Source organism: Muscardinus avellanarius, assembly GCF_963383645.1.
Source record: "Muscardinus avellanarius genome assembly, chromosome: 18".
In the NCBI taxonomy this organism is placed as follows: Eukaryota; Metazoa; Chordata; class Mammalia; order Rodentia; family Gliridae; genus Muscardinus; species Muscardinus avellanarius.
Genome location: NC_137804.1, coordinates 8,726,087 through 8,797,376, shown reverse-complemented (window position 1 = coordinate 8,797,376; position 71,290 = coordinate 8,726,087). Strand labels below are relative to the sequence as shown.

At 45.3% G+C, this 71,290-nt stretch overlaps 2 protein-coding genes across 3 annotated transcripts; one reads left to right on the top strand and one right to left on the bottom strand.

Annotated features, from left to right (window-relative positions):
• Positions 1-21,422: 21,422 nt before the first annotated feature.
• CAMP (cathelicidin antimicrobial peptide) lies at positions 21,423-24,059 on the bottom strand (the record flags this gene model as incomplete). Its single annotated transcript, XM_080715165.1, has 4 exons — positions 21,423-21,560; positions 23,178-23,249; positions 23,390-23,500; positions 23,865-24,059. 4 exons carry the CDS (start codon positions 24,057-24,059, stop codon positions 21,423-21,425), a joined length of 516 nt encoding a protein of 171 aa, XP_080571291.1.
• An 11,946-nt stretch (positions 24,060-36,005) lies between these two features.
• Positions 36,006-64,796, top strand: CDC25A (cell division cycle 25A; the record flags this gene model as incomplete). 2 transcript variants are annotated; one of them, XM_080715928.1, is made up of 15 exons in its annotated part: positions 36,006-36,145; positions 37,263-37,339; positions 38,825-38,867; positions 40,344-40,380; positions 41,934-42,035; positions 43,271-43,390; positions 46,976-47,110; positions 48,497-48,571; positions 52,127-52,300; positions 55,871-55,969; positions 56,841-56,903; positions 56,998-57,096; positions 60,326-60,456; positions 64,313-64,424; positions 64,656-64,796. In XM_080715928.1, 15 exons carry the CDS (start codon positions 36,006-36,008, stop codon positions 64,794-64,796), a joined length of 1,548 nt encoding a protein of 515 aa, XP_080572054.1. The 2 variants fall into 2 exon arrangements, with proteins under 2 accessions (XP_080572054.1, XP_080572055.1); XM_080715929.1 differs by lacking the exon at positions 43,271-43,390.
• Positions 64,797-71,290: the final 6,494 nt, after the last annotated feature.

The window sequence follows — 71,290 nt, the reverse complement described above, 5'->3', positions numbered from 1 at the left end:
CTTGGCTCCTCAACCCGCCGATTCGCCGCTCCACAGGTCTGCTGCTAGGCCCCTTGGCCACTCTGCTGCTCCGCCGCTCCAATGCTCCAATGCTTGGCCCATGGACCCTCGGCCAACTCACCCCTCAGCCCCTTGACGGCTCTGCTGCCCAGCTGCTCTGCCGCTACTACTTGGAGGGCAAAAGACTGGCTTATATAGCCTGGCAACTCTCCTATTTGGGCCTTAGTTCTGGACTCTGATTGGTCCATAGAACTGGGCCCTGATTGGTCCATTTTCAATCTCTTTTTGGAATCCCTCGTCTTCTCCTAGTTGTCAGGGGAGCCCCAGCCCAGCCTGACTCCTGCTGCAGCCACCATTCATCCTTTATCAGCTGCCCCCAAATTGTAATGGTATTGCTAATTGCCCGTAGGGTCCAGGAACAACAGCTGCTCCACATGCTTCCTTCCAAGAAGGGTTGACAGGGAAGGCAGCTAGGGTTCAGTATTTGTGAAAGACATTCTGTGTGAACCGTCCTTCTCGCCAGTGTATCAGTAAGATTCATAGCATTAATTAACCAACTAAAATTCACTTTAGCTGCCTCTTTACATCCAGAATGAAGTCCAGTGTGGAATGAAAGACCTGAGAGCTGTCGCCTGAATGGCCTCCCTTATTTTGCTCTGCTTTGTGTATGATGCTTGGGGTGAAACCCAGGTGCTTTTCTACCTCCAGGCCACACTCCAAGACCTATTTCATATTTTATTTGGAAATGGATTCTATGTCCCCTCGGCTCCACAGCTCGCTGCTCTGCCGCTCTGCCCCTCGGCCGCTCCGCACTCAGCTGCTCTGCCCCTCGGCCGCTCCATGCTCCACCATTCCACTGCTTGGCCCCTCCGCCGCTCTGCCACTTCGATGCTCAGACCCACGAACCCTTGGCCGACAGAACCCTCAGCACCTTGACTGCTCTGTTGCTCAGTTGCTCTGCTGCTACTACTTGGAGGGCAGAAGGCTGGCTTATATACCCTGACAACTCTCCTGTTTGGGCCTTAGTTCTGGATTCTGATTGGTCCTTAGAGCTGGGCTCTGATTGGTCCATTTTCAATCTCTTTTTGGAATCCCTAGTCTTTTCCTAATAGACAGGGGAGCCCCGGCCCAGCCTGACTCCTGCTGCAGCCACCCTTCATCCTTTATCAGCTGCCACCAAATTGTATTGGTATTGCTATTTGCCCGTAGGGTCCAGGAGCAATGGCTGCTCCAGGTGCTTCCTTCTGAGAAGGTTTGATGGGGGAAGGATAGGTAGGTTCAGTATTCGTGAAACACATTACATGTGACCCGTCCTTCTCACCAGTGTATCAGTAATACTCATAGCATTAGCTAGTTAACCAATTAAAATTCACTTTAGCTGCCTCTTTACATCCAGAATGAAGTCCATTGTGGAGTGAAAGCCTGAGAGCTGTAGCCTGAATGGCCTCCCGTATTTTGCCCCGCTCTTTGTGTGGTGCTTGGGGTGGAACCCAGGTGCTTTTCTACCCACAGGCCATACTCTAAGACCTATTTTATATTTTATTTGGAAACAGAGCCTAATTTGCTCTGCAGCTCCTCTGCGTGGCTACTTTTACTTGGAGGGCAGAAGGCTGGCTTATATAGCCTGACAACTCTCCTGTTTGGTCCTTGGATCTGGACTCTGATTGGTCCTTAGTTCTGGGCTCTGATTGGTCTTTAGAACTGGGCCCTGATTGGTCCATTTTCAATCTTTTTGGAATCCCTAGTCTTATCCTAGTAGTCAGGGGAGCCCCAGCCCAGCCTGACTCCTGTAGCAGCCACCATTCATCCTTTATCAGCTGCCCCCAAATTGTACTGGTATTGCTATTTGCCCATAGGGTCCAAGAGCAACGGCTGCTCCACGTGCTTCCTTCTGAGAAGGGTTGACGGGGAAGGCAGCTAGGGTTCAGTATTTGTGAAAGATATTCTGTGTGAACCGTCCTTCTCGCCAGTGTATCAGTAAGACTCATAGCATTAATTAACCAACTAAAATTCACTTTAGCTGCCTCTTTACATCCAGAATGAAGTCCAGTGTGGAATGAAAGACCTGAGAGCTGTCGCCTGAATGGCCTCCTTTATTTTGCTCTGCTTTGTGTGTGATGCTTGGGGTAGAACCCAGGTGCTTTTCAACCTCCAGGACACACTCCAAGACCTATTTCATATTTTATTTGGAAACAGATTCTATATCCCCTCGGCTCCTCAGCTTGCCGCTCTGCCCCTCAGCCGCTCTGTCGCTCCGCCATTCTGCCGCTCGAACCCTCGGCCCCTCTGCCGCTTCGATCCTTGGACCCAGGAACCCTTGGCCGACTGACCCCGCAACCCCTTGACTGCTCTGTTGCTGAGCTGCTCTGCCACTACTACTTGGAGGGCTGAAGGCTGGCTTATATACCCTGACAACTCTCCTGTTTGGGCCTTAGTTCTGGATTCTGATTGGTCCTTAGAGCTGGGCTCTGATTGGTCCATAGAACTGGGCACTGATTGGTCCATTTTCAATCTCTTTTTGGAATCCCTCGTCTTCTCCTAGTAGTCAGGGGAGCCCCGGCCCAGCCTGACTCCTGCTGCAGCCACCATTCATCCTTTATCAGCTGCCCCCAAATTGTACTGGTATTGCTAATTGCCCGTAGGGTCCAGGAACAACAGCTGCTCCACATGCTTCCTTCCAAGAAGGGTTGACAGGGAAGGCAGCTAGGGTTCAGTATTTGTGAAAGACATTCTGTGTGAACCGTCCTTCTCGCCAGTGTATCAGTAAGACTCATAGCATTAATTAACCAACTAAAATTCACTTTAGCTGCCTCTTTACATCCAGAATGAAGTCCAGTGTGGAATGAAAGCCTGAGAGCTGTTGCCTGAATGGCATCCTGTATTTTGCCCTTCTTTTGTGTGTGGTACTTGGGGTGGAACCCAGGTGCTTTTCTACCTCCAGGCCATACTCTAAGACCTACTTCATATTTTATTTGAAAACAGAGTCTAAGTCCTCAGCCGCCCCACCGCTCCCTGGCTCCGCCATTCTGCTGAAATAAATAAATAAAAATATCAACACAACCCCTAACAAACTCCCCCACCTTTCAGTCCATACCTCAAAAACCCTATATAGCCGGGCGTGGTGGCGCACGCTTGTAATCCCCGCGCTTGGGAGGCAGAGACAGGAGGATCGCGCAGGTTCGAAGCTAGCCGCGCGCGCTGGCTTAGGAGACCCTGTTTCCAATTTTTAAAAAAAAAGTAAAAATAGGTCTGGGAGTGTAGCCCGGAGGTAGAAGGGCTTCCAGGAACCCCAGTACCACCAAAAAAAAAAAACAAAAAAAAAACCCTATATAACCAGACTGACAAAGGGTCCCAGCTGCTGCTTTCTCACCTTATGCCAGTATTGGAAAATTGCTTTGATACTAATTTCAAAATTGTAAAATTAGTCAGGTTCTGAAGACTGTGCAGGCACTCAGGCAGAGAGGGGGCAGCAGCTATTATAATGCAGAGCCCCCCTCTCTTTTTAACCCTTCCTTCTAATGCTTTACCTAAACTCTTAGAGACTATTAAATCCTTTAGCCCCCAAAAGTGTATAGAGGCCATCAGTGCCTCTTTGCCTCCTCTCCTCTGTGACCTGGCCTGGGTATAGCAAAGGTAAAGTCTGTGGGCTGCTTCAAAGCACCCATAGTTGATGACCAACCAATGCTGCCCAATATAATAGAGGCAAAGGCCAGGGAGATTCTTGACCCCTGCACTTAGTAAGTGCACTGTCCAGAGACAGAGGCACCACCTGCCTAAGGAATAAGACACTAGCCCATTGCCTTGGTAACACTGATAAGACACCAATACAAAATCTATATAAAAGCTGAGGTCCCAAAAAGGGGGCCAGAGTTCCACTTTCCGGCTCTCTCCAGCATGAGTGTCAGCATGCTGCTTTTTCCTTTTCTTGTCTATTTCCTACTAATTTTGTAATAGATTTGTTAAAGGTGCACTAAGCTGCGTATTGGTTTTAATTTTTGTATTCAACAAACTTTAGTTGAATAAGAAAAAGAGTCCTCTGCATCATTTAAACCATAACAACCTGAAACAGCATTTTAGGGTCCTGACAATAAACTCTCTTTTTAGCTGAGTATGGTGGTGCACGCTCGTAATCCCAGTACTTAGGAAGCTGAGACAGGAGGATTCAGGTTTGCAGCCAGCCTCAGCTACTTAGTGAGGCCCTTTGCAACTCAGTGAGACCCTGTTTCAAAATAAAGAATAAAAAATAGGGCTGGAGGTGTTGCTCAAAGGTAGAATGTCCCTGGATTAAAAAAAAAAAAAGAAGAAGAAGAAACATTGTTGGGGGTATAGCTCAGAAGTCAAATGCCACTGAGTTCAAACCCTAGTACTGCAAAAAAAAAAAAAAAATTGTTTTAAAGCCGCGTGTGGTGGTGCACTCTTGTAAAGCCAGCATTTGGGAGGCTGAGACTATAGAATCAAGATTTGTGCAGACAGCCTCAGCCACATAGCAAGGCCCTCCACAACTTAGTGAAACCCTGTTTCAAAATAAAGAATAAAAAATAGGCAGGGGATGTAGCTCAGAGTTCAAATGCACTGGGTTCCATCCCCAGACATGAAAAAAAAAATTGTTTTGAAGTAAATGTAAAGAAGGGAAGGGTGCTAGGGGTAAAGCCCAGGGGTTAAAGGGGTTGACTGCTAAATTTAAAAAAATAAAAATAAAAATATTTAAAAATTTATTAGCCAGGCGTGGTAGTGCACACTTGTAATCCCAGCATTCAGGAGGGTGACACCAGAGGATCATGGTTAACAGACAGTCTCAGATACTTAATGATGCCCTCTGTAACTTAGTGAGACCCTGTTTCAAAATAAAGAATAAAAAATATGGCAGATGTGTGCTCAGATGTCGAATGCCCCTGGGTTCCTTTCTCAGGCCTACAAAAATAAATACAGAACGAAATAAATAAATAAAATATAAACGTATGGAAGCACGGTAGAAGATTTGGGAACAGGAAATAAAAGACCATTTGTATCTCCTCTCTGTGAGGTTGGGGAAGGTAAGCAGAAAAGTGGAAGACTGTTGAGTCCCAAAAAATCAAGGCCCTGACAAGCCTTCAAGATAGCAATTCCAATTAATAATCATAATGGTACATAAGTCATTGGGTCCCCAAAACCCAATTCTGACCAATCATAAAAGAACAGATAGAAAACCTCAGGAGCCGGGCGTGGTGGCGCACGCTTGTAATCCCCACGCTTGGGAGGCCGAGACAGGAGGATCTCGCAGGTTCAAAGCCAGCCTCAGCTACTTAGTGAGGCTCTCAGCAACTTAGTGAGACCCTGTTTCCAAATAAAGTATAAAATAGGTCTGGGAGTATAGCCCAGAGGTAGAAAGCCTCTGTGTTACACCCCCCCCCAAAAAAGAAAAGAAAACCTCAGGAAGGTTTAAAAGCCCACTTCCCAAGAGGTCACTTTCTAGGATGAACCCCCTTGTAGGGGGAGATGCCCTTGTCTTCTATCTTTTCCCAACTTAAAATTAACTTCCAGCCAGGTGTGGTGGCTCAGGCTTGTAATCCCAGCATTCAGGAAGCTGAGACAGGAAGATTGCAGATTTGCAGCCAGCCTCAGTTACTTAGTGAGGCCTTCTACAACTTAGTGAGAGGTTGTGTCAAAATAAAATAAAAAATAGGACCGTGGGTGTAGCTCAGAGGTAGAATGCTCTTGGATTCAATCCTCAGTACTACAATAAGCAAATGAGCTTCCACCCTAATGTACCCTTTGCTAGTCCTTGGACTTCATTCATCGAGATCCACTGGACAAAACCCTAGAAAAAGAGACACCCTCGTTTCAGTGTCTTGAAGTAAAAATAGTTTTTAGTAAATGCATGATATTTACAAAAAAGGTACTGATTTGTGTTTTCACATGTTCTAATAATTTAACTCCTGAAGAAATTATATTTTAAATGGTTTTAGGCATCATACAGTATCAGTAGTCAGCATTTGTGTGTGTGTGTGTGTGTGTGTGTGTGTGTGTGTGTGTGTGTGTGGTACTGAGGGTGGAACCCAGGGGATTTTCTACCTCCAGGTTCTACTCCCAGACCTATTTTATATTTTATTTGGAAACAGGGTCTCACTAAGTTGCTGAGAGCTAAGTAGCTGAGACTGGCTTTGAACCTGTGTGATCCTCTGTCTCAGCCTCTGAATCACTAAGATTACAGACCTGTGCCACCAAACCTGGCTCCCTGTACTTAGCATTTAAAATGTCAGTCCAGCAGGGCGTGGTGGCACATGCTTCTAATCCCAATACTTGGGAGGCTGAGACAGGAGGATTGCAGTCTCAGCTACTTGTGAGGCCCTCTGCAACTTAGTGAGACCCTGTTTCAAAATAAAGGTTAAGAAATAGGGATGACCGCACCTTGGGCTTGGTGGCCTTGGTACTTTTTTTTTTTTTTTTTTTTTTTGCAGTACTGTCATTGGAACCAAGGGGCATTCTACATCCAAGCTACACCTAAAGCCCTATTTTTTGTTCTTTATTTTGAAATAGGGCCTCACTAAGTTGCAGAGCAGCCTCACTTAGTAGTACCTGAGGCTGGCCACACAGTTAATACGATCCTCCTGTCTCAGACTCCCAAGTACTGGCATTACAAGCGTGTGCCACCACGTCTGGCTTCCCCAGACATTTTTATTTTTTTAGTTTGAGACTAAGTTTCCCAGGCTTGTCTTGAGCCTGCTATCTTCCTGTTTCAAACTCTCTACTAGATGGAATTGCAGGCATGTGTCACCACTACTTCTGAGGAGGACCTTGCTCACTTGAGGCTGGCTTTGAACCTACAATCATCCCTTTTTAGTCTCCAAATTGCTGGCACTTGGGAGACTGAAACAGGAGAATCACGTTTCATGGCCAGCCTATGCTGGTTACTGAGGCCCTTTGCAATTCAGTGAGACCCTGTTTCAAAATAAAAAATAGGGCTGGGCGTGTAGCGCGGAGGTAGAATGCCCCTAGGTTTCATCGCCAGTAGTGCAGCAATAAATAAAGGAGTACATAAATAAATAATAAATTAGGATTGGGGGTTTATTTTTAATTTTGTGGTACTTGTAGTGGAACCCAGGGGCTTTTCTACTTCTGGGTTATACTCCCAAACCTGTTTTATATTTTAACTTGGAAACAGGATCTCACTAACTTGCTGAGAGCCTAAGTAGCTGAGGCTGGCTTTGAACTTGTGCAACCCTCCGGTCTCAGCCTCCAAACACTGGGATTACAAGCGTGCACCACCAACCCCGGCTTCAAGGATTGAGAGTTTAGCTCATATTTAGCATGCCACTGGGATCCATCCCCAGTACCACCAATAAAACTAATTAATCAATTTAAATGCACCTTAGCTACCTCTCCAAGTCCAGAATGAAGTCCAGTCCAGTATTAAAGAGAGACCCGGAAGTCCTTTGCCAGGATGGCATCCCGTATTTGACCTTTAAGCAGGTCCTCCCCTCTCTTCACCCACTGGCACTCCATTCTGCACCTTTTTGCTGCCCCTGCCATTGCTGCCCCTGTAGTGGCCCCTCCCTTAGCGAGCTCTGCCAGTGAGCATGGGTCATGGCCTCTGTGTCTGCAGAGCAGCCTCCTTTTGCCAAATTAGGGTTCCCTGCACCAAAGCCTCCTGCGCTGCCCCCCTGAGAGTCACAGTAGGCAGAGGTGGGGGCCTCCAGAGCTCTTGGGAAGGGAGTCCCCTCTCTGAGTTTCAGGGTGGGAAGAGGTGCTCTTTGACATAGCTATGTTTTTCATATAACTGCTGACTCTGGAGAGCCTCTCAGAAGCTAGGTGCCCTGTTGAGTCCAGGTTTCTCTGGCCTCATTGAACTGGGGACGGGGGGGGGGGCTGTGCAGAGGGGGGAGTAAGCAAGCCTTGAGTGGAGAAAGATGGACAATTCAAAACAACATGCAGAAGCCGGGCGTGGTGGCGCACGCTTTTAATCTCCACGCTTGGGAGTTGGAGACAGGAGGATCACGCAGGTTCGAAGCCAGCCGCACTGGCTTAAGAGACCCTGCTTCCAAATAAAAATATAAAAATGGGTCTGGGAGTGTAGCCCAGAGGTAGAAGGGTTTCCAGGACCCCCAGTACCACCAAAAACAAAACAAAACAAAACCATTCAGAAGCTGAGCCTGGTGGTGCATCATCATGATCCCTGGTGGCTCAGGGTTCTCGTGCACATGAAAGAGCCTGAGAAGGTCTGAGAGGGTCGCTGCGCTGTGGTGCTCACGGAAGGCCTGGGCCACTACTGCAGAGGAGGCCCTGTAGAATCTGTTGCTAGCTCTGATTTTGGGTGTAATGGTAGTAAGGCCCTTTGCAATTCAGTAAGACCCTGTTTCCAAATAAAATTTAAAAATAGGGCTGGGGTATAGCGCGGAGGTAGTATTCCACTGGATTCCATCCCCAGTAGCTCAGAAATAAATTAATTAATTAATAAATAAGGATCAGGGGTGTAGCTCAGAGGTAGCATGCCACTGGGATCCCTTCCCAGTACCAACAAAATTAACTAATACATTAAAATGTATCTTAGCTGCCTCTCTTGATCCAGAGTGAAGTCCAGTCCAGCATTAAAGAGAGGCCCTGAGAGCCGTTGCCTGGATGGCATATCGTATTTTGCCCTCTGGGAAGGTTCTCTTCCTTCTCCACCCACTGGCACTCCATTCTGAACCTTGTTGCTGCCCGTGGTTTCACAGCCCCTGTAGCCCGGAACGGCGCCTCCCTCAGCAAGCTCTGCCAGTGGCCACGCACCATGGCCTCTGTGCCTGCAGAGTAGCCTCCAGTTTGCCAATGCAAGGTATCCCGGGACAGGGCCTCCTGTTCTGCCCCCTGAAAGCCACAGCGGCACAGGTGAGGGAACTCCAGACCTTTCTGGAAAGGGAGTCTCCTGACTTTCAGAACGGGAGCAGCAGTGCTCTTTGACCTATGTATTCTTTTCACACAAATGCTGACTCAGGAGAGCCTCCCAGACTAGGCGCCCTGTTGAGTCCAGGTTTCTCTGGCCTCATGGGCTGGGGGGGTGGGGGTAAGAAAGCAAGCATTGAGTGGAGAAAGACGGATAATTCAGAAGGAAATTGCAGAAGCCGAGCCCAGTGGCCCACCACGATCCTCAGTGGTGCAGGCATCCCGTGCACAGGGAAGAGCTGGAGAGGGTCGTGGAGCTCAAGGAGGGCCTGGGCTGTCACTTCTGCAGAGGAGGCACTGTTGAATGTGTTACTAGCTCGGCTTTCAGGTGCCATGGCTCTGCACATGTAGGTATCTTCACCCACCACTGCCTTTCCTCTCCCACCAGTAGGTAGTCAGTCAAGGCTCTGCTTCAGTCCTCCTGTGTGTTGCTGCTCTACTCTCCTGTCTACTTGGTGGGCAGGAGGCTGTCTTAAATAGCCTGGCAATTCTGCTGCTTGGTCCTTAGATCTGGGCTCTAATTGGTCCTTACATCTGAACTCTAACTGGTCCTTAGTGCTGGGATCTGATTGGTCCTTAAATCTGGGCCCCAATTGGTCCATTTTCCATCTCTTTTTGGAATTCCTGCTTAGTCTTGACCTAGAAGTCAGGGGGAGCTGCTGCCCCAGCCTTACTCCTGCTCCCAGCCACCCTTCATTCTTTGTCACCACCCCCTAAATTGTACTGGTATACCTAACTGTCCTTAGAGAACAGGAGCAAAGGCTGCTCCACCTACTTCATTTTGAGGACCGATGAGAGGGAAGGACAGCCAGGGTCCAATAGACAGGTTCTCAGGGTTCACAAGATCAAGGGGGCTGGGGTAGAACTTTCCGGAGCTGTCATCTGTGGCTCCATCTGGCACATCATTTATAATTTAATTGCCTCTAAGCTGGAAGACACAAGCCTGACAATCATGTTAAGGCAAGATGAATCACAGCTGGGCGTGTGGCACATGCTTGTAATCCCAGCATTTGGGAGGCTGAGACAGGAGGATCAGGGCCCACAGACAGCCTCAGCTACTTAGTGAGGCCCTTTACAACTCAGTGAGACCCTGTTTCACAATAAAGAATAAAAAATAGGGTTGGGAGTGTAGCTCAGAGGTAGAATGCCCCTGGGTTGCATGCTCAGTACTAACCAAAAAACACAAACAAATAAAAAACACAGAAGCCGGGCGTGGTGACGCACGCTTGTAATCCCCGCACTTGGGAGGCTGAGACAGGAGGATCGCACAGGTTCAAAGCCAGCCTCAGCTACTTAGTGAGGCTCTCAGCAACTTAGTGAGACCCTGTTTCCAAATAAAATATAAAATAGGTCTGGGAGTATAGCCTGAAGGTAGAAAGCCTCTGGGTTCTACCCCCAGTACCAAAAAAAAAAACAAAAAAAAACCCACAGGCCCAAGCCTGGCATGGTGGCACACACTTGTAATCCCAGGCCTTGGGAGGCTAAGAGAGGAAGATCACAGGTTCAAGGCCAGCCTCAGCTACTTAATGAGGCCCTCTACAACTTAGTGAGACTCTGTTTCACAATAAAAAATAAAAAATAGGCTGGAGGTGTAGCTCAGAGGTAGAATGCCCCTGGGTTTCATCCCTAGCAACACAAAAATGTCAATAAATAAATAAATAAATAAATAGTAAATAAACAAAATTTTTTTTAAAAAAGGACTTGAAGAGCCCGGCATACTGGCCCACATCTGTGATTCTAGTACTTGAGGGATTTAGACACTTAGACTGCAGCTGGGCATGGTGATGCATGCTTATAATCCCAGTATCTTGGAGGCTGAGAAAGGAGGTTCTGGGTTTGCAGACAGACTCAACTATTTAGTGAGGCCCTTTTCCACTCAGAGAAACCCTGTTTCTTTTTTTTCTTCTTCTTCTTCTTCTTCTTCTTCTTCTTCTTCTTCTTCTTCTTCTTTTTTTTTTTTTTGGTGGTGGTACTGGGTGGAACCCAGAGGCTTTCTACCTCCAGGCTATACTCCCAGACCCATTTTATATTTTATTTGGAAACAGGGTCTCACTAAGTTGCTGAGAGCCTCACTAAGTAGCTGAGGCTGGCTTCGAACCTATGCGATCCTTCTGTCTCAGCCTCCCAAGCGCTGGGATTACAAGCGTGCACCACCATGCCCGACTCTTATTCTTTATTTTGAAGCCGGGTCTCACTGAGTTGCAGAGGGCCTCACTAAAGTAGCTGAGGCTGGCTTCAAACCTGCGCGATCCTCCTGTCTCAGCCTCCCAAGCGCAGGGATTACAAGCGTGCACCACCACGCCCAGCTGAGACCCTGTTTCAAAATAAACAATAAAAAATAAGGCTGAGGCATAGCTCGGAGGAAGAATGCCCCTGGGTTCCAACTCCAGTACTGCCAAAAATAAAAAAAAAAGGCAAGGAAAAAGGAAAGAAAAGAAAGAGAGAGATGAAGGTAGATAGGAAGAAAAAAAGAGCAGAGTAAGGAACTTTCCTTCTTTTTCTGGGGTACCTGCACGAGTGGCGGGGAACAGTTGGCCAATATTCACTCATCCTGGGTTCTGACTCCTTGGTACTTTATTTGTTTTTGTTTTTGTTTTTGGTACTGGGGATTGAACCCAGGGCCATTCTACCTCCAATCTCTACCTCAAGCCCTATTTTTTGTTCTTTTTTTTGAAACAGGGTCTCACAGGTTACACAAGGTCTCACTTAGTAGTAGCTAGGTTACACAGGGACTCAGTAGTAGCTGAGGCTGGCCACAAACTTAAGATCCTCTTGTCTCAGCCTCCCAAGTATTGACATTACAAGCGTGTGCCACCATGCCTGGCTTCCCCAGATCTTATTATTTTATTTTGAGACTAAGTTGCCCAGACTAGCCTTGAACCTGCTATTTTCCTGTGTCAACCTCTCTACTAGCTGGGATTGCAGGCATGTGCCACCAAGACTTTTGTTTGAGGAGGGCCTCGCTAACTTGTCAGGGCTGGCTCTGAACCTACCATCCTCCTGTTTCAGTCTCCCAAATGCTAGCACATAAACAGTGAAACATAAGCCAAGAAATAATCAGCTGGAGCTGGAGATAGCTTTAAACATTTTGGTTACATATCTAAGTAACTAAACAAAACATGAGAACTTTGCCTTTCACGTGCTTCTCAAGCGGATATTAGCTCCTATCTGTCCTTGAGGAGGTTCTGACTGCCTCAGAGCTGTTTGCAGCTCTTTCTGACTTGACCCGCGTGCAGATCATGCCAGGCCCCTAGGCAGAACATCCTCATCCTTCTGGGTTTTGCTCGGATGCGGCTGATACCTACAATTATGGTTTAAGAACAAATTTTCCCATTGGTTAAAAAAGGCGTATGCATGATTGCCCCTGATATACCTTGCTGGAGGAGTCCTTGATGGGAACTATCTTTGGATATTCTAGAATTTGAGTATCTTTCTTTCTCATCAGTCTCTCAAAAGCAAATAAAAACCTGTATTTTCTTTCATGTGATGTAAGGGGTTATAGCAAGACCTTTCATTTTTCTAACTGATCACACAAATAGACAAATTTGGGGTGTTAACCAAGTTGGTTAACATAACTTAATCATCCCAGGTGCTAGGAGTCCATTATGACAGGTCCCTGAAAGATACGGTTCCAGATCTTTTAAATATAAAATGTTCCAGAAAGTATTTTCCCATTGATACTTTTTTTTTTTAGAAAAATGACTGCCAAGTATGAGCTTAGATGAGCTGCTTTAGGCTGACCAATGCCAGAGGATATGTGTTTGGGGTTTAAATTGTGCTGCTTCAGGAGTCCTCCCCAGTTGTCACCAGGGCCAGTGGCCCTTCTCTTGCATGCCTCAGGAAGGAGTCTGCACCTGGAGGGGCTGAGAGGAGCAGGCTAGGGGGCCTTGGCCCAGAGCCAGTGCTGCTCTATCAGACTGATGCGTGAGTTTGCCTGTCTGGATGCCCTGTGGACCCACTGTGTGATCAGCCATAACCCAACACTCACTGAGATCTCTAGTTTCCTAGGAAAAAACTCTCAAGAGGGTGAGGAGGAGTAAATGCCTTATCTCTGAGTGTAAATGCCCTGTGTTTGTTGGTAATGTTGGTCAGTTCAAACTAAAAATGTTCCAATTGCATTTTTAAAATAGCCCACAAGATGGCAGTGTAAATTCAACCACGTTAAACTTGACCAGGGAGCAACCACAGAAATCCTCTACCAAAGCCATTTCACAAATTCTGAGGAAAGCTCACCTTGAAAGGCTTGAATCAAATTCTGGACAGTCCTCTAGAGGAAAGCTTACCTTGATGGGTTTGTATTAATCTAGTCCCAGTGCTATTCCCAGAATCCAAAGAAAGCAAAAATTAGACTTCCCCAAGTATTTTTTTTTCAGGTGTGTGTGTGTGTGTGTGTGTGTGTGTGTGTGTGTTTGTGCGCGCGCGCGTGCGCTAGAGGTTAAGCCCAGGGGCATTCCACCTCAGAGTTACACCCCCAGCCCAGCCCTTTTTTATGTTTTTGTTTTTGAAACAGGATTTTACTAGATTTCTGGGTCTCACTACATTGCTGAGGCTGTTCTTGAACCTGCAATTCTCCTGTCTCAGCCTCCCAAGTACTGGGGGCTACAGGAATGTGCCACCACAGCTGGTTCTATTTTTTGTTTTGAAAGAGAGTCTCACTAAGTTTCTGAGGGTCTTGCAAAAGTGCTGATGCTGTCTTCTTGAACCTGAGATCCTCCTATCTCAACCTCCCAGATACTGTGATCACAGGAGCAGACAGGCACCATAATGCTTGATTCTATCTCATTATTTTTTTTTTCTTTTTTGCAGGTATGGGATGGAACCCAGAGGCATTTGACCTCCGAGCTACAAACCCTGCCCAATTTTTTTATTCTTTATTTTGAAACAGGGTCTCACTGAGTTGCAGAGGGCCTCACTAAGTAGCTGAGGCTGTCCGCGAACCACGATCCTCCAGTCTCAGCCCCCCAAATGCTGGGATTACAAGCATGCGCCACCACGCCCGGCTGATTCTACCTCATTATTAATGAGGGAATCCTTCCAGATCCTGAGATCCTCCTATCTCAACCTCCCAGGTACTGTGATCACAGGAACAGACAGACACCATAATGCCTGACTCTACCTTATTATTAATGAGGAAATCCTTTCATAAGAGAAGAGAACCTGAGTAAAACAAACCTGAATCAAACAAAGCTAACCGGACAGGGGAGATTCTGATTCCCAGTATCCACCAAGGTTCCCAGGAGCCACTAGTACCAGCAGAACTGCAGTGGGTTTCTACCAGGGCAGCCTCAAATGCCTGGGCATCTAGGGAGATCCATGGGCTGTTTCTGTGTCCCTTCATCATTGTCAAATGTGTGAGCCAAAGAGCCAGGAAATAGGTTGAAATAAAAGCAGAGAGAGTTGTATTCAGGTGTAGAATCAGTTTGCAAATGAGGAGACAGGGTTTCATTAGAAATCAAATAGGTGCTGTGCTGAGTCAAGGCAGATCAGGGGCTTTTATTTTAAAAGGGAGGGAGGATACCTGTAGCTCAGCAGTCCTTCAAGAAGAGCAAGGTTTACTGACATGTCAGGGTGTGACATATTTTGCAAGTCCATTTAAAAATCCACACCTGTGAAATGTCAATGCCCATTGGTTATTGACCAACTTCCAAAAATTATTAGGAGCTTTAAATTTTGCATTTGAATCTTTTCATGTATTTTCACTGGTGTATTGTAATTACACATTATAGTCAGGCTCAAAATGATATAGATATACACTCGCACACATTCCCTGCTCTCCCTTCTTCATACTTGCTATTGAAATTGGCAGGGATTCCTTCATTTAGAGACACAGCATTACTTGAACTATTTTCTTCCTGAAGCCTTCTTCGACTACTCTGCTGGTCTCTCCTCATTTATCTGAAGTCCTTTTGATTTCCAATTTTCTCTCTAGCTTCCACATATAAAACTTATGATCCTTGGCCTTTTTGAATTCTATCCACTTTCCTGCACTTGGCCTAACTTTACCCTTCTATATGGCTGAGTGAAATTCTGTTTGTGTATGTCCCACATTTTTTTATCCATTCATCTGTTGGCACCTAGGTTGGTTCTATAATTTGGCTAATTGAGAATCATGCTGCTATAAACATGGATCTGCACATATCACCCTAGTATTCTGACTTTAATTCTTTGGGAAAGATACTGAGGAAAGGTATGCCTGGGTCGTGTGGTGGATCCATTCCTAGTCTTTTTTTTTTTTTTTTTTTTTTTGGTGGTACTGGGGTTCCTGGAAGCCCTTCTATCTCCGGACTACACTCCCAGACCTATTTTTACATTTTTATTTGGAAACAGGGTCTCCTAAGCCAGTGTGCGCACGGCTGGCTTCGAACCTGCGCGATCCTCCTGTCTCTGCCTCCCAAGCGCGGGGATTACAAGCGTGCGCCACCACGCCCGGCACATTCCTAGTCTTTTGAGGAACCTTCATACTCATCTCCATTGTGGTTGTACTAATTTCAAATCCCAACAGTAAATAAAAGTTCCTAATGTCCCACATCCTCTTACACATTTGCTATTGATTGAATTCTTTTTTAAAAATTTTTTATTGGTGCAAGCCGGGTGTGGTGGCACACGCTTGTAATCCCCGCGCTTGGGAGACTGAGACAGGAGGATCACACGGGTTCGAAGCCAGCCTCAGCTACTTAGTGAGGCTCTCAGCAACCTAGTGAGACCCTGTTTCCAAATAAAAAATAAAAAAGGTCTGGGAGTATAGCCCAGAGGTAGAAAGCCTCTGGGTTCTACCCCCAGTACCACCAAAAAAAAAATTTTATTGGTGCATTATATTCATACGTCATATTCATACATTTATGTGTACATACCTATGTATGTACACATAAAAAACTTGTGTGTACATACATGTACACATCGCTGATTTAACCCCTACCAATTCCCACCCCATTCCCTTCCCGTCCCTTCCTCCCTTGCTCGGCTTAGTGGTTGACTTCGATATGTTTAGGTACATTGTGTGTTTTAGAGATTTTCCTCTTCCCCCCTCCTTTCGCCTTCTTTAGGTTGCCTTGTTTGCTCCTCTATAGGATTTCCTTTTTCATCTAGAGTTAGTTCCTCCTATGACCCATTTCTCCCTAAGTCTCACATATTAGGAAAAGCATCTGCTTTCTTATTTTTTGTGACTGACTAATCTCACTTAGCATAATGTCCTCCAGTTCCATCCATTTCCCTGAAAATGATGTCATTGAGGTTTTTTTTTTAATGGCTGAGTAAAATTCCATTGTGTACATCTCCCACCCTTTTGTAATCCATTCATCTGTTGATGGACATCTTGGCTGGTTCCATAGTTTGGCTATGGTGAATTGTGCAGCTATGAACATAGATGCACATGCATTAGTTTGGTAGTTTGGTTTCCTTTCTTTTGGGTAGATACCCAGAAGTGGTATTGCTGGATCAAATGGTAGATCTGTTCCCATTCTTCTGAGGATTCTCCATACTGTTTTCCAAAGTGGTTGCACTAATTTGCAATCCCACCAACAATGTCTTAGAGTTCCTACTTCTCTTGATTGAATTCTTGATGATTGCCATTCTAACTGGAGTTAGATGGACTCTCAGTGGTTTGGTTTGCATGTCTCTGATTGCCAGTGATGATGAGCATTTTTTCATGTATTTCTTCTTTTGACAAGTGTCTCCAGTTCAGTTGCCCATTCTTATTGTTTTTTAAAGTTGTATTTTTAAATTTATTATATGGTATAGATATTATTCCTCTATCAGAGGAGGGGCTGGCAAAGATTTTTTCCCATTCTTCAGGCTCTCTTTAGACTTTTGTATGTGTGTATGTATGTGTGTGCTTTGCAGAAGCTTTTTTATTTGATGTCATCCCATTTATTATTGGTTTAATTTTCTCAGCTTTGGGGGGCTTATTGAAGAAGTTTCTACTAGTATCTATATATTGGAGAGCTGGTCCTATGTCTCCTTTTAGTAATTGCAAAGATTCTGGGCTAATTTCTAGACTACCCTGATTCATTTTGAGTTAACTCTTATTTTTTGAGGTACCAGGAATGGAACACAGTTGCTTTCTACTTTCAGCCTATACACTCAGCCCTATTTTATTTTTTTTATTTGTAAACAGGGTCTCTCTAAATTGCTGTGAGCCTCGCTAAGTTGCTGAGGCTAGCTTTGGACCTGATATTCTCCTGTCTCAGCTTCCCAAGTACTGGGATTACAGACATGTGCTACCATGCCTGGCTTTGGGTTGACTCTGATCATGGATACCCAGTTTTCTAAGCACCATTTGTTGAAAAGGCTTTCTTTTCTCCAGCATATGTGTTTGGTTCATTTGTCAAAAAAAAAAAAAAAAAAAAAAAAAAAAACAACTGGAAGCCGGGCATGGTGGTGCACGCTTGTAATCCCAGTGCTTGGGAGGCTGAGACAGGAGGATCGCACAGGTTCAAAGCCAACCTCAACTACTTAGTGAGGCTCTCAGCAACTTAGTGAGACCCTGTTTCCAAATAAAAATATAAAATGGGTCTGGGAGTATAGCCCAGAGGTAGAAAGCCTCTGGGTTCCACTCCCAGTACCACCCAAAAATAAATAAATAAATAAAGACTAAAAATTGGGCATGGGGGTGTAGCTTGGAGGGCAAATGTCCCTGGGTTCCATCCCCAGACCCGCAAAAAAAAAAAAAAAAAAAAAAAAAACTGGCTATATGTGTGAAGATTTGTTTCTATACCTTAAATTGTATTCCACTGGTCTATGTGTCTGCTTTTGTACCAATATCATGCTATCTTTGTTTCCATAGCTCTATAGTATAAATTGAAATCAGATATTGTGGTGGCTCCTGAATGGTTCATATTGCTCAGAATTGTTTTGACTATTCTAAGTTTTTTGTTCTTCCATATGAATTTTACGACTGCTTTTTCTAGCTCTGTGAAGAATGGCATTGATATTTTGATAGGCATTTCATTGAATCTATAGATTTCAAAGATTGGGCATTATGACCTAGTTTGTTTCATTCCAGGAATGCAAGGTGGGTTCAATATTCACAAGTCAATAAATTTAATTCATCACATAAACAGTACCAAGGGCAAAAATCATATGACCATCCCAATAGATGCAGAAAAAGCATTTGAAAAAATCCAATACCAATTCATGTTTAAAATAAAAAGCACTGAAGAAACTAGGAATAGAAGGAACTTCCCTCAGCATCATAAAGGCAATGTATGATAAACACAGAGCCATCATCATACTGAAGAGGGAGAAACTGAAAGTATTTCCTCCAAATTTGGGAACAAGACCAAGAAGCCCATTATCACTGTTCTTGTTCAATACAGTGCTTGAAATAAGGCAAGGGAATAAGACAGAGCAATAAGGCAAGGGAAGAAAATTAAAGAAATATAAATAGGGAAAGATGTGAAATTATATCTCTTTGCAGGTGACATGATCCTGTACTTAGAAGACTCAAAAGAATCAGAAGCTGATAAAATTTCAGCAAAATAGCCAGATACAATATCAACTAACAAAAATCATTAGCTTCTCTATACACCAACTACAAAACCTCTGAAAAAGAAATACAGAAAACAATTTCATTTCCAATACCTTCAATAAATAAACAAAAACATTGAGGAATACATCTAACCAAAGAGATTAAAAAAACTGAAGAAAGAAATTGAAAAAACTCTAAAATGATGGAAACATCTTCCATGTTTCTGGAGAAGTAGAATAAGTATTGTCGAAATGGCCACATTTTCCGGTCTTGGCTCAGTCTCTCTATAGCACTTTATCCCTGTCAGCCAGTTCCTAAGGCTTACAAAGTAATTTTTTGCTTTTTCTTTGACTATTCTGAGGCCAAGAACTTGAGATGTTGCTCAGTGATAGAATGCCCCTGGGTTCAATTCCTAATGCCACCAAAATAGTAATAATAACAATAATAATAATCCTAAAGTGATAGCTCCTTTCTCAAGATTATTCATGCTGTAGCTGTCTGTGCTCCAGAAGTTGGAGGAGGGACCATGCTGCCCATCTATTCCCTCTCTGAAATCAAACTGCTGTGTGTTCTCTGCACAGCTCCCTGTTGACTAGGCACCAAAACTGTGATTACTGCGTAACTCCCCTCTAGCGAGGATTGCCAGCCTCCACAGTGATGGATGGGATGCCAGGGCTCCTGGTTACTCTCCTCTGGGATGGAGGGTTCCCCGGCTGTGGAGCTGGGGTCCTGGGTCCTGGCTCACTTTGTTCCTCACTACACTGACATCCCAGGTCTCCAGGTCTTACAGGGTTTCAGCGTCTCCCTTGCCAAGTTCCAGTGAACTACTTTGGCTAGTCCCTCTCAACATGCAGCTGGTCATCTGTTGATTCGGCTCTTTTTTGTGTGTGTGGAAGAGGTGGTAGGCACCTTTATTTAGCTATCATCTAACCTCTAAAACAAAAACCGCGATCTTCCTGTCTCAGCCTTCAGAATGTTGAGATTACAAGTGTGCACCATGCCCGGCTATTTTGGTTTTTGATACAGCATCTCAACTGGGCATAGTGGTGCACGCCTGTAATTCCAGTACTTGGGAGGCTTGACTGCTTCCAAATAGTGTCCAGAAGGCAGATGCGGGACACCAGGGTCCCCACTGCCCCCAGAGGTGTGCTGCTCACCTTTCTTCCCCCCCCCACCCCTTTTATTTTGGAACTGGAGATTGAGCCCAGGGTCATTCTACCTCCAAGCTACACTCCCAGCCCTGTGTTTTATCTTTTTTTTTTTTTTTTTTTTTTTTTTTTTTTGCGGGTCTGGTGATGGAACCCATGGGCTCCGAGCTACAACCCCTGCCCTATTTTGAAACCGGGTCTCACTGATGCAGAGGGCCCCACTCAGTAGCTGAGGCTGGCCGTGAACCTGAACCCTCCTGTCTCAGCCTCCCAAGTGCTGGGGTTACAAGTGTGCATCACCACATCTGGCTGGCTACACACCTTTCTGTTGTCTGTGAGTGTCATTCTTCACACTTCATAGACAAAAACCCCAGTAGGGAAAATGTCCATTTCACTGGGTGACTAACCCTAACCCTAACCTGAAATGACCACAATGAGGGGTAGCAAACAGGACAGGTCATAAAATCAAAGCTCCATGGGATGCTCTCTGGTTCCCTTCCTGAGGTAGGCCTGGAAGCAGGCCTTAGACAAGGAGGCAAGCAGGAGCTCTTTACGGGAGGTGACTGCAGAAAGCCCCAGCAGGGCCGGGTGTGGGGACGCACGCTTGTACTCCCTAACCCCTAACCCTAACCCTAACCCACAGGAGGTGATGGTTTGTGGGCAGCCTCAGCTACTTATTGAGGCCCTCCCCAACTTAGTGAGACCCTGTTTCAAAATAAAGAATAAAAAATAGCTGGGCGTGGTGGCACGTGCTTGTAATCCCCGGGCTTGGGAGGCAGAGACAGGAGGATCATGCAGGTTCGAAGCCAGCCATGCTGGCTTAAGAGACCCTGTTTCCAAAATTAAAAAAAGTATCAAATAGGTCTGGGAGTGTAGTCCGGAGGTAGAAGGGCTTACAGGAACCCCAGTACCACCAAAAAATAAAAATAAAAATAGGGAAGGGAGTGTAGCTTGGAGGTCGAATGCCCCTGGGTTCCATCCCCAGACCTGCAAAAAAAAAAAAAAAAAAAAAAAAAAAAGCCCTGTCAGGTAGAGAAAAATGATAGGGCAGGAAGGAGTTGGAACAGAAAGTGTTCTCAACCAAGGAGCACAGTGCAGCTGGGGGCTGCAGAGCCCACCCAGCGTAGGCCCCCAGGTAAGACAGGCCTCTCTACTAACCCTCCACCCTGGATCAAGGCTGCTTCCTCAATGTGGTCTCCCTGGAGCACAGCAGTGAGCAAAGGTGCTTCCAGGCAGCTGCCGGATGGCCTACAGCAGGACATGGACCCTGGCATCACTCCTCATGTGGGGCCAAGCTCATTCTACTGCAAGGGTTCTTGTTTCCATGGTACTATGTGATCTCACACACCTTGAACCTGTCCCCCAGCTGAGGAAAAGCCAGAGCAGTGGGTTTTCCAGAGACACGGTCTTTACAGGAAATTGGATCTTTATGGAAATTAGACCCCCCACCCAAGAATACCATCCAGCCACCCAAGAGACCATGTCACTGTGAATATTAACGAAATGCCTGGTACCTCCCCAAGAGCAGCAGCAGCTCCACCACACCTACCCCACTGATGGAGAGGCAAGAGGTGCCACAGGGGGGCAGAAGGTTTGGGGAAGGCCTGAGGATGGAGACACCATCGTAGGTTTCTTTGCCCTGCTGTCTCAACTCATGCCTCCCAGGTAAAAACACTGCCTCACCCACCTCTGTGTCTCTCTCGCACACACATGCATGTATGCTCACATGTACACGCATACACACATGCACATGAATACACACACATACACACATACACACATGCCTGCATGGAGACTCTGGAGTTGAGAACAGCATGGTGGTGAGAGGGAGGAGGAAAGTGAGTCAGAGGCCTTGGGAAGTTTCTTTCACAATCTTTATTTTCAGGGTCAGGAAGCAGGACAAGAAGACTCTAGGACTCTGACCTGGGCATAAGATTCTGAAAAAAGTTCTTGATTTTCTGGCCAATTTTCTCAAGCTTCTCACCAATCTTCTGCCCATGTCTTCGGAGGAACCCACCCAGCCGGGCAACTTTCTTGAACTGCTGGGGCTGTGCACATAGAAGAAACAAACTCCTTGTGGGGCGAACCCAGGGTCAGCCCAAGAGCCCTCCCCACCACACTCCCCTTCTGTGCCACCCTCGGGGCGCCAAATCCCAGCTCACACCCTAGCTATGATCTTTGGAGTATGGGGTTTAATTCATTTCCACATTCAATAAAAGGATGAGAAAACTAGCCGGGCATGGTGGCGCATGCTTGTAATCCCAGTATTTGGGAGGCTGAGACAGGAGAATGGACAGCCTCCGCTACCTAGTAAGGCCATTTTCAACCTATTGAGACATTGTTTCAAAATAAAGAATAAAAAATGGGGCTGGGGGTATAGATCAGAGGTAGAATGCCCCTGGGATCCATCCCTAGTACCACACACACACACACACACACACACACACACACACACACACAAAATAAGATGAGAAAACTGAGGCCCAGAGATGGCAAGGGGCTCTCCAGGGAGGTCTGTTCTCTCCTGTTCTCCTTGCCCCCACCAGGAGAACAGCCTTTCAACAGCACCTACTATGTGCCAGACACTATGCCTGGTGCAAGCTACAGTGAGAAGGAAGATGGGGCCCTTCCTGATCTAAGCACGCGGAAGGGATCAGCTCTGAGCCAACCCTGAGAGTTCACTACTCTAAGTCAGTGGTCTCAATCCTCAGCAGGAGTCAGAAGGGCTTGTTAGCTGGGTGTGGTAGTACATGCTTGTAATCCTTATACTTGGTAGGCTGACACAGGAAGATCGCAGGTTCAAGGACAGCCTCAGCAAATTGGTAAGACCCTGCTTCCAAATAAAAAATAAGCTGGGCATGGTGGTACACACTTGTAATACCAGCATTTGGGAGGCTGAGACAGCAAGATTGTGGTTCGCAGACAGCCTCAGCTACTTAGTGAGACCCTTTGCAACTCAGTGAGACCCTGTTTCAAAATACAGAATAAAAAATAGGGCTAGAGGTGTAGCTCAGAGGTAGAAGGCCCCTGGATTCCATCCCCAGTACCCCTCCCAAAAAAACATAGGGCTCAAGGTGTAGCCTAGAGGTAGGAAACACCTGAATTCAATCTCCAATACAAAAAAAAAAAAAAAAAGGGCTTGTTAAAGTTTAAAGCACATATTGAGCCAGGCATGGTGACGCACGCTTGTAGTCCCTGCGCTTAGGAGGCTGTGACAGGAGGATTGCACAGGTTCGAAGCCAGCCTCAGCTACTTAGTGAGGCTCTCAGCAATTTAGTGAGACCCTGTTTCCAAATAAAATATAAAATAGGTCTGGGAGTGTAGCCCAGAGGTAGGAAACCTCTGGGTTCCACCCCCAGTACCACAGAAAGAAAGAAAGAGAAAGAAAGAAAGAAAGGAAGAAAGAAAGAGCATATTGATTAGTAGGCCTCACCCCAGCATCTGGTTTAGTAGTTCTAAATAAGGCCTGGGAAGTTGCATTTTTCCCGGTGAGGATCAAACTTTGAGAATCACCACTCTAGGGATGGCAGAACTGACCCTGGGTCAGGTTGAGGGAGAATCAGGGTACAGGTGACTTTCTCTGCCCTGAGTGAGGCAGTGACTAGCTATCCACAGGAGGATCCATGCTCTGCCCCCCTCATCCGACCCCAGAGCAGCACACTCACCCCATCACAGTTGATGTCAAAGGAGCCCCTGGCATGGTCCAGGGCTACTGTCCCCACACACTGCTTCACCAGCTGAGAAGGGAAAACTCAGGTTCAAACTGAAGCCCTTTGCCATAACCCCCAGCCCCACCCTAGTGGCTGGAAGAATTTCCCAAAGGTCCCCTGTTTAGGTCTTAAGATTGTACCCACCAGCACCCTGCCCCCAGCCTCACCCCATCCTCTCTGAAGTCACACTGATCCAGTGGCTGCTGCGATGACTTGGGACACACTGTCTCCTTTACCGTGAAGCTCATGGGCTTTGGGATATCTGCGTCCTCCTCATCCTGGTCAGGGAAAGAGGTCAAGAGACAAGACTCAGGCCTGCTCTGCTCTCTCCTTTTCTTGTCTGTCTCCTTGCCCCCACCAGGAGAACAGCCTTTCAACAGCACCTACTATGTGCCAGACACTATGCCTGGTGCCAGCTACAGTGAGGAGGAAGATGAGACCCTTCCTGATATTCCAAGCACACAGCAATGGGATCAGCCCTGAGCCAACCCTGATGAGGAACACCACCCCTCTGCAGTGGGGAAGAGGGAGCCTGGGGGCTTTTCAGAAGATGAAGGCTTACAACTGCGCCAAGCATCTCTACATGGGCACAATAGGGTATACAGCCTATTGTGGGCCCAGCCTGGCCTCCCCTCAACTTACCCCTTGTGACTGGGGGTCCAGGCTCAGGAGGCGGTAGAGGTTGGCATCTGAGGACTGCTGGTTGAAGCTATCTATGGCGCGAAACACGGCCTCCTGGTAGCTGCGGGCCTGGGCCACAGCTGGAGGCATCACCATGCCCAGCAGCAGCAGCAGCGACCACCACCTCAGGGAGGGGCCGTTCCCCTGGGTCTGCATGGTCCTCAAGTCTGCATCCACCAGTTCACGGCAGCCTCCTTTATGCCCAAAAGAGGTCTTCCTGACCCGCCCCATCAGGGCTGCCTGCCAGGGTGTGAGCTGGGGCTTGCTTAGGCCCCTGCTGTTGCCTCAGGGAGGCCTGCTGTGCAAGATGAAGAAGTGATTTCTCCATCTCCCTGAGATGGCCTTGGCCTCTCCAGACCCGACCGGGGACAGTCATGGCAGGGTTGCTCAATGAGAAGGTTGAGTCCCCCAAAAGCAGAAGAAAGCCAGTGCTTGTTCTACACACTTCTACTCCTTGGGAATCCACGCATGCATTCAGTGTCCACCACTAAGTACCTGGCTCTAGGCATTGCCTGGCCCTCTGTGGGCACTCGGCTAATATCTGATGAATGCCATGGTCTCCTCTTCATATCCAGCCTCCTTGGCTGCTTCTCTTCCTAGGCTTCAAGTCTATGAGGAACATTCCCTCCCAGGTCACCATTTACAACGAGCCAGATACTACCTGCTCTGTTACCTCTGAGTTTGAGATTCCCATGAATCCCTGGCAATCCCCACTGGGTACCCTGCCTAATCTGCCTCATTCCCTCTGTACAAGCCCTGAGCTGAAAGCCTGAGGAATGACCTGCCTGCTCCTTCTCACTCCTAAAGATGCTCTCTCTGCCCTCCCTTCCACACACTCAAGTTCCAGCCATCTTCTTCCATGAAGAGCCACCACACCCTCCAAACTTCTCTTTCCCAGTTTCCAGGCTCTCCTAAAACTATAGTCAACCCCCATGCCATTGCCTAGGGGCTCCTTCAACCCACTGGCTTGGTCATTTCAATCCCTGCTTTCCAAAACCTGCGTACCCAATGGCCTGGCCTCAGGCTACATCCTGGTTGCCCCACAGCCCTCACCACAGCCCTGCACACCCCAGGTGCCAGGTTGCCACACATCTCCCAACCACCAAGGCTCCCTGAGCGTGCCTTCTCCCTACCCCTGCACCCCTTTCCTGGTTTGGCATACCCTTCACCAGGCAAACTTTCCCTGACCTCCAACCAGACACTACAGCCTCCTTCCTTTTGCTCCGAAAGCCTCCAAGAAATCCCTCTGAATTGATCTCAAGTGACTCCATGTCCTGTGTTTGGGCTGAGACTCCATGCTGAGATGGCTGGCCTGGGAGGAGGAGCACAGCTAGAAGACAGGATGGGCAGAGTGATAGAAGAATCTGGAGTCCATGAGGTAAATTCTGGTCCCAGCCCTTCTGTGTATCAGCAATGTGGCCATGAGCTGGGGATAACTTTTGGCTCAGATGGTGTGGCACCCTCGGGTCCTTGGACAGGACACCTAGGAAGATGGCAGCCTGAAGAAAATCTACTGCTTGTGCATCAGCCTGGAAAGAGGAAGGAGAATTGGGCTTCTGTGCAAACTGGTTTCACAGTCCAGGTTTTGCCCAATGACTCTTGGTCAAGCAGGACTTGCACATCAGGCCCTTCATAGCAGCTGGGGAAAGAAGCTTCAGGCCCCTTAGAAATGCTGTTTCCTTCACCTTTCTTCCCAGCTTCAGGATTCCCAAAGAGACAAGCTGGGAAAGAATGAGTAAGGATGTTAATTAGTCCTTAGAGTAGGGTGAGCTCTACCCAGTCCTGAATTCATTCTTGGGCCCTCCCCACCTCTCTGAAGGAGCTATCCTACCCCAACCAGTGCTAGACTCACCTCTCCCTTGAAATCTGCTTGAGACTGGCTGTGAACCTGCAATCCTCCTGTATCAGCCTCCAAAGTACTGGGATTATTAGCATGATCCACTACACCCAGTTCTACCTAGGTATCTCTTTGAAACCATGTCCTATCTCTTGATGCAGGTCAGTCCACAGTCCTTCCCCATCCTGCAGACCCTGTAGGACCAACTCCTAGGGGACCTGGGCCACTAAGGCTGCTGAAGGCTCTAGGAGACCCTCAGAGATTACTGAATGCTGCAGACCTTCCTCCATTCCAAAATTATTCTCTCAGTGGGCAGCAAGAATCACCAGAGAGCCAGGCATGGTGGCCCACATCTGTAATCACAGTACTTGGGAGGCTGAGACAGGAGGATCACAGGTTTCCAGCCTGCTTCAGTAACTTAGTGGTACCCTCCACCACTTAGTGAGACCCTGTTTCTTTTCTTTTCTTTCTCTTTCTTTCTTTCTTTCTTTCTTTCTTTCTTTCTTTTTCTTTTCTTTTTTTTTTCCAGTACTGGGGATGAAATCCAGGAGCATTCTACCTTCAAGCTACACTACTAGCCCTATTTTTTATTCTTTATTTTGAAATAGTGTCTCACTGAGTCACAAAGGGCCTCACTAAGTAGCTGAGGCTGTCCACGAACTGCAATTCTCCTGTCTCAGCCTCCCAAATGCTGGGATTACAAGTGTGCACCACCACACTGAACTTTTATTCTTTATTTTGAAACAGGGCCTCACTGAATCCAAAGGGCCTCACTAAGTTGTAGCTGAGGCTGTTCTTGAACTGTGGTCCTCCTGTCTCAGCCTCTCAAATACTGAGATTATAAGCATGCACCACCAAGCCTGGCTTTTTGTTTTTGTTTGTGATATTGGAGATGAAACCAAGGGTCATTCTACCTCTAAGTTACACTCCTAGCCCTATTTTTTATTCTTTATTTTGAAACAGGGTCTCCTTGAGTTGCAAAAGACCTCACTAAATAGCTGAGGCTGTCTGCGAACCTCAATCCTCCTGTCTCAGCCTCCCAAATGCTGGTGTTACAAGTGTGCACCACCACAACTAGCTTAATGAGACCCTATTTTAAAATAAAAACTAGCCGGGCGTGGTGGCGCATGCCTGTAATCCCTGCGCTTGGGAGGTGGAGACAGGAGGATTGCACAGGTTCGAAGCCAGCTGCACGTGCTGGCTTAGGAGACCCTGTTTCCAAATTTAAAAAATACATAAAATAGGTCTGGGAGTGTAGCCCGAGGTAGAAGTGCTTCCAGGAACCCCAGTACCGCCAAATAAATAAATAAATAAATACTAAAATAAGACTAGGGGAGTAGCTCAGAGGCACAATACCCTTGGATTCAATCCCCAGTAAAACACACGCACACACACACCACCACCACCACCACCACCACCACAGCCCCCTCCCTTGGCTCCCTCCACAGGTCTTCTGTAGCTCTGGAACCTAAAGAGCCAATGGTTGTCCAGAGCTAGCCACTTACCCTCAGGCCTACTTGTCCCCAGGACAACCTTCTTCAGCATGGCCCGCTTGTCTGAAAGTAGATTATGTGGATGGTTCAATTATCACTGAAGAGACATTGAAGAAGGAGTTCTAGGATGGGAATCCCAGGCGTTGTATCTACTTCCAGCCTCTGAGCCTGCAAGCAGACCACTGTTCCTCTCTATGGCCAGAACTCAGGATTGGAACAACAGAAAGCCCAGGGCTTAGTGGTCAAAGAGCTCAGGCCCCTGAGCCAGGATACCTGAGTTCTGGGATCAGCCCTTCTGTGACCAGCTGCATGGCTGGTCTTGGATATGCATGTATCTATGTACCTCAGTCTCCTTCTCTGTAGAACAGGGGTGGAAATTACAGTGCCCTGTTTATGGAATTGTTTTCTAGGTTAGTTGTAACTGTGTGGCCATATATATGAGTTGCTGTTTTGTTATTAATGTGTCCTTCAGAAATAAATATGGAAAGCTAGGTGTGATGGCATACAACTGTAATTCCAGTAGTTTGCAGGCAGAGACAGGAGGCTTATAGGTTCAAAAAGAGCTTCAGCAAGTAGTGAGACTCTCATCAACCTAGTAAGACTTTGCTTCAAAATAAAATTAAAAATAAACTGTGCCGGGCGTAGTGGCACATGCTTGTAATCCCAGCATTTGAGAGGCTGAGACAGGAGGATGGAGGTTTGCAGTTAGCCTCAGCTACTTAGTGAGGCCCTTTGCAACTCAGTGAGACCCTGTTTCAAAAAATAAAGAATAAGCCGGGCATGGTGGCGCACGCTTGTAATCCCTGCGCTTGGGAGGTGGAGACAGGAGGATCGCACAGGTTCGAAGCCAGCCGCACTTGCTTAAGAGACCGTCTTTCCAAAAATAAAATAGGTCTGGGAGTGTAGCCTGGAGGTAGAAGGGCTTCCAGGAACCCTAGTACCACCACCCCCCCCCCAAAAAAAAAAGAATAAAAATAGGGCTGGGGGTGTAGCTTGGAGGTAGAATGCTCCTGGGTTCCATCCCCAGTACCGCAATAAATAAATAAATAAATAAATAAATAAATAATAAAAAATAGAGCTGGGGGTGTAGCTTAGAGGTAGAATTCCTCAGGATTCCATCCCTAGTAGCACACACACACACACACACACACACACACACACACACATACACACAGAATAAAAATAGGAATAGGGCTGGCAGTGTAGTTCAGAGGTAGAATGCCCCTGGGTTCCATCCCCAGAATATAGGGATAGGGCTAGGGGGTGTAACTCAAAGGTAGAATACCCCTGGGTTCCATCCCCAGTAAAAAAAAAAAAAAAAAAAAAAAAAAAAAGCTGGAAGTGGTGGCATAGGCCTTTAATTCCAGTACTTGGGAGGCTGAGACAGGAGGATTGCAGATTCTAGGACAGCCTTAGCAAGTAGTAAGACTCTCATCAACCTAGTGAAACCTTGTTTTAAAATAAAAATAAAATAGAAATGGAAGGTGTAGCTCAAAGGAAGAACATCCCTGTCTCAGCCTTCTAAGTACTGGGATTATAAATTTGTACCATGCCAGGTGTGGTGGCACACGCTTATAATCCCAGCATTCAGGAGGCAGAGACCAGAGGATCGTGGTTCACGGACAGCCTCAGCTACTTAGTGAGGCCCTCTGCAACTTAGTGAGATCCTGTTTCAAAATAAAGAATAAAAAATGGGGCAGGGGGTGTAGTTCAGAGGTCGAATGCCCCTGGGTTCCATCCCAAACCCACAAAAATAAATAAACAAAAATAAAATAAATTGTGCCACCATGCCTGGCTGTTAAAAAAAAATTTAAGGAATGCTTTATGAATTTATGTGTCACCCTTGTGCAGAGGTCATGCTAATCTTCTCTGTATCATTCCATCATTCCAATTTTAAAATATATGCTGACTATATGCTGACGAAGCTAGCACTCCTTACAGGTTACACTTGGGTACTGTCCCCCCTGCAAGGTACCCAAAGGAGAAAACACTGTGAGGGACTCATGGTGTCAGTGCTTTTCCCTGCCATTCTCAGTCCTGAGCTACCTCCTGTCTTGGCTGAAGCAAAGCCTCTTGTGCTGATGGTTGGCCAATCACTTCATTAGGCAAGGTATTGCGCAGAGAGGGTGGAAAGGATGATAGGGTAGGGTGGGATCCTGTGGCTTCCCTTCTGTAACCTGCGCAATGGCTGCCCTTGCAGTAGCACCCACAGTGCCAGGCTGACTGTGGCTGTCTCTGGGAAGTGGATCTGGACCTACATTCACTTTTCATCTCATACTTTCTTCTTCTTCTTCTTCTTCTTCTTCTTCTTCTTCTTCTTATTATTATTATTATTATTATTATTATTATTATGTGTGTGTGTGCATGTGTGTGTATATTACTAGAGATTGAACTGTTTGCTGTCCATGAAGCCGGATCCTCCTATCTCAGCCTCCAATTTCTTTTTTTCCAAAATCAAGGATTCAACCCAGGGTCATACTAGGTTCAAGCAACACCCCCTAGCCTTATTTTCTTTCTTTCTTTCTCTTTCTTCCTTCCTTCCTTCCTTCCTTCCTTTCTTTTTTTTGATTTTGTACTGGGGATGAAACTCAGGGGGCATTCTATCTCCAAGCTATACCCCCAAGACTTATTTTTTAATTCATTTTGAAACAGGGTCTCACTGAGTTGCAAAGGGCCTCATTAAGTAGTTGAGGCTGCCTGGGAACCTGCAATCTCTAACATCGTCATAATCCTAGCTTGATTTTATTTCTTATTTGGAAACAGTTTCCCTAAATTGCAGAGGTTGGCTTCAAACCTGCGATCCTCCTAAGTGCAGAGATTACAGGCATGCACCACCATGCCCAGTTTATTTGAATATTTTTACTGGGCTTCCTGTATATTTATTTATTTATTTATTTATTTACCATACTGGGGATGGAACCCAGGGGCATTCTACCTCCAAATTACATCCCCACATCCCCAGCCCTATTTTTTATTCTTTTTTATTCTTCTTCTTCTTCTTCTTCTTCTTCTTCTTTTTTTTTTTTTCGGCACTAGGGATGGAACCCAGGGGCATTCTACCTCTGAGCTGTACTGGAGTTCCTGGAAGCCCTTCTACCTCTGGGCTACACTCCCAGACCTATTATATATATATATATATATATATATATATATATATATATATATATATATATATTTTTTTTTTTTTTTTTTTTTTTTTTTTTGAAACAGGGTCTCTTAAGCCAGTGAGGCTGGCTTCGAATCTGTGTGATCCTCTTGTCTCCGCCTCCCAAGCACGGGGATTACAAGCGTGCACCACCACATCCGGCTTTTATTCTTTATTTTGAAACAGTCTCTCTAAGTTGTGGAGTGCCTCACTAAGCTGAGGCTGCCTATGAATTTGCGATCTTGTCTTATCCTCCTAAGTACTGAGATTACAAGCATGCACCACCACACCCATCTCCTATTTTTTATTCTTTATTTGAAACATGGTCTAACTAAGTTGCAGAGGGCCTCACTAAATAGCTGAGGCTGGCTAGGAATCTGCGATTCTCTATTCTCAGCCTCCCAAGTACTGGTATTAAAAGCATGCTCCACTTGGAGGCTTTTACTTCTTCGTGTGTGTGTGTGTGTGTGTGTGTGTGTGTGTGTGTGTGTGTGTGTGATACTGGGGGTGGAATCCAGTGGACTTCTACCTCTGGACTATACCACCAGCTCTATTTTATATTTTATTTGGAAACAGGGTCTCACTAAGTTGCTAAGGTTTTCCTCAAACCTGTGATCCTCCTGTATCACCCTCCCAAGTACTGGGATTATAAGCATGTGCCACCATAGCAGCTTTTACTTCTCCTTTTAAAACTATAAGTATTGTTCCTAGGCATGGCAGCACAGACCAGTAATTCCTGTACTTGGGAGGCTGAGACAGAATGATCACAGGTTTGAGGCCAGCCTCAGCAATTTAGTGAAACTGTTTCAAAATAAAAGTAGGGGTGTAGCTCAGAAGTAGAATGTCTCTGAGTTCAACCTTCAGTACCAAAAAAAAAAAAAAAAAAAGTATAAGTATTGTTAGAAGATATATTCTTCTAAAAAATCAAACAGTTCAAGCCGGGCGTGGTGGGGGACCTTGTAATCCCAGTACTTGGGAGGCTGAGATAGAAGGATTGTGCAGGTTCAAAGCCAGCCTCAGCTATTTAGTGAGGCCCTTTGCAACTCAGTGAGACCCTGTTTCAAAATAAATAATAAAAATAGGGCTGGGAGCCAGGTGTGGTGGCGCAAGCTTGTAATCCTGGTGCTTGGGAGGCAGAAAAAGGAGGATCACACAGGTTCGAAGCCAGCCTCACTGGCTTAAGAGACCCTGTTTCCAAATAAAATATAAAATAGGTCTGGAAGTGTAGCCTGGAGGTAGAAGGGTTCCATTCCCAGTACCACACACACACAAAAAAATAGGGCTGGGGTATCACTCAGAGGTAAAATGCCCCTGGGTTCCATCCACAGTACTGCAAAATAAATAAAGCCGGGCATGGTGGCCCACGCTTGTAATCCCCGCGCTTGGGAGGCAGAGACAGGAGGATCGCACAGGTTCGAAGCCAGCCGCGCTGGCTTAAAAGACCCTGTTTCCAAATAAAAATGTATAAAAAATAGGTCTGGGAGTGTAGCCTGGAGGTAGAAGGGCTTCCAGGAACCCCAGTACCACCAAAAAAATAAAAAATAAAAATGGTGACACACGCCTATAACCCCAGTACTTGGAAGACTAATAAAGGAGGATCACAGATTCATTTGAAGACAGGAAGACAGACTCAGCAAGCAGTGAGATTCATCAACCTAAGGAGACCCTATTTCAAAATAAAAAAAGAATAGAGCCAGGGATATAGCTGCGAGATAGAATATCCCTGGGTCCAATACCCAGTACCTCAAGAGTAGAATGAAAATTTTCAGAGACTTGGCAGGGATAAATATTTGAAGGAGCTAAATGGGGGGGGGTGTACCACAAACCATGTGAACAATAGGCTAAAGGGTAAGGGTTTTCTAGAGGAAGACAGGCTCCCTGGCTGGTGCTAGAGTGCTTAAGAACCAAAAAAAGAGGACGGGCATGGTGGCACACGCTTGTAAATCCCCGCGCTTGGGAGGTGGAGACAGGAGGATCGCTCAGGTTCTAAACCAGCCTCTCTGGCTTAAGAGACCCTGTTTCCAAATAAAAGTATAAAAAATAGGTCTGGTAGTGTAGCCCAGAGGTAGAAGGGTTTCCAGGAACCCCAGTACCACCAATAAAAGAGAGAGAGAGAGAGAGAGAGAGAGAGAGAGAGAGAGAGAGAGAGAGAGAGAGAGATATGAAGCCTCTCAGGCAGGACCTGGTGTTGGGACCAAACCAGAGTTTTTAGGTTTTAGCCAATCAGTCATTGCACATCATCACACATTCATTTTTGGGCTCATAAACAGCTTTTCTTCCCCCCCAAGTGACAAAAAGCACAATATAAAATAGTAGCCAGGTGTGGTGGCCCACACTTGTAATTCCAGTGCTTGGGAGTCTGAGACAGGAAGATTTCAGGCTTCCAGCTAGCCTCAGCAACTTAGGCCATCTGCAACTTAGTGAGAACCTGTTTCAAAATAAAAGAATCAAGTAGAGGCTAGAGGCATAGCTCAGAGGTAGAATGCCCTGGGTTTCATTCCCAGTAACACACACACACACACACACACACACACACACACACACACACCATATTGCTTGTTGTATGAGTAAATAATGTACCTGCGATCTTCCTGTCTCAGACTCCCAATTACTGAGATTAAAATGTCAGAGCCGGGCGTTGTGGCACATGCTTGTAATCCCAGCATTTGGGAGGCTGAGGAGGATCACAGTTAGCAGCCAGCTTCAGCTACTTAGTGCGGCACTCTGCAACTAGGTGAGACCCTGTTTCAAAATAAAGAACAAGAACAAAAAAATAGGGCTGGGGGTGTGGCTCAGAAGTAGAATGCCCCTGGGTTCCATCCCCAGTTCCACAAAAACAAAAGCCTGTGCTAAGCATCTATTTATTCTTCTTTCCTTCCTTCCTTCCTTCCTCTCTCTTTTTTTCTTTGTACTGAGAATTGAACCAAGAGGCATTCTGCCAAGCCGGGCGTGGTGGCGCACGCTTGTAATCCCCGCGCTTGAGAGGCTGAGACAGGAGGATCACACAGGTTCGAAGCCAGCCTCAGCTACTTAGTGAGGCTTTCAACAACTTAGTGAGACCCTGTTTCCACATAAAAGTATAAAATAGGTCTGGGAGTATAACCCGGAGGTAGAAAGCCCCTGGGTTCCATCCCCAGTACCACCACCAAAAAAAAAAGAGGCATTCTGCCTTCGAGCTACACCCCCAGACTGAATTTTTCTTTCTTTCTTTCTTTTTTTTTTTTTTTTTTTTTTTTCCAGTACTGGAGATGGAACCCAGGGACATTCTATCTCTGAGCTACACCTCAATCCCTACTTTATATTCTTTATTTTTTGAAACAGAGTCTCACTGAATTGCAAAGGGCCTAAGTAGCTGAAGCTGCCCTCAAACCATGATCCTCCTGTCTTAGCCTCCCAAATGCTGGAATTACAAGTGTGGGCCACCACGCCCGGCTATTTTATTTCTTATGGAAACAGGGTCTCACTAGGTTACTAGCAACTAAATTGCCAAGGCTGGCTTTGAACCTGTGATCCTCCTGTCTCAGCCTCCCAAGTACTTGGATTATAAGGTGTGCCACCACACCTGGTTTATGTTGCTTTTGAAACAGGTTGCTAAATTGCTGAGGCTGGCCTCCAACCTGCAATCTTTCTACAAACTTCTGAAGTACTGGGATAGCAGGCGTGCATTACAAACCTTAAAAAGCAAAGTTATTTATTATTTTACCTCAGAGCTATACCCCAAGCCCGATTTTAGTTTTATTTTGAAGTAGGCTCTTGCTAGGTTGATGCAGTTCACTACTTGCTGAGGCTGTCCTCGGAAGTGTGATCTCCAGTCAGCCTCCAAAGCACAGGCCACAATGCCCACCTTGAAAGCTGATTTGTGTGTGTGTGTGTGTGTGGGGGGCACCTGGGATATAACCCCAGGGGCATTCTACCTCTGAGCTACATTCCCAGACCCCCCCTCCCCCCTTTTTGTGTTACTGGGGATGGAACCCAGGAGCATTCTACCTCCAAGTTACACCCCTAGCCCTATTTTTTATTCTTTATTATTTTGAAACAGGGTCTCACTGAGTTGCAAAGGGTCTCACTAAGTAGCTGAGGCTGTCTCAGCCTCCCAAATGATGGGATTACAAGCATGCACCACCACGCCAGGCTTTGAAAAGTTTCGGTTTTTTTTTTTTTTGTCGTACTAGGGTATGGAACTCAGGGGCATTCTACCTCCGAGAGGCACCCTAGCCCTATTTTTTAATTTTTTATTCTTTATTTTGAAACAAGGTCTCACTGAGTTGCAAAGGGCCCCACTAAGCAGCTGAGGCTGTCCCCAAACGACAATCCTACGGTCTCAGCCTCCCGAATGCTGGGATTACAAGCGTGTGCCACCACGCCCGGCTTGAAAAGAGTTTTTAAAAGAATTGGTGGTGACAATCTCCACCAGGCACGGGAAGCCCCCTGAAATATACACAATCCTAGCAAGTGGGGCATTTGCTTTAGAACGCAGTGGGCAGCGCTCCCACGGCTTGGCTGCTGCGCCCTGGACAACGTTCACTCTAGGAGCCAACGTGAAAGGCGCCTGCACCGCGCAGCTCCTTGCGATGAAGAGCTGAAGAACCGGCCCCGCAGCTCGCTGCACCACTGGGAGTGGCTGCCGCTTGGTTCTCCCGCACTGGTCTCCAGCCGTCTTAGGCAGGAGGCTGCAGGAGGAGCGGCTCGGTGCGTGCTAGCGCCAAAGAGGCAGCGGCCCGCGGCCCGTCGGGTGGGCCAGGCTCCCGGCGGCCCTGGGCCGCCTCCCCGCTCTTCCTGTAAAGCCACAGCCTGAAGGCCTCGACTGAAGGGCGGCTGGTCGCACCGGCTGGCGGTGCGGGACAAGAAGGATCCTTCCTCCGCCCCGGAGATCCACTGGCGGGTACCAGAACTACGATCCCCGGCGAGCAGTCGGGCCAGGGTCTCTCTACAAGCCTGGACACCTCGCTAGTGCTGTCGGGAGTTTCATTGACCTCTGCGTCCCCGCTCGCCTTAGTCCCGCCCATCCGCTTCAGGCCCCGCCTCTGAGGGGAGCGGCTGGCCAGGCTGAGGCCCGCGCGCTGCTTCCTCTTCCCCTCATTGGTCCAGTCTGGCTGCCATTCAGGAGCAAGAAGGAAAACTGGCTTATGATTGGTGAATTCTGTTTGGCGCCAACTAGGAAAGGGGGCGGGGCAGCGGCGGCCCCCAGTGACCCGCTATTACCGCGAAAACCTCTTCTGCTGCGACAGCCGGAGAGTGGAGTTGGGCTCTGTCCTCCGCGGTCCCGGGCCGAGCGGGCAGGGGTGAGACGGAAGCCAGCAGCGTGAGCCCGGCGGTTGGCTCGCGACTCGCCCGCTGTCTCTTCGGGACCCTCCGGGTTTGTTTGGATTTAATCTTCTGGTTGCTGGCGCCCGCCGGCCTCGCGGGGCGTGAGGGCAGCGCCGGGCTCCGGTCGGCGCCGGCCGGATCCCGCCGCCCGCACGTCTGCGCCGCTCGCCCGCGGCAGCCGCGCCCCTGAACCGCTGGGTCGTGTTTGTTGGACCCGCGGGCACCGGCGGCAGAGCACGCGGCCGAGGCCGGTGCCGAGGGCGGGCGGGCGGGCGCGGCAGAGGAAGAAGGAGCGGGAGCCCTGGGAGGCCGGCGCCGCCATGGAGCTGGGCCCCGAGCCCCCGCACCGCCGCCGCCTGCTCTTCGCCTGCAGCCCCCAGCCCGCGCCGCCAGCCGCGGGAGCGCTGTCCCCTGTCACCAACCTGACTGCCACCATGGACCAGCTGCGCGGACTCGGCAGGTGAGCGGCGGACGAGGCGTGCCTGCGGGCCGGGCCGCCATGCGCACCTCTCGGGCGGCGTGTACGCCGAGGCAGTCGCGACCCCTGGCTGCCTGGGCCCAGACAGGCCTGACGGGCTCCTTCCCACCCCTGGGGACGCTGCGGGCCCGGGATCCCCGACCGGACCTGACCCCGCGGCACCTCGGGCCCCTGGGCCCTCTTCCACCCTCCGCTGGCCCCGCAGGGAAGCTTACTTGACTGAGAGCTTTGTTTCTTCTCAACAAAGGGACATGGCATTTTCTTTCCTCGCATTTGCGCAAGGTCGTGGCGTTGCCTTACTCTGCACGTTCTCGGTGTGCATCCCTCTGCTTTCTTAACCGAGGCTGGGTTTTTTCGCTTTACTTTCCAGACTGGAAAATCAATTCCCTGGAACTTTTCTTATAGCAAGACAATACATCACTCCGTTTCTGGCAAAGCTGCTTTCCCCTCAATTTCAGGCATTTCATTTTAGTCACACAAATCTTACACATTTTCCAACTCTACTTATAACACATTACTTGGGATATATGTTCTCATTTCAGAAAATACCTCACTGTGGCCCAGAGCCAAGCCCATCCACTCTTCAATCCTTTCTCTTTGTGATACCGGGAATGGGAACCACGGCATTCTACCTCCGAGCTGCACCCCCAGCCCGATTTTTATTTTTTATTCTCTATTCTTTATTTTGAAACAGGGTCTCATTGGGTTGCAAAGGGCCCAAGTAGCTGAGGCTCTCAAACCTCGATCCTCCCAAATGCTGGGATTACAAGAGTGTGCCACCACGCCTGGCCTCTTTTTTTTTTTTTTTTTTTTTTTTTAAGATACTAGGGACTGAACCCATGAATGTCCTACCTCTGAGCTACACCCCTAGTCCTATTTTATTTTTTATTTTGAAGCAGGGTCTCGATTGCTGGCCTTGAACGTGCAATCCTCTTATTTCAGCTTCTTTGCTCAAGTGCTGAGTATTCTCGGTGGCAAAGTGGGGTCTATGCTGTGATGTTGATGGTTCTGTGTAGCCTAGCTGCCTCATGGCCCATCTCCGGTATGTGACCTTATGTATTAGAAATTGCTAATGTGGAAGTATATCTCTTGGTTTCAGAGAGTCTGAGCAGCAACTGGAGGTGAGAAACAACAGCAATCTGCAGAGAATGGGTTCCTCCGAATCAACTGATTCAGGTACTCTTTTAATTGTTTGTTTGTTGTTGTTTTTTTAGTCTTTCTTTTTGTCCTTTTTAGAACTGAAGATTGAACCCAGGGCACTGTGCCTACAAGGCAAGCGCTTTGCCACTGAGTTACATCCCAGCCTCTCAGAATATTCTTTTAATCTCTGCCAGTGTTGTGCATCTGCTGTGCAGGCAGCAATACTGGAACTTTCCTGAAATAAATTGTCTCACCCACGAACTTAGTTTTAGTGAGTAGATGAGACAGTACACAAGTCATGGCATTGATTGGCAAATACACTAAGAATAGAACAGTAAAGGAGCCTCTATGGCAGCTTATTTAAAAAAAAATAAAAGTCCAAAGTGTCTGCAAGAAAGCAGTGTTTGCTTGCGTGTGAAAGATGGAGAGTAAAATTTACTATAAGTGACATTCAGAAAACATGGGTTTTGCCAGGCGTAGTGGTGCACACTTAATAATCCCAGTAATTGGGAGGGGGAGGCTGAGATGGGGGATAACAGGTCAAGGCCAACTTCAACTACTTAGGCTTTCTGCAACTTAGTGAGACCCTGTTCCAAAATAAAGAGGGATAGGGATGGGATGTGGTTCAGAGGTAGAATACCCCTGGGTTCAATCCCCAATACTGAGAGAGAGACAGAGACAGGAAACATAGGTTAATAAAAAGGTCAGAAAAAGCCGGGTATGGTTATGCATACTTGTAGTCCCAGTACATGGGAGGCTGAGACAAGAGGATCGGGGTTCATGGCCAGCCTCAGCTACTTAGTGAGGTCCTTTGCAACTCAGTGAGATCCTGTTTCAAAATAAAGAATAAAAAATAGGGCTGGGGATGTTGTTCAGAGGTGCAGTGCCCCTGGGTTCAATCTCCAGCACCACCAAAAAAAAAAAAAAAAAAATTTGGAAGCCGGGCATGGTGGCACATGCTTGTAATCCAGCATTTGGGAAGCTGAGACAGGAGGATCACAGTTCCATCCCCAGTAACTCCCCCGCCCAAATGGGCTGGAGATGTAGCTCAGAGGTAGAAAACCCCTAGGTTCAATCTCTAGTACCATATACCTATAATCTCAGTACTTGGGAGGTTGGGACTGGAGAATAGCAGGTTTGAAGTCAGCCTCGACAACTTAATGAGACCATATTTCAAATTAAAAAGAGCTGGGGGGATAGTTTAGGGGTAGAGTGCCCTTGAGGGGAGTCATGCTATCTGAATAATCAGATAATCACTATATAAGTCAGTTTAATTCAACCTTTCAAATTTCTACCTGGCTATTGAACCCAGGGGCATTCTACCACTTAGCTATACTCCTACCCTTTATTTTTTTACTTTGAAAGAGGCTTTCCCTAAGTTAGTGTACAGACTTACAGTCCTCCAATCTAGCCTCCTGAGTACTGGGATCACAGACATGTACCACATACCCAACTATGTGTTTGTTTTAACTATAAAATAGTGTTTTGTTATTTCCTCAAAAAAATTTTTTTTTTCTGTAGGTTTCTGTCTGGATTCTCCTGGACCCTTGGACAGAAAAGAAAAGTATGTATTCACTGCTTTTCAATTTTTGTATTACTGGGGATAGTGGCCTAGGCCTATAATCCTAGTACTTAAGAGGCTGAGATTTAAAATGTGTATATAAGCCAGGCGTGGTGGCACATGTTTGTAATCCGAACACTTGGGAGGCTGAGACTGGAGGATCACACAGGTTCGAAGCCAGCATCAACCACTGAGTGAGGCTCTGGCAAACTTAGTGAGACCCTGTTTCCCAGTAAAGTATAAAATAGGTCTGAGCCTGGAGGTAGAAAAGCCCCTGGGTTCCACCCCCAGTACCACTAAATAAATAAAATGTGTATATTTTGCTGGGCATGGTGATGCAGGCTTGTAATCCCAGCATTCAGGAGACTGAGACTGGAGAATTGCAGTTCCCGAACAGACTCAGCTACTTAGGGAGGCCCTCTGCAACTTAAGTGAGACCTTGTTTCAAAATAAAGAATAAAAAATAGGGCAAGGGGTGTAGCTCAGAGGTCAAATGCCTCTGGGTTCCATTTCATTCCCGGACCCACAAAAAATATAATAGGATAAAAAATGTGTATATATTTTAAGAGAAGACCCAAATTTGCTTTGTTCACCTGAAAGCCTAGTGTTTGGGGGTACTTCTGAGAATAGGACAGCTTCAGAAATCTATTCTTCCAAGCTGGGTGTGGTGGCGCATGCTTGTAATCACTGTGCTTGGGAGGCTGAGACAGGAGGAATCACACAGGTTCGAAGCCAGCCTCAGCTACTTAGTGAGGCTCTCGGCAACTTAGTGAGACCCTGTTTCCAAATAAAATATAAAAAAAAGGTCTGGGAGTGTAGCCCGGAGGTAGAAAGCCTCTGGGTTCCACCCCCAGTACCACCAAAAAAAAAATAAATAAATAAAATAAAACTGAAGAATAGAAATCTATTCTTTCATATCTTGTGGGGAGGTACAAGGGATGGAACCCAGGGGCATGCTACCTCTCAGCTGCACCCCTAGCCTTATTTTTCATTCTTTTTTTAATTAATTAATTTATTTATTTTTTGGTGGTACTGGGGGTGGAACCCAGAGGCTTTCTACCTCTGGGCTATACTCCCAGACCCATTTTATACTTTATTTGGAAACAGGGCCTCACTACGTTGCTGAGAGCCTTACTAAGTAGCTGAGGGTAGCTTCGAACCTGTGTGATCCTCCTGTCTCAGCCTCCCAAGCGAGGGGATTACAAGCGTGCGCCACCACGCCCCGCTTATTTATTTTGAAGCAGGGTCTCACTGAGTTGCAGAGGGCCTCACTAGTTAGCCGAGGCTATGCATGGACCTGCAATCTTCCTATCTCAGTTTCTCAAGTATTGGGATTGCAGGTATGTGCCACCATGTCCGGCTTATTCTTCTATATCTTGCCTAAAATGGAGACTATTTGACTGATCACCTCCCCAAAATACAGGGTAAACTTTCTTTACTTGCTTTATTCTCATTATTTACCTTCTGGTCTCATTACAGCCTTGAAAATCCCATGAGAAGAATAAATTCTCTACCTGTAAGTTCCATTATTTATTTTGAGCTAATGCCTATTATCTACCTCCTAGCTTCTATCTTTACCTTGATAGGAAACCTTAGTTTTGAAAGTGTTATTTTATTTATTTATTTATTTATTTATTTATTTATTTATTTATTTATTTATTTTGTGGGCCTGGGGGGAGAACCCAGGGGCATTCAACCTCCGAGCTACACCCCCTGCCCTATTTTTTTATTTTTATTTTTTTATTTTTATTTATTTTTATTTTTGTGGGTCTGGGGGTGAAACCCAGGGGCATTCGACCTCTGAGCTACACTTCCTGCCCTATTTTTTATTCTTTTATTTTGAAACCAGGTCTCACTGAGTTGCAGAGGGCCTCACTAAGTAGCTGAGACTGTCCGCAAACCACAATACTCAGGTCTCAGCCTCCCGAATGCTGGGATTATACGCGTGTGCCACCACGCCCGTCTTGCCCTATTTTTTTTATTCTTTATTTTGCAACAGGGTTTCACTAAGTTATGGAGACTTTGATAAACTCTGATAGACACAGAAGACAAAGTCTTTAAGAGGGAGCCACTGCAGGCAGACTTGGTGGCACACACTTGTAATCCCAGCATTTGGAAGGCTGAGACGGGAGGATCATGCCTCGGCTACTTAGTGAGGCCCTTTGGAACTCAGTGAGACCTTGTTTCAAAATACAAAATAAAAAAATGGGCTAGGGGTGTAGCTCAAAGGTAGAATGCCCTTGGGTTCCATACCCAGTACTGCAACAAACAAACAAACCGGGGGCAGCCAGTGATGGTGCACACTTGTAATCCCAGTACTTAGGAGGCTGAGACAGGAGGATTGTGCAGATTCAAAGCCAGCCTCAGTTACTTAGTGAAACTCTCAGCAATTTAGTGAGACCCTGTTTTCAAATAAAATATAAAATAGAGCTGGGGGTGTAGTCCATAGGTAGAAAGCCCCTGATTTCCATCCTTGACACACACAAAAAAAATGTATAAACTTTTTCTGTAGTTTCATAGGCATTCAAGGCAATGCTTAGAGTAATTTCTTTCTTATTTTTTCTTTTTTTTCTTTTTCGGTACTAGGATGGGACCTAGGGGCATTCTACCTCCAAGCTACGCCCCCAGCCCTATTTTTTTATTTTCGTTTTTTTAAAACAGGGTCTCACTGAGTTGCACACTAAGTAGTAGCTGAGGCTTTCCTCAAACCACGATCCTCCTGTCTCAGTCTCCCAAATGGTGGGATTTCAAGTATGCCCCACCACTCCCTCTAAAAGACTTTGTTCTCTATGTCTATCAGAGTTTATCAGATCAGGAAGGGTTCTTGTTAAGGGAATCATATTTTGGAGTTGATATTGCACTATAATATCTGTTGAGAGAGCTTTAAACATTATAAGGTTAGGTATAATGCCCACTTCTGGTAAATTCTGGCAAGGTGGAACCCAGGTTTACTAATTACCCACTACAGTATGTTAGAAGCTAACTGCACCCATCCTCATTTCATTTAAGAACTGAATTTTCTAATGAATTTTTCCTTATGTACTCTTATTTCCTTTTTCACCTTGATAGCAGAAGCTCTTGGGATGTAGCCCAGCTCTCAAGAGGAGCTATTCAGATTCTCTTGACCACGACATCTTTCAGCTTATCGACCAGGATGAAAACAAGGAAAATGTGAGTGTGACATCAGTGTACTCAAGAGAAATAACAGGTCTGCTTTTTGGGTAATAAGACCTTGACCAAAGTCATGCTTGGTCTTTGGAATCAGAGAACTCTGGGCTTGAATCTTGATTCTTTTTAGCTCTGTGACCTTTGCAAATTACATCTCTCTTTTCGCTTTGTAGTAGGGGGGATTGAACTTGAACATTCTACCTCCGAGCTATACCCTCAGTCTCCCTGGTACAGGGATTGCAAGCTGCGCCACCACACCCGGCTCCAGTTTATTTTGTTTATTCATATACTTATTTTTTGCAGTGCTGAGGATTGAACCCAGGGGCATTCTACCTCTGAGCTATATCCCATCCCTAGTTTTTAGTCTTTGTTTTTGAAACAAGGTCTCACTGAGTTTCAAAGGGCCTCACTACGTAGCTGAGGCTGTCCTCGAACTGTGATCCTCCTGTCTCAGCCTCCCAATGCTGGGATTACAAGCATGCACCACCACACCTGGCATTTATTTACTTATTTACTTACTTACTTACTTACTTACTTAGCGGTACTGGTGATGGAACCCAGGGACATTCTATCTCCAAGCTATACCCCCTGCCATATTTTTTGAGATAATAGCAGTAGTTTTCTTGTCTTGCTGTGACTGTATGTGTCTAACGCCTTAGAAAATTTTTATGACAGTACTTGTACTTAAATCCAGGGTTTTCCCTACCTCCAAGCTACTCATCCAGCCCTAATTTTTATTTTTTATTTTAACACAAGGTCTCACAAAGTAGCTGAGGTTGACTGAAAACCTGCAATCCTCCTGTCTCAGCCTTCCAATTACTGGAATTATAATCATGTGCCACCATCCCCAACTCCCATGGAATTTTAATTTTTTTAATTTTTTATTTTGGGGTGGCTTTCTACCTCCAGGCTATACTCCCAGACCCAATTCATATTTTATTTGGAAACAGGGTCTCACTAAGTTGCGGAGAGCCTCAGTAAGTAGCTGAGGCTGGCTTCGAACCTGTGCGATCCTCCTGTCTCCGCCTTCCAGGCGCGGCGATGACAAGCGTGCCCACCACGCCCGGCTTCCATGGAAATTCTTACACAGATCCAAATATGTGAGCTTTTATAGAGGCAGATGCAGAAGTGATCAGTGCCCGCTCCTTGTCCAGTCTTCCCAATTGTGAGCTGAGGCCCTAGATCTGGTTTTTTGTGGGCAGTGGAAGATATCTCAACTACACTACACTGTCTTACAGGAATCCTTTGAGTTTAAGAAGCCAGTAAGACCTGCATCTCGTGGCTGCCTACACTCTCATGGACTTGAGGAGGGTAAAGATCTCTTCACACAGAGACAGAACTCTGCCCCAGCTCAGATGGTATGTGCTCTGGCTTTCATAGGGAAGTTTCCTAAGGAGTGCAGAGAATTAAAAATCTATCTTTTTATATATTTTCTTTTCTTTCTTTTCTTTTTTTTTTTTTTTGGTGCTGTGGATTAAACTTGGGCATCAAGCTATATCCCAGCTCTATTTTATTTTTTGTTTGAAACAGGATCTCACTAGATTGTAGAGGGCCTCACTAATTTGCTAAGGCTGGCCACAAACCCGTGATCCTGTTGTCTCAGCCTTCCAAACACTGGGATTACAAGCCTGCCCACCCAGGGAGGGCCAGCTTATTACTATTTTTATTTTGAAGTAGTAGGGTCTCCATAATTTGCTGGGGCTGGCTTCAAACCTGTGATCCTCCTATCTCAACCTCCCAATTACTGCAATTACATGCATACTCCATCAGATCCAGACCAAAGAGGAATTTTGAGCCAGGAGTTGTGGTACACACTTAGAATCCCAGTACTTGGGAGTCTGAGACAGATTGCAGATTCAAGGACAGGCTCAGCAAATAGTAAGGCTATTGGCAACCTAGCAAGATCCTGTTTTTTTTTTTTCCCTTAATGTGTATATATGTTTTGTGAGTGTGTGTGTGTGTGTGTGTGTGTGTGTGTGTGTGTGTGTGACACTGGGGATTGAACCCAGCAGCATTCTGCCCCTGAACTATATCCCCAGTCATATTTTTATTCTGAAACAGTCTCACTAAGCTGCTGAGGCTGGCCGTAAACCTGTGATCCTTCTGTGTTCGTCTCTCAGATATTAGAATTACAGGTGTGAGCCACTATGTCTGGCTCCCAAGCCCTTCTTCAAAAAAATTAAAATAAAATTGGCTAAGAGATGTAGTGTGGAGATAGAATGCCTCTAGATTCAATCCTCAATATCACACATACCAGAAAAGTGATTTTGTTTGGAGAGAATATTTGGCTTTTTTTTTTTTTTTTTTTTTTTTTTTTTGTGGTACTGGGGTTTCTGGAAGCCCTTCTACCTCCAGGCTACACTCCCACACCTATTTTTACATTTTTATTTGGAAACAGGGTCTCCTAAGCCAGTGCGCACGGCCGGCTTCGAACCTGCGCGATCCTCCTGTTTCAGCCTCCCAAGCGCGGGATTACAAGCGTGTGCCACCACGCCCGGCGCCCTGTTTTGTTTTGTTTTGTTTTTGTACTAGTGGGGATGGACCCAGAGACATTCTACCTCTGAGCTACACCCCCAGCCCTATTTTTTTCTTTTTATTCTTTATTTTGAAACAGGGTCTCCCTGAGTTGCAAAGGGCCTCACTAAGTAGCTGAGGCGGCCCACAATCCGCAATCCTCTTGTCTCAGCCTCCCAAATGCTGGGATTACAAGCATGCACCACCATGTTTGGCTACCCCAGCCCTTTTTATATTTTGTTTTAAAACAGGGTCTCAGCCAGGCATGGTGGCGCATGCTTGTAATCCCAGCATTTGGGCGGTTGAGACAGGAGGATTGTGCAGGTTTGAACCCAGCCTCAGCTACTTAGTGAGACCCTTTGCAACTTGGTGAGACCCTGTTTCAAAATAAAGAATAAAAAATAGGGCTGGGGGTGTTGCTCGGAGGTCTAATGCCCCTGGGTTCCATCACCAGGACTGCAAAAAACAAAACAGGAGGGTTTCACTAGGTTGCTGGGGTTGGTCTCAAACTGTGTTCCTCCTATCACAGCCTCCCAAGCACTGGGATTATAGGTATGCATCACCACAGCTAGCTGTTTTTTTCTGTCAATCACATCTATACCTAGAGATTCCTGAAACTAACTTACAAAAATGTTTATAATAGCCAAGCATCATGGCACACATTCAACCTCTGAGCTACACCTCCAGCCCTATCTATTTTTATTTTGAAACACGGTCTCCCCAGGTTGATGAGAATCTCACTATTTCCTGAGGATGTCCTCGAACTTGCAATCCTTCTGTCTCTGCCTCCCAAGTATATGCACGCACCACCTACCAACCTCCTTCCCTAATGCTTGGTGTAATCTCTTAAGCATCAGTTTCCGGATCTGTTAAGTAACAGTGGCATGTGCTAAAAAAAATCTGTTGGATAGGTTGGGGCAAAAAGATAATTTGAACTCAGGAGTTCCAGGGCAGCATGAGTAACTTAGCAAAACCATGTCTCAACAAAAAGGAAGAGACAGGCATGGTGGCACATGCTTGTAATTGAAGTACTTGTGAGGCTGAGAAAGGAGGATGGCAGGTTTGTCTTTAGCTTCAGCTACTTTGTGAAGCTCTCTGCAAATTAGTGAGACTTTATTTCAAAATAAAGAATAAAAGAGCTTGTAATCCCCATGCTTAGGAGGCGGAGACAGGAGGCATGCACAGGTTCGAAGCCCCTAGCTGGCTTAAGAGACCCTGTTTCCAAATAAAAATATAAATTAGGTCTGAGAGTGTAGCCTGGAGGCAGAAGGGTTCCATCCTCAGTACCGCCAAAAAAAAAAAAAAAAAGGTCAGGTGTGGTGGTGGACGCTTGTAATCCCCTCACTTGGGAGGCTGAGACAGGAGGATCGCATGGGTTCAGCTACTTAGCGAGGCTGTGAGACCCTGTTTCCAAATAAAATGTAAAATAGGTCTGGGAGTATAGCCCGGAGGTAGAATGCCCCTGGGTTCCACACCCAGTACCACCAAAAAAAAAAAAAAAAAAAGAAGAAGATAGAGGGAGAGAAAGAAAGAGAGAGAGAAAGAAAGAAATAGCTGGGCGTGCACGGGCATGGTGGTGCACGCTTGTAATCCCAGCATTTGGGAGGCTGAGACAGGAGGATTGCAGTTTGTGGACAGCCTCAGCTACTTAGTGAGGCCCTTTACAACTCAGGGAGACCTTGTTTCAAAGTAAAGAATAAAAAATAGGGCTGGGGGTGTTGCTTGAAGGTCGAATGCCTTTGGGTTTCATCCCCAGACCCACAAAAAATAATAATAAAAGACAGGGCTGGGGTATAGCTCGGAGTTAGAATGCCCCTGGGTTCCATCCCCAATACTGCAAAAAGAAAAGAGACACTCTTTCAAAATAAAGAATAAAAAATAGGGCTGGAGGTTTAGCTTGGAGATAGGATCCTGAGTTCAATCTGTGGTATTGGGGGGGGGGGGATCCCAAGAAGGAATTAACTATCCTTAGTATGTTGTAAGACATGTAAATGTCATATCATAGTGTCTGGCATATAGTAATTTCTCAGGTAGAAACAGCAGCTTGCCAGGCATGGTAGCGCATACCATTACTCCCTGAATTTGGGATTCTGAGGCAGGAGAATCACAAGTTAAAGGACAGGCTCAACAATGTGAGAGGTCTCAGCAAGGCAGCAAGACACTGTTTACAAACAAAAAAGTAAAAGTACTGGATGTGCAGTTTGGATGTAGAATGCCCCTGGGTTCCAACCCCAGTAGCACTAAAAACAAACAGCTCTCCTTTTTTGGGTGGTACTGGGATCGAACCCAAGGAAATTTTACTACTGAGCTGCATGAGATGGGGTCTTGCTTAATTGCCAAGGCTGGTTCTAAATTTGCAGTTCTCTTCACTTATAAACTGTATAATTGAGTAAGCTCTCATTTATAAACCTTGAGTTCTATCTTTTTAGATTTCATCAAATGAACAAGATAGCAGTGATTCAGGGAACTTTGTTCCTCTCTTTATGCCCCCATCACCTGTGACAGCCACTCTATCAGATGAGGATGATGGCTTCATGGATCTTCTCGACGGAGAGAACCTGAAGGTACTATATGTGTGTTTCCCAACCCATTCTAATGACCCCTGAAAAGTCAAGTGAAAAAGAACAGTTCCCCAGGGCTTGAGCTGCCCAAATTTTTTTGTGACACTGGAGATTGAACCCAGAAACGTTTTATCTCTGAACTAGACCCCCACCCAGCTCTTCTCTTTTCTTTTCTTTTCCTTTCTTTTAGTGTGTGTGTGTGTGTGTGTGTGTGTGTGTGTGTGTGTGTGTGTGTGTGTTGCTGGTGATTGAACCTAGGGACATTGTACCTCTGAGTTATTCCCCTATCCCTATTTTAAGTTGTTGAGGGCATAAAGTTGCAGAGACTGGCTAAGAAATACTGGGATTAAGCCGGGTATGGTGGCACACACTTGTAATTCCTGCGCTTGGAAGGCTGAGACAGGAGGATCGCACAGGTTCAAAGCCAGCCTCAGCTACTTAGTGAGGCTCTCAGAAACTTAGTGAGACCCTGTTTCCAAATAAAAATATAAAATAGGTCTGGGAGTATAGCCCGGAGGTAGAAAGCCTCTGGGTTCCACCCCCAGTATCACTAAAAAAAAATAAATAAATACCGGGATTAAGCTCGGTGTGGTGGCACACGCTTGTAATCCTAGTATTTGGGAGGCTGAGACAGGAGGATTGCAGTTCAAGAACAGCCTCAGTTACTTAGTGAGGCCCTTTGCAACTCAGTGAGACCCTGTTTCAAAATAAAGAATAAAAAATAGGGCTGGGAGTGTAGCTTGGAGGTAGAATGCTCCTGAGTTCCATCTCCAGTACTGCAAAACAAACAAACAAACAAATCCTGGGATTACAGGTGTACACCACTATGCTCACCTTGTTGCTATTTTTGTTTATTTGATGAGATTTTATTGAGACTTGCACTTAGCATGCTTAATCCAATGAGTGGTGGGCATTGATATGATTTTTATTAACATGAAGGAGCTAACAGTCTATTAATGTACCAGAGACATAAAATAGGAACAGCATGGGGCTAGCTGCCAAGTAGCATAAAACTTAAGGAACAAGATAGCTTCTCATATGTTCTCAGCAGGGATGTTATCAGCTGTGTTCTTATAACATGATTAAGAGTGTGTGTGCACATGCTGGGTGTCAAACCAAGGGGCATTTTACCTCTCAGCTACACTCCCACCTATTTTATATTTTGCTTTGAAATGACCTATGTTCCTGAGTCTCACTACTTGCTAAGGCTATCCTTCAACCTGTAAACCTCCTGTCTCTGCCTCCCAAGTACTGGTATAACAGGTCTATGCACCACCATAGCAGTCCCTTCCACACACACACAATCATTTTATATTTTATTATAAAGCATTTAAACTAATATCAGTCTACTAGATCTATTTAAAGCCAGTTTTTTTTTCTTTCTCTTAGAATGATGAAGGGACCCCTTCATGCATGGCAAGCCTCTGGACAGCTCCCCTCGTCATGAGAAGGACTACAAACCTTGTAAGTCACTATGGTGTGTCTGGAGTGAATCGTGGGTAGGTGGCCACTGGAGTACAGAGTACTCTTTAGCTGAGTATAGCCAGGGGCTGACTGAAATGATAGGACTTGAGACCTTGGTTTTATTTTATTATTTTATTTATGTATTTATTTTAGGTACTGAGAATTGAACCAAGGGAAATCCTACCTCTGAGATACAGCCCAGTCTTATTTTACATTTTAGGTATGCGTGGTATTTTTTATTGTTGTTGTTGTTTTTGTTTTTTGTTTTGCAGTACTGCAGATTGAACCCAGGGGCATTCTATCTCCAAGCTGTATGCCCTTTTTTTTGTGGTACTGGGGGTGAAACCCAGGGACTTTCTACCTCCAGGCTACACTCCCAGACCTATTTTATATTTTATTTGGAAACAAGGTCTCACTAAATTGCTGAGAACCTCACTAAGTAGCAGAGACTGGCTTTGAACCTGTGCGATCCTTTGTCTCTGCCTCCCAAGTACTGGGATTACAAGCATGTGCTACCACGCCTGGCTTGCCCAGCCCTTTTTCTTTGTTTTTTTTTTTGGGGGGGGCGGTTGTGGTACTGAGGATAGAAACCAGGAGCATTCTATCTCTAAGCTATACCCCCTTCGCAGCCTTATTTTTTATTCTTTATTTGAAACAGGGTCTCACTGAGTTGCAAAGGTCCTCACTAGGTAGTAGCTGAGGATCTGTCTCAGCCTCCCAAATGCTGGGATTTCAAGTGCGTGCCACCATGCCCGGCTTATTTTTTGTTTTTTATTTTGAAACAGGGTCTCACTAAGTTGGGGAGGGCCTCACTAAGTAGCTGAGGCTGGCTGCAAACCTATGATACTTTTGTCTCAGCCTCCCAAGTACTGACTGGGATTACAAGCCTATGCCACCACACTGGTTTATTTTTTGGGTTGAAAAGGGTCTCGCTAAGTTGCTGAGTTAGAATGTCCCTGGAGCCGGGCGTGGTGGCTCACGCTTGTAATCCCAGCATTCGGGAGGCTGAGACCTGGAGGATCACGGTTCGCGGACAGCCTCAGCTACTCAGTGAGGCCCTCTGCAACTCAGTGAGACCCGGTTTCAAAATAAAAAATAGGGCAGGGGGTGTAGCTTGGAGGTTGAATGCCCCTGGGTTCCATCCCCAGACCCGCCAAAAAAAAAAAAAAAAAAAAAGAATGTCCCTGGTTTCAATGCCTCGGTACCATTAAATAAATAAATAAATAAATAAATAAATAAATAAATAAATAGCCAGGCATGGTAATGCATGCTTGTAATCCCAAAGTATAGGAGGGTCGTGGTTTGCAGACAGCCTCAGCTACTACTTAGTGAGGTCCTTTGCAACTCAATGAGACTATATTTCCAAATAAAGAATAAAAAATAGGGATGAGGGGTCTAACTTGGTGGTAGACCTGGGTTCTATCCATAGTACCACTGGAAAAAAAAGGAAACAAAGTGTTGTGCGTAGTGGCACATGCTCCCAGTTACTTGGGAGGCTGAGACAGAAGGATTGTATAGGTTCAAAGCCAGCCTCAGCTACTTAGGCTCTTGGCAACTTAGTAAGACCCTCTTTCCAAATAAAATGTAAACTAAGACTGGGAGTGTAGCCCAGGGGTGGAAGCCTCTCCTGGGTTCTATCCATAGTACAAATCTGAAGCCATTAGTCTGAAAACTAGCTTTTAGTTATCATTCTCACTTATTAGTATTCCATAGCACATAGAACAACAGCTGTAACTCAGAGCATATATATGTGTTTTCTTTTTTTTTTTTTTTTTTTTTTTTTGCGGGTCTGGGGATGGAACCCAGAGGCATTTGACCTCTGAGCTACACTTCCAGCCCAATTTTTTTTTTTTTTTTTTTTTTTTTTTTTTGTGGTACTGGGGTTCCTGGAAGCCCTTCTACCTCTGGGCTACACTCCCAGACCTATTTTTACATTTTTATTTGGAAACAGGGTCTCCTAAGCCAGCGTGCGCGGCTGGCTTCGAACCTGCGTGATCCTCCTGTCTCTGCCTCCCAAGCGCGGGGATTACAAGCATGCGCCACCATGCCCGGCCCAATTTTTTATTCTTTATTTTGAAACAGTCTCACTGAGTTGCAAAGGGCCTCACTAAGTAGCTGAGGCTGTTTCCAAACTGCGATCCTCCAGTCTCAGCCTCCTGAATGCTGGGATTATAAGCATGTGCCACCATGCCCGGCTTGCTTTCATATTTTTAGTTGAAAATACCTCATCCCTATACGACCAGTTTCACATTTCCATCATAAGAATTTTATTTATTTATTTATTTATTTATTTATTTATTTATTCCAGCACTGAGGACTGAACCCAGGGCCATTCTACCTCCGATCTATACCCCAGGCCCTGTTTTTTATTCCTTATTTTGAAACAAGTTCTCACTAAGTTGCAGAGGGCCTCACCAAGTAGCTAAGGCTGGCTGCAAACCTGTGATCCTTCTGTCTCGCCTCCTTAGTACTGGGATTCAAGCATGGGCCACCACACCTGGCTCCATCAATGGGATACTTTCAAACAAAGAAGCAAGGATGGGCATATAGATAGTAACATTCTTATCTATACAGACACTAGGGGGACATTAGATATTGTCACAGTAAAAATTCAGTTATATACCCTTAGGAATACATTGAAATGGATAACATTTTTATTTCTATTTTTGGTACTGGGGATTGAAACTAGGAACATTCTCCTCCAGGTTTCACCCAAGCCCTATTTTGTTATTCTGAAACTGGGTCTCACTAGGTTGCTGAGGTTGGCCTTAAACCTGCACTATAGGTTTGTGTCACTGCTCAGTGTAGTGCATACCATATAATATCAGCTGAGTACATAATTCATCAAATACTAGATGTTTAGTGCCTGCTATATGTCAGGCTCTGTGAGAGTTGCTGAAGCTAATAGAACTATCTAACCTTCTCTCCTCAGGATCTAGAGACCCTGAAAGTATTGGGGATAGGGACAATGGTCCCTCTAACTGCTTCTAGTTGTAGAGAGGTGTAGGCTTTTGCTCTCTTTCAAGGGAGGGCCTGTTGGGACTGTCATGTTTCAGGAGGGTAGGTAAATTCATAGGTCCTCATAGTTGAAATTTAATGATCTAGATCTCGTCTTTTTTTTTTTTTTTTTGTGGTACTGGGGATGGAACCCAGGGGCATTCTACCTCTGAACTATATCCTCAGCCTGATTTTTGGTGGCACTAGGGGTGGAACCCAGAGGCTTTCTACCTCCAGGCTATACTCCCAGACCTATTTTACATTTTATTTGGAAACGGTCTTACTAAGTTGCTGAGAGCCTCACTAAGTGGCTGAGGCTGTACTCGAACTGTGATCCTGCTGTCTCAGCCTCCCAAATGCTGGAATTACAAGCCTGCACCACCGCACCCAGCTAGGGGAACATTTCTAAATGTCAAAGATACTGAAGTTTCTTGAGGCCGGCATCCAAACCATGTTCATCTCAGAATTGATCTTTAATTATCCCAAGAATATGAGTTTTGCAATTTAACTGAGCAGATTTTAATGATAAAAAAATGGGTGCTTTTTTTCCCCCCCAAGGGCAATGGATGCACACTGTTTGATTCGCCATCCCCTTGTAGCTCCAGCACTCGGTCAAGGTTAAAGAGACCAGAACGATCTCAAGAGGAGTCTCCACGTCACAATACAAAGCGGAGGAAAAGCATGATTGGAACCAGTTCTGAAGGGGTAGCTAGTCCACAGAAAACCCAGGAGGTTAGTTTACTGCTTTCACTCTGTGTGTGTGTGTGTGTGTGTGTGTGTGTGTGTGTGTGTGTGTGTGTTCGTTTGTGTTCCTGGGGAAGAGATCCAGGGGCATTTGACCTCCAAGCTTATACCCCTAGCCCACTTTTTTTATTCTTTATTTTGAAACAGGGTCTCACTGACTTGCAAAGGGCCTTACTAAGTAGCTGAGGCTGTCCTGATTCTCCTCTTTCAGCCTCCCAAATGCTGGGATTACAAGCATATGCCACTATGCCCAGCTCCTGTTTTTTATTCTTTATTGTGAAATAGGGTCTCATTAGGTTTTGGAGGGCCGCTCTAAGCAGCTGAGGCGGGCCTCAAACCTGCAATCTTCCTGTCTCAGACTCCCAAGTACTGGGATTACAAACGTGTGCCATCGCACCTGGCTGCACTGTTTTTTCAACTCTAAAATTTCCATTTTGTGGCTCTTTGTCTTTGCTGAGACTTGCTTTTTCTCTACTTCCAAGCTATACTCCAAGCCTGATTTTATATTTTGAAATAGTGTCTCACTTAGTTACAAAGGATCTTTTAGTAGCTGAGGTGGGCAATAAACTGCAGTCCTCCTGTCTCAGCCTTCTAAGTACTGGGATTACAAGTAGGTGCCACCAACCCCAGCAAGACTTGCTATTTTTGTTTTTGTCTATTTCAGGTGTATTTATGATTACTTATTAAAGCCCCCCACTGTGCTGGATATCAAACCAAGTGTCTCATGTATTTTACCACTGAGGGCTACACACCCAGTTTGGGTTCTGTTTCTTTGACAAGAATATTACATGGGTGACCGTGTACTTTGATTAGGAAGTATTATATATTGAATAGCTTTTCATGGTTGTCGTCTAGATTGATTACTTGATTCAACCAGGTTCTTTTGTTTATATTTTGGGGTTTGGTTGTTTTGTTTTGATTGTTGTTTATGGTACTAGGAATGAATCCCAGAGGCAATCTACCCTTAAAATATACCTACAGCCTTTTTTTTTTTTTTTTTTTTTTTTTGGTGGTGGTACTGGGTGTAGAACCCAGGGGCTTTCTAACTCCCAGACCTGTTTTTATAATGTATTTGGAAACAGAGCCAGGCGTGGTGGCGCACACTTGTAATCCCAGCATTCAGGAGGCTGAGACCGGAGGATTGTGGTTCGTGGACAGCCTCAGTTACTTAATGAGGCCCTCCGCAACTCAGTTGATACCCTGTTTCAAAATAAAGAATGCAAGATAGGGCAGAGGGTATAGCTCAGAGGTTGAATGCCCCTGGGTTTCATCCCCAGACCCGCCAAAAAAAAAAAAAAAAAAAAGTGTTGCAGGAAAACCAGGACCCAAAAGACAGGAGACAGTGAGTGGCTGGAGTTGAAAGTAGTGAAGGCTCAGAAAACAAAGCTTTGAATCTGAGCCCCAGACACTGAACATATAAGTTCTTTATACATTTGGTCATGATGGGAAAGAAGGGGTAAGGGTGAGATTTATTAAATCTAGCATAAGCAAGATAAAAAAGTAGTATGTCCATTAACCCATATATTATCTGTCTTTTTTCATTGGGTCTTAACTCAGATGACCTAGGACGGCTGCCTTGTTTATACTGGGGGGAGTGCATGCTGGGTTATGCCTCTTGCACTGTATAGGGAGGCAGCAGCATTGTTTATATCTGAGAGAACCAGTGCTGTCTTTTATCTTCTGAGTTGTCTGCTTATTAAAAGCTGAAGGTGGGGGATTGTGAAAGAGTTTTTATTCTTTCCATTTTATTTTTAAGATTTCTAAACAAGAGTCATTTTCAAGGGCTGGGGAGCCATGTGTGGTGGTGCATGCCTGTAATCCCAGTACTTGAGAGGCTGAGACAGGAGAATTGCATTTTTATGAAGAGCTTGAGGACCTCCCCAACTTTCTGAAACCCTGTTTGCAAAGAAGTAAAATAGGGCTGAGCATATAGCCAGAGGTAAAATGCCCCTGAGTTCAACCCCCAGTGCCAAAAAATAATAATGATGGTAAAATAGGGCTAGGAATGTAGCTCAGAGTTAGAATGACCCTTTTTTCAAGTCAGAGTATCACCAAAAAAGAAAAAAAGGAAGCTAGGCATGGTGGTGAACCTTGTAATCCTGATACTTGTAAGAGGGAAACAGAAGGATAGCAAGTTCAAGGACAGTCTCAACAATGTGGGAAAACCCTGTTTCAAAACAAACAAACAAAAAAAAAGATTTTTTTTTTTTTTTTTTTGTGGTGCTGGCTGGAGATTAAACCCATAACTCCAAGTTCTATTCCCAGCCCAATTTTATTTCTTTTCTTTCTTTCTTTTTTTATGGTACTGGAGAGAGGGAACCCAGAGGCATTCTACCTTCAAGCTACACCCCCAAGCCCTATTTTGCATTCTTTATTTTGAAACAGGGTCTCACTAAGTAACTGAGGCTGGCTGCGAACCCGGATCCTCCTGTCTCAGCCTCCCAAATGCTGGGATTACAACCAAATGCTGGGATTACAAGCATGCACCATCACACCTGGCTCCCAGTTTTATTTCTTATTTGGAAACAGGACCTCACTAAATTGCCACAGTTGGCTTCAAATATACAATCTTCCTGTCTCAGCTTTCCAAGTACTGGGACTACAAGAGTGTGCAACCACACCTAGCTCAAAACAATTTAAAAAGTGCTTGGGGTGTTGCCCAGAGGTCTGATGCCCCTGTATTCAATCCCCAGTACCAACAAAGGGAGGGAGGGAGGAAGAAAGGAAACTTAGTTTCAGAGCAATTCTGTTAAACACTAAAATGACCCTTGGTGGTAGCACACACTTGTAATCCTAGTACTTGGGAGACTGAGAAAGGAAGATTGCTGGTTCGTGGCCAGCCTCAGCTACTTAGTGAAATCTTGTTTAAAAAATTTTTGAAAAAGGGGGCTGGGGATGTAGCTTGGTGGTAGAATGCCCCTGGGTTTCATCCTCAGTACCACAAAAATAAAAAACACTGAAATGATAGTAGGACTTATTCAGTAACTTCCATGTTTCTTTCACTTCTGGTTCAATCAAGTAAGAAAAATATAAACCAGACGTGGTGGTACAACCTGTAATCCCAGTACTTGGGAGGCTGAGACAGGAGAGTCACAGGTTCAAGAGCAGCCTTAGCAATTAGACCCTGAGCAACCTAGCAAGGCTCTTTTTTATAAAATAGGGCTAGGGGGTGTAGCTTGGAGATAGAATACCTGTGGATTCAGTCCCCATTATCACAAAGAAAAACAATAATAGTGTAGATATCAACATATAATCCACATTAGGATTGAACTCTGTCTCATTCTGTGCTCCAGGTGAGTGTTTTCATGAGTTTTTGGTGGTATTGGGGTTCCTGGAAACCCTTTTACCTCTGGGCTACACTTCCAGACCTATTTTATTATATTATTTTTATTTGGAAACAGGGTCTCTTAAGCCAGCAAGGCTGACTTCAAACCTGTGCAATTCTCCTGTCTCCGCTTCCCAAGTACGGAGATTACAAGTGTGCACCACCACGCCCAGCTGTTTTCATGAGTTTTTACCCAAGTCTTTTCTTCATTTTCTGCCTTTGATTTGTTACAGATTCTACAGGGATCTTTGTCTTTGGTGTCTTCCCCCAAAGGGACTATTGAGAACATTTTGGATAGTGACCCAAGAGACCTAATAGGAGATTTCTCCAAGGTAAATTAAGAGCAGAAGCTGCTCTAGCTTTTATGTGGGTATTAGATACTTAGAGCCCCACCAGACCTTTCAGCCTCCCCATAGTGACTCCGGAGTCCCTCCAGGGGAATGTGTGTGTGTGTGTATGTGTGTGCATGTGCACGTGTGTGTTACTGGGGATGGAATTCAAGGGCCTTCTACCTCTAGGTTACATCCCCAAAGTTATTTATTTATTTATTTTAGTGGTACTGGGGGTGGAGCCCAGGGCCTTTTCTACCTCGGGGCTATACTCCCAGACCTATTTTATAATTTATTTGAAAACAGGGTCTCACTAAGTTGCTGAGAGCCTCCCTAAGTAGTTGATGCTGGCTTCGAACCTGTGCGATCCTCCTGTCTCAACCTCCCAAACACAGGGATTACAAGTGAGCGCCACCATGCCCGGCAAATACAGAGTAATTTAAAAAAATAAATAGGACTGGGATTGTAGCTCAGAGGTAGAATGCTCCTGGGTTCCATCCACCAAAACAATAAACAAACAAATAAATACATAGTATAAGAAGCCAAACATGGTGGTGCATGCCTGTAATCCCAGTACTTGGGAGACTGAGACAGGATTGCATGTTCATGGCCAGTCTCAGCAATTTTGTAAGGCTCTCAGCAACTTAGCAAGACGGTTTCCAAATCAAAAATAAAATAGGACTGGGGGTAAAGCCCCCAGTACTACAAAAACAAACATATCAGTGGTAAGCAGAAAAATGAAATGTGTCCCTTCCCTATGAATTGCTTAATAGAATAATTGCCTATACTTACTAAGCTGCCGGTTACTAGGCAGGAAGCAATATAAATGTTTATAGGCTTTCAGATTTTCACATAACTTTTTTTTTTTTTTAAGGGATATCTCTTTCATACAGTTGCTGGGAAACATCAGGATTTAAAATACATTTCTCCAGAAATTGTAAGTCATCTTTTTGGATCCTGCCACACATGGGATACTTGACTCTACTTATTTCTAACAACTAAAGTTGATCTCTATGGCTTTCTTTGCACAGATGGCTTCTGTTCTGAATGGCAAGTTTGCCAACCTCATTAAAGAATTTGTTATTATTGACTGCCGATACCCATATGAATATGAGGGAGGCCACATCAAGGTATGAATTTCTTGCTATATTGGGAGGTGCAGAAGGCGCCATAGACAAGATCTGTGATTTAAAAAGGGGTGGATGGTAATACTTGGCTACTTAGTTCACATGTTAGTTGTGAAAATTTTCAAACCAAGACAGTATTTTAGGAGGCTGAGCAGGAGGATTGCAAATTTTCAAGTACAGCATGACTACCATCAACCAGGACTGGCAGTGTACCTCCAAGGTAGAATGCCCCTAGTTCAATCCCTAGTACTACAAAAGGTTTTTAAAAAAAAAAAAAAAAGACACTTGATGTGAAAGGACCTGAACTCCTGGTTTCCTGGTCAGCTCTACTTTCTACCACTCTATTTATTTACTTATTCTGTGTGTGTGTGTGTGTGTGTGTGTGTGTGTGTGTGTGTGTGTGTGTGTGTTACTGAGGGTGGAACCCAGGGGCTTTTCTACCTCTGGGCTATACTCCCAGACCTACTTTTATACTTTATTTGGAAACAGGGTGTCACTATGTTGCTGAGAGCCTTACTGAGTAGCTGAGGCTGGCTTTGAACCTGTGAGATCCTCCTGTCTTAGCCTCCCAAGCACTGGGATTACAAGTATGCACCACCACACCCAGCTAGTCTTACCATTTTTGAAACAGGGTCTCACTGAGTTGCTGAGAGCCTCACTAAGTAGCTGAGGCTGTCCATGAACCGTGATCCTCTGGTCTCAGCCTCCCAAATGCTGGGATTACAACCGTGCACCACCACACCCAGCTTCTGATACATTTTTAAAATTTGTCCTTTTTTTTTTTTTTTTTTTAATGGTGCTGGGAATGGAGCCCAAGTCATTTTATCTCTGAGCTACACTCCTAGCCCTAGCCCTAGCCCTATTTTACTTTTTTACTTGGAAACAGGGTCTCACTAAGTTGCTGAAAGCCTAAATTGCTGAGGCTGGTCTTGAGCCTATAACCCTTCTACCTTCTATCACTTTATTTTTTTAATTTTTGTATTTTATTTTATATTTATTTATTTATTTATTTATTTATTTATTTGGTGGTACTGGGGTTCCTAGAAGCCCTTCGACCTCCGGGCTACACTCCCAGACCTATTTTATACTTTTTTATTTTTGGAAACAGGGTCTCTTAAGCCAGCACAGCTGGCTTCGAACCTGTTGAGATCCTCCTGTCTCAGCCTCCCAAGCCGTGGGGATTACAGGCGTGCACCGCCACGCCCGGCTACCTTCTATCACTTTAAACTGTAGATGCTTTTCTTGTTTTAACTCTCTCATGCTCAGTATCAAAGGCATTTCTAAGTAGTACTCCTTGACATATAGTCCACTCGGGACCAGGAAATGTTTAGTCGTTTCTAAGATGCTTAGGTGAAGATGTTTGAACACTTCACAGGGCTCCTGACCAGAAGATAGTCTAACAACATTCCCCATTATCTGTATCTGGACTCCTGGGTTTATGTTGAGTCAGGCTGTCTGGTAGAGGAGCATGTTGGAACATATATTTCCAGAAGAAAAGTGGTTGTATGTGTGTTTGTGTGTGTGTGTGTGTGTGTGTGTGGTACTGGGGGTAGAACCAGGGGCTTTTCTACCTCTGGGCTTTACTCCCAGACCTTTTTTTTTTTTTTTTTTTCCAGGTCTGGGGATAGAACCCAGGGGCATTTGACCTCCGAGCTACACCCCCTACCCTTTATTTTGAAACCGGTTTTCACTGAGTTGCAGAGGGCCTCACTAAGTAGCTGAGGCTGTTCGCGAACCCTGATCCTCCAGGTCTCATCCTCCCGAATGCTGGGATTACAAGCATGAGCCACGACGCCCGGCTTCCCAGACCTATTTTTATATTTTATTTGGAAACACGGTTTCACGAAGTTTCTGAGAGCCTCACTAAGTAGCTGAAGCTGGTTTTGAACCTGTGCAATCCTCCCGTCTCAGGCCCCCAGTGCTGGAATTACAAGCATGTGCCACCACACCTGGCTGTATGTGTTTTAATATGATAAGGGGACATTTGTGCTTGTGGCTTTTGAAACCCCCAACATACTGGGTGTGTTGGCTCACGCTTGTAATCCCATTATTGGGGAGGCTGAGACTGGAGGATCGCAGTTTGCGGACAGCCTCAGCTACTTAGTTAGGCCTTGTACAACTCAGTGAGACCCTGTTTCAAAATAAAGAATAAAAAATAGGGGCCGGGTGTGGTGGCGCACGCTTGTAATCCCAGTGCTTGGGAGGCTGAGACAGGAGGATCGCACAGGTTCGAAGCCAGCCTCAGCTATTGAGTGAGGCTCTCAAGCAACTTAGTGAGACCCTGTTTCCAAATAAAATATAAAATAGGTCTGGGAGCATAGCCTGGAGGTAGAAAGCCTCTGGGTTCCATCCCCAGACCCACAAAAAAAAAAAAAAAAAAAGAAGGAAAAAAAAGAAAGCCCCCAACTTTACAAATGCTACTTATAAAGTGCAGTATAGGTTAGATAATAAATACTTTGAGGTACCTATTCCCAATCCTCAGGTATGTTACTGCATGATCATTGTATATAGACTTACAAACCTGTGAGATATAAGGGCCAGCTGGTCAACTGGACTGTTGTGCCAGGAGACCTGTGAAATGATAAACTGGTCTTATAGACTGAGATCACTCTCATTGCTAGTCATGGTGGCATATGTGTATAATGCTAATAGTTAGGCTGAGACAGAAGGATCACAAGTTTAAAGCCAGCCTTAGTCACTTAGCGAAATTCTTGTTTAAAAATGAAATAAATAAGGTTGGGTATGATGGCGCACATTTATAATCCCAGCGCTTGGGAGAATGAGACAGGAGGATTGCACAAGTTCGAAGCCAGCCTCAGCTACTGAATGAGGCTCTTAGCAACCTAATGAGACTCTGTTTCAAAAAAAAGTATTAAAAAATTAGGCCTGGGAATATAGCCCAGAGGTAGAAAAGCCCCTGGTTCCACCCCCAGTACCACACACACACAAACACAAAAAATGAATAGAGCGGGTATGGTGGAACATGCGTGTAATCCCAGCATTTGGGAAGTGGAGACTGGAGGAAATTAGAAACTAAAAAATAGGGCTGGATATATAGCTCGGAGTAGAATACCTCTGGGTTCCATCCTCACTACCGCTAGAAAGAAATAGGGGTGGGGGTGTAGCTTGGACATAAAATCACCTGGTTTAATCACCAGTAACAAACAGTCAGCCTTACTAAATTACTTCAAGTGACACATGCTGGTGCTAAGGGCATCTGGTGCCTCCACAGGGTGCAGTGAACTTGCACATGGAAGAAGAAGTTGAAGACTTCTTACTCAAGAAACCCATTGTACCTACTGATGCCAGGCGTGTTATCGTTGTATTTCACTGCGAGTTTTCTTCTGAAAGAGGCCCCCGCATGTGAGTGCTACACAGAGGAAGGCTGGGGGCACAGGCACCATGGTGCTTTTGTGGGATATGATCGTGTCTTTAAAAGAAAACCTGGCATATCAAGCATCTTCTTACACATCACAATTCACTTACATGCCTCAGCCTACATATGTCATATATAAGTTGATGGTTTTATAAAAGTATGATTTTATCTATTTACTTAACATTACTGGAGATTGAACCCAGAAGTGTTACACTAAGCTCTATCACTAGTCCCTTTTTACTTTATTTTTTATTTTGTTTGTTTATTTATTTTGCAGTACTGGGGGTGGAACTAGGGGCATTCTACCTTCGAGCTACACCCCCAGCCCTATTTTTTATTTTTATTATTATTTTTATTTTTATTCTTTTTTTTTTCCTTATTATTGGTGCACTGTATTCATACATCATAATGGGATTAAAAAAATACTTTTGGAGGGACTTCCGGGAAAATGGCGACGGAGAAAAGTGGGGCTTATGAGCCCCGCTAACAACCAATCTCTATTACCACAAAATCAGCGCCTTTCATAGCCAGAAAACACCATCAGCAGAGAAACAAAAAATGTAATTTCAAGGGACAGAGAAAAAGAGGGCTGAAAAAACGAGACACCAGAAACCAGACTGCAGTGCTGCAGCCGGAGCTGCGGCACAAAGTGTCGGGCACCATTTTTCCTTGCAGCACCAGGCTCCAGAGAGGAAGGGAACTCATAACGGAGCTCAGAGCCACAGAGGAAATACGCCGGCCTCACGCCCGAGGACACAGCAGCAGTGCCTTACTGCCCGCGGCAGCGGCAAGCAGCAGCGAGCTCACCAGACGGCTCCAGACGAACGCACTCAACAGCCCACCAGGCTCCAGAGAGGAGCGGCAGACAGCGAGCTGAGGTGAGCCGCTGCGGATCAGCCAGGAGGAATTCAGCAGATTTCTCTGCGCAGGGAGCATCTAAAGCTCCCAGAGGCTGGGCTCAGCACACCCTGCAGGGACTCAGAGCGGAGCTCAAAAACAGAAAAGAAATACACCAGCCTCACGCCGAGGCCATGACAGCGGCGCCATATTGCTACCAGCAGAAGAACCCAGAGAAGGCACAAACTTCCGAAATCATGGGAAAGAGGAATAACAATGGAGCAATGAATGCCAACAACCCCACACATCAGAACCCGATAAAACAGAAATTCAGAGATTTCTAGAAGATCAAATCAGGAAAATAACTGTAGAAATAATAGAGGTGTTTCGAAAAGAATTCAGAGAGAGCCAAAGAGAGATAAAGGATGCAATTAATGAAGTAAAGGCCTCAATTCAAAGTACAAACAACCGATTAGACCACATGGAGAATAGAATCTCGCTCTTAGAAGATGATCAATCCAAAAATGAACGCATAGTTTCTAATTTAGAAAAAAATATCCGACAGCAGGAATCTGACATTGAAGAAATATGGGCCCATTTTAAGAGAGCTAACCTAAGAATAATTGGAATAGAGGAGGGAAAAGAAGGTGAAACCAAAGGGATCAACAATCTCTTCAAGGAAGAAATAGCAGAAAATTTTCCAAACATAGAGCAAGAGGTCAATACGCAGGTCCAGGAAACTTATAGAATTCCCTTTAGACAGGATCGGAGAAGAGGATCCCCACGCCACATAATTGTCAAAATGACCAATGTGGAAGCCAAGCAGAGAATCTTAAAGGCAACAAAAACAAAGGGCCAAGTGACATTCAGAGGCAAACCAATTAGAATCACTCCAGACTTCCCAAACCAAGTCACGAGAGCCAGAAGGGCTTGGAGTAACATATTCCAAACTCTGAAAGAAAACAACTTCCAGCCAAAAATTTCCTACCCAGCAAAACTTTCTATCAAATTAGATGGAAAAATAAGAAGCTTCCATGACAAACAGAAACTGAAGGAATTTATGTCTTCAAAACCAGCACTAGAGAAAATACTCAAAGAGATTAACTACAAAGAAGAAATAGGTAACACACACCAGAACCAGAGAAACAAGATTTTCCATCCAACAGACAACTAAGATTGGTTATCTGTGGAGATTCATTATTTATGTTAGTCTTTTACCTATCTCTAAATTGTATTGTTTGCTTTTATTGTTGTTAATTTTTAGGATTTCTAGTTGGAATATTAATATACCTTCAGAGATAGCATTTGGAAATATTTTATCCCATTCTATCAGTAACTTTTAACTCTGTTTACATTGTCTTTGGATATACAATTTTTTTTTATTTTTTAGGGAGTTTATTTACCCTTTTGTTGCCTGTGCCATTGAAATCATATCCAAGAAATCACTGCCAATTTCAGTGTTGTGAGGTTTTATGACCCAGATTTTCTTCTAAAAGTTTATAGTCTTAAGATTTATATTTAGGTATTTTATCTATTTTGAGTTAATATTTGTATATGGGATTAGGTAAGGGTCCAATTTTCAACAATATTTAGTTAAAAGATTATTATTTCTTCCACCAAATGTTCGTGGAAACCTTGTCAAAAATAACTTGACAATATATGGAAGAATTTATCTCTAGGCTTTTATTTAACTCCAATGGTTTATATATCTACCTTTAGAACAGTACTACACTGTTTCAATTATTGTAGCTTTATATGGTTTGAAATCAGAAAATATAAATCTTCTAGCTTTTTTCTTTTTTGAGATCGTTTTGGGTATCTAGAGTCCATATTCCATATCAGGATAGATTTTTTCTGAAAAATAACTAAATAAATGTATGATAGTTTCACCTAAAAAAAAAAGAAGAAAAAAATATTCTCTGGTAAGAAAGAAAGCAAAAAGAAATATTGAAATGTTATCTTTAAGTGATCAAAAGCTTGGTATCAGACAAATAAAACTGTTATGTGAGATTATCATCATTAATATTGGATAAATTGCTATAAAACTAGATGTCAACCACTAAGCCAAGCATGGGAAGGAGGGAGGGGGAGGGAACGGGGTGAGGATCGGGTAGGGGCTAACTGGGCGATGTGTGCATGTATGTCTACAAAAGTATTTTCTTTATACCATTATGATGTATGAATACATTGCACCAATAAAAAATAAATAAAAAAAATACTTTTGTACTTCTAATCCCAGCATTTGGGAGGCTGAGACAGGAGGATCCTGGTTTAAGGACAGCCTCAGCTTATGCCCTTTTGCAACTCAGTGAGACCCTGTTTCAAAATAAAGAAAAATAGGGCTGGGGGTATAGCTCAGAGGTCAAATGTCCCTGGGTTCCATCCCCAGTACTGCAAAGGAAGGAAAGAGAGGAAGGGAGGAAAACTGGGCTGGGGGTATAGCTCAGAAATAGAATGCCCCTGTGTTCTATCCCCACTACCATTTTTTTTTTTTTTTTTAAAAGAGTCCCACTTTTGTCTGGATGTGGTGTTGCATGTCTGAAAATTCAGTACCTTGGAGGCTGAGACAGGAGGATCTTGGCGTTCAATGTGTGCTTCAGCAACTTAGTGAGACCCTGTTTTGAAATAAAAAATAGTGCTGGGGCTGTAACTCAGGTAAAATGCCCCTGGGTTCGATCTCCAGTGCCACAAAAATACTTAGGAGGAGGTAAGGGAGGAAAACTGGTCAAGGAGAACCCAGGGCAAACTGGTGAGATAGTCGAGATGTGGGGCAGGTATCAGGTACCAGGACTGTGCTAGGAAGAAGGGACATCTACCGGTACTGGCCGTGAGCACTCCTCACATAGTCAGGAACTTGCAGCCAAGCACTGGTTCCTTTCAAGAAAAAATGTAGTTTGCTTGGGGAGAAAGATGTGAGGAGTACTTAACCACTGTCCCTGCTTTTACTGTGTGGTTCTCTGTATTGGGAGAGATAACTTTACTTTGATCTTTCTTCCCCTTCACTAGGTGTCGGTATGTGAGAGAAAGAGATCGGCTTGGTAATGAATACCCCAGACTCCATTATCCTGAGTTGTATGTTCTGAAGGGGGGATACAAGGAGTTCTTCTTGAAATGCCGGGTAAGATGAGGTCTAGCATGCCTCCCACCACCATGGTGGATCTTACAGTCATGGCTGTTTCTTGCCAGGGTTCTGGGGACAAGTTGGATATCTGCCCTGCACACAAGGCCTATATAACCTACTTCCTGCATGTGTATTGCTGCTCCAGCCTCACAGTTCTGGGCAGGGAGGAAGCCAGCTTGGGAGTATGAGACAGGTGTGCCCTAACCACATCCTCTCCTATCCCATCAGTCTCACTGTGAGCCCCCCAGCTACCGACCCATGCACCATGAGGACTTCAAAGAAGACCTGAAGAAATTCCGCACCAAGAGCCGAACCTGGGCAGGGGAAAAGAGCAAAAGGGAGATGTACAGCCGTCTGAAGAAGCTCTGAAGGCAGTGACACCAGAGAGCAGCAGCCTGAGCTTCCTTCCATCCCACTCCTTTCCTCTCTGCTGCTGAGAAACTTGAACAAAGGGGCCAGCTGTGCAACGTTTCTAACGGCCTGAGGCTTCTAAGCCTTAAACCTACCTCCCTCATTCCCAGGCTGGAGCTCAGAAGATGCTGTGCCTCTTCTGTCCCTGTAAGACATCCTCCTTCCCTATCAGGACTGCCAGTGCTATCAAATGTCACAGCACAATTCTGACTTGTTATCCTGCACAGTACAGTTGGATGAAGCAGTTGGAACCTCATTAGGCTCTGGCCTTCTCATGAGGGTGGAGAAGGGAAAAGAAGCAACAGGAACAGAAAGCTGCTGATCACATACCAAAGACAGCCTGGGAAGGAAGGTCTTCGTTGGATAACACGTATCTTAATTTATTCAATTTCATCAATTTTATTATTTTTAAAAATTCCTGGAGACTTTTGTTTTACTGCTTCATTAAGTCAAAATACTGCCATTCTAGCTAGGGTTTTATTACCCCCGAGACTACCTCTGCTTTTAATTAAAAAAGAAAAAAAACAAAGAAGATGGGGGAGAGTAAGAAAAGGAAAGCCAGTTGAGTTATGGGACAGAACTCTGTCACCCCAGGAGGTGCTGCATACTGGGGCTGCTGCTACTTAAAGTTGAGGACTGAGATATTGGTTGGGCCACAGGGCATACGCTGAGCCTTTCAGACTTTCCTCTGGTTGGTGCTGACTATTTACGGGGAATGTGTCCCTGCTGCTTCTCACCCCAGCTCCCCATGGTGTTCGCTGGTGTAGAAGCTACAGTTTGGAAAGCACTTGAGGCAGCTTTCATTGGGCCACCCCCAGGCCAGTGTTGGAAGGTCATAGTATAGGCATCCCATGGTAAGGGGTAGGGTTGGGGGGGTTCCATAGGATGGGAAAGGGACATACCCACTAAGTGCCCCTCTGATACTCTGATAGTTTTTAATTTTAAAAAATAGTCATGAGTCAAGGAGTATCAAATCAGTGTTGGATGGGGCACCTAAGGTGGGGCTGGAGGCCCGGGGCCCTAGGAGGCCTGGGTCCTGGCATACAGGTGATTGATAGAGTTTCTCAGGGGGGACCGGTAGGTTTTAACGGTAAAACTGTGGGTTTATCATGTTTTAATTTGAGAAACAGGGAGTGATGAATCATCACTAGTTAACCCTTATCTAACCTGGTAGAAGTTGGGGGTCTCAGGGATATGTCCCACCAAGAAGCTGGGACTGCCTCACTTGACTCTACATAGGCCTGTTTTGGTGCTTGCTTATCCCCACCCCCTGGTACCATGATGACTTTACCATCTTTGCTCCATCTGGGTGCCTCCAGGTTTCTCTTAAAATAGTCAGTTTCCCCTTTTACCTCTGCTTCTTATTTCTAGGGGTGGGGAGGAAATCAGTGATATTGGAGATGACTAGTTGCTATGTTGTGGGTTTGAGTTACATTTGGCTTTTTAAAAAGAAAAATCTTGTTGTAAAATATGTGAGGAGTAGGGGAATGGGAGAAGGCCACTTTCCCACACCCTGAGACACATGCCAGTTGGTCTCTGGTTTTGTAGGGATTTTGTTGTTTGAGTGCCTAAAGGGAAGGTGGTTTCCCAGACTACCAACTTAGCATTGTTAACCAATTACAGGCTCTGAAAATAAAAGTGATCTTGAACCCATCTCTGTTTAGTTCTTGATGGGTTTAAAAGAAACTCTGAGCCAAGTGTGGTAGCTCTTGCAGCCTATAAGCCAGGTACTTGTGAGGCAGAGACCAGAGAATCACAGGTTCAAAGCCAGCCTCAGCAACAAAACAAAAAGGGCTGGAGATACAGCTCAGGTAGAATGCCTCTGGGTTCAATCCCCAGTACTGTCACCACCACTCCCAAAAAAATGTTTCTATGTAAAGTTCTGAAACCACATATGACTAAAACTAGATTGGGGTGGCCACATTTCTTCAGGAGGACAGGGCTTTGCTATACAGCCTGGCTTCAGGGATGCTTGTAACAGACTCTAGTTATTGCTAGCCTAAGACCAGTCAAAAGTTTGTGGCTTAGGCCAGGCATAGTAGTGCATGCTTATAATCCCAGTATTCAGGAGGCTGAAACAGGAGTATCACAGGTTCAAAGCCAGCTTCAGATACTTAGGCTCTCAGCAACCTAGTGAGACCCTGTTACCCTGTTTCCAAATAAAATATAAAATAGGTTTGGTAGTGTTGCCCGGAGGTAGAAAGCCCCTGGGTTCCATCCCCAGTACCACCAAAAAAAAAAAAAAGTTTGTGGCTCAGATGGATGTGGTAGCACATGCTTGTAATCCTAGTCCTTGAGAGAATGAAACAGGAGGATCACAGGTTTGAGTCCAGACCAGCCAATTTACTGAGGCCATATTTCAAAATAAAATAGAATTAGGGGTATAGCTTAGAGGTAGAATGCCCCTAGGTTTAATTCCTAGTACTAGACACACACAAAATGTGGCTCAGATTGATTGATAAGGTAACGATGAAATGGTCACAACTATCATCCCAGTACTCGAAAGACTGAAGCAGGAGGGTCAGGTCCAAGTTTAGCCTGGGCAACTTAGCAAGACCCTGTCAAAAACGGCTAAGGATATATCTGGTATACTTTCCTATTATGTATGAGGCTGAGTCTCTTTCCCCAGTACCACCCCCCCCCCCAAATTTTTTTTTCCAGAATTGGCCAAAGCAAACACTACTGCTGAGCTACACCTCCAGTCCAGTGTATACATTTTGATTACTTAATTATTTTGGTGGTACTGGAGTTCCTGGAAACCCTTCTACCTCTGGGCTACACTCCTAGACCTATTTTTATGCTTTTTTATTTGGAAACAGATTCTCTTAAGCCAGCAAGGCTGTCTTCAAACCTGTGCAATCCTCCTGTCTCTGCCTCCCAAGTGCAGGGATTACAAGCATGCGCCACCATGCCCGGCTAATTTATTTATTTATTTTGCAGTACTGGAGATGGAGGCCAGGGGCATTCTACCTCTGAGCAGTACCCCCAGTCATATATATATATTATTTTTTGCAGTACTGGGGTTGGAACCCAGGGATAGTCTATCTCCAAACTATACCCACAGCCCTATTTTTTATTCATTTTGAAACAGGGTCTCACTCAGTTGCAAAGGTCCTCATTAAATAGCAGAGACTGTGATTCTCCTATATGTTTATTTCGTGATACTAGGGATTGAGGCCAGGGGCATTCTACCTCTGAGCCAGGCATGGTGGCATGGTGGTGCATGCTTGTAATCCCAGTACTTGGGAGGCTGAGACAGGAGGATCTGAGTTCTCAAAAAAGCCTCGGCTACTTAAGTGAGGCCCTCTGCAACTTAGTGAGACCCTGTTTCAAAAATAAAGAATAACGCCGGGCATGGTGGCAAATGCTTGTAATCCCAGCATTCGGGAGGCTGAGACCATAGGATCGCGGTTCGTGGACAGCCTCAGCTACTTAGGCCTTCCGCAACTTAGTGAGACCCTGTTTCAAAAATAAAGAATAAAGGGTGTATTCATTCAAGTCACCCCTCCATGCCAGTCTGGTATGGAGCTGTATTTCTATCTTTTAGTAAACTTCTTTAAATCTTCAAAAAAAAAAATTAAGCTTGGCATGGTGGCGCATGCTTGTAATCCCGGCGCTTGGGAGGCGGAGATAGGAGGATGGTGCAGGTTCGAAGCTAGCCGCGCTGTCTTAAGAGACCCTGTTTCCAAATATAAAAAGTATGAAATAGGTCTGGGAGTGTAGCCTGGAGGTAGAAGGGCTTCCAGGAACCCCAGTACCAGCAAAAATAAATAAATAATAGAGCTGGGAGTGTAGCTCAGAGGTAGAATGCCCCTGGGTTCTATCCCCAGTAGTACCAAAAAAAAAAAAAAAAAAAAAGAATAAAAGCTGGATGTGGTGGCAAAATGTAACAAATTTTAAAAATTGAATCAACTGGGCCAGGTGGCATGAATTTATAATCCTAGTATGTGGGAGCCTGAGACAGAAAGATTGTAGGTTTGTGAATACCTCTCAGCTAGTAGTAACTCATCAACCTAGTGAGACCTTGTTTCAAAAATAAGAATTAAAGCCAGGTGTGCTGGCGCACGCACACTTGGGAGGATCGTGCAGGTTCAAAGCTAGCCTCGCTGGCTTAAGAGACCCTATTTCCAAATAAAAATAAACAAAAAAATAGGTCTGGGAGTGTAGCCTGGAGGTAGAAGGGTTTCTGGGAACCCCAGAACTACCAAAAAATAAATAAGAATTAAAGCTGGGTGTGGTGGCACATGCTTGTAATCCCAGCATTTGAGAGGCTGAGATAGGAGGACTGTGGAGGATAGCCTTTATAATGATGCCCTTTATAATTCAATGAGACCCTGTTTCAAAATAAAGAAAAAATTGGGCTGGGGGTATAGCTTGGAAGTAGAATGCCCCTGGGTTCCATCCCCAGTACTGCAAAAAAAAAAAAAAAATTGTGTGTATAAAGGGTAAAATCTGTTTTTTGTTTTGTTCTGTTTTGTTTTTATTCCTTGCAACTTTTCTGTAAATTTGAAATTATCTCAAAATATTTGAATTGGAGACATGGAGATAAGGCAAGGCTCAACTGCCAGTGGCTGGAACTATGTCACAGATATCCTTGGGAACAAGAGGAAGAGGGGAGTCCAAAGCTGTCTGGACATCTGGATTACCCAGGGCTGTTCTTTTATACTCTGTGCAACCCAGCAGCAGGCTGGGATTGGGGACCACGTTGGTGATTCCCAGGCCTTTCCACTGTGGTCATCAGGTTTCCAAGTATCAATTCCTGGAAGTCGCACAAAGCCTAGGCCAGCCAAGAGTGGTGGTGCATACTTGTAATCCCAATACTTTGGGAGGCTAAGATAGGAGGATCTCAGGTTCATAGCCAGCATCAGGAACTTTGTAAGACCCTGTTTCAAAATGAAAAATAAACGCCAGGCATGGCACATGCTTATAATCCCAGCATTCAGGAGGCTGATGCAGGAGTACTGAGGTTTGAGGACCGCCTCAGCTACCCTGTTTCAAAATAAAGAATAAAAAAAAAAAAAAATAGGGCTGGGAGCCAGGCATGGTGGCACACACTTGTAATCCTAGCATTTGGGAGACCTAGACAGGAGGATCGTAGTTTGAGGACAGCCTCAGCTACTTAAGTGAAGCCCTTTGCAACTCAGTGAGACCCTGTTTAAAACTAAAGAGTAGCCAGGAGTGATGGCACACGCTTGTAATCCCCGGGTTTGGGAGGCGAAGACAGGAGGATCGTGTAGGTTCTAAGCCAGCCTCGCTGGCTTAAGAGACCCTGTTTCCAAATAAAATGTCTGGGAGTGTAGCCCAGAGGTAGAAGGGTTTCCAGGAACCCCAGTACCAATAAATAAATAAATAAATAGAATAAACCAGGCATGGTAGCGCATAGTTGTAATCCCAGCATTTGGGAGGTTGAGACAGGAGGATCGCATAGGTTCAAAGCCTCAAAGCTACTTAGTGAGGCTCTCAGCAACTTAGTGAGACCCTGTTTCAAAATAAAATAAAAAATAGGTCTGGGAGTACATCCCAAAGGTAGAAACGCCCCGGGGTTCCACCCCCAGTACCACACACACCAAAAAAAAGAGTAAAAATTAGGGCTGAGGCTCTAGCTCTGAGGTAGAATGTTCCTGGCTTCCATTCCCAATTCTGCAATACATAAAAATAAAGAATAGCTGGGCATGGTGGCGCACATGTGTAATCCCAGTATTTGGGAGGCTGAGACCGGAGGATCGCAGTTCACGGACAGCCTCAGCTACTTAGGCCCTCTGCAACTCAGTGAGACCTGGTTTCAAAATAAAAAGAATAAAAAATAGGACAGGGGGTGTAGTTTGGAGGTAGAGTGCCCCTGGGTTCCATCCCCAGGCCCACAAATAAATAAAAGCCAAGCCCAGTGGTGCACACTTATAATCCTAGTACACAGGAAGTTGAGATAGGAGGATCACATCGGTTCAAAGCCAGTTACTGAGGCTCTCAGCAACTTGGTGAGACTTTTTTTTTTTTTTGTGTGTGTGTGTGTGTGTGGTACTAGAGATGTTAACATTCTACCTTCGAGCTACACCCCCAGCCCTAGTTTTTATTCTTAATTTTTGAAACGGTCTCACTTCGTTGCGAAGGGCCTCACTGAATAGCTGAGGTTGTCCACAAACTGATCCTTTTGTCTCAGTTGTCTCAGCTCCTGAATCCTGGGATTACAAGCGTGTACCCCCATGCCTGGCAGAACTTTTTTCTAGATAAAATATAAATAGGTCTAGGGATGTATCCCAGAAGTAGAAGGCCTCTGGGTTCCATCCCCATTACCATAAAAAATAAAGTAAGTAGGGCTGGCTGGTAGGTAGGAGGTAAAATGCCCCCAAGTTCAACTCACAGGACCGAGAAAAAGAAAAGGCCAGGCCAACTCCACCTGTTCACTGCTGTTCTGTGAAAGGCAGCCCCTCTGTCTGACATCACCTCAGATTCCT